At 42.4% G+C, this 71,882-nt stretch overlaps 1 protein-coding gene across 3 annotated transcripts; it reads left to right on the forward strand.

The window, feature by feature from the left end:
• Positions 1-1,303: 1,303 nt before the first annotated feature.
• On the forward strand, positions 1,304-54,332 carry Gsdmc (gasdermin C). 3 transcript variants are annotated; one of them, XM_047562349.1, is made up of 14 exons: positions 1,322-1,454; positions 29,046-29,229; positions 35,574-35,788; positions 36,391-36,574; positions 45,582-45,750; positions 47,630-47,741; positions 49,757-49,804; positions 50,212-50,262; positions 50,640-50,669; positions 50,955-50,981; positions 51,758-51,897; positions 52,209-52,338; positions 52,950-53,023; positions 53,595-54,332. In XM_047562349.1, exons 3-14 carry the CDS (start codon positions 35,578-35,580, stop codon positions 53,832-53,834), a joined length of 1,416 nt encoding a protein of 471 aa, XP_047418305.1. In that variant the 5' UTR covers positions 1,322-1,454; positions 29,046-29,229; positions 35,574-35,577; the 3' UTR covers positions 53,835-54,332. The 3 variants fall into 3 exon arrangements, with proteins under 3 accessions (XP_047418295.1, XP_047418305.1, XP_047418312.1); XM_047562356.1 differs by lacking the exon at positions 29,046-29,229 and adding an exon at positions 20,693-20,920 and having other exon boundaries at positions 1,345-1,454; XM_047562339.1 differs by lacking the exon at positions 29,046-29,229 and having other exon boundaries at positions 1,304-1,454.
• The last annotated feature ends 17,550 nt before the right edge of the window (positions 54,333-71,882 follow it).

Raw genomic sequence — 71,882 nt, forward strand, 5'->3', positions numbered from 1 at the left:
TAGAGTTAAATTCATTTGTGTGAGTCCAGTGTTTTCTGTATGGGGACACTTCACACGCCAGGTCCTTTACCAACAGTGAGGTCCCTCTCGCCCCCTGGTGGTCAGGATGTGATTTGCAGGCACTGCTGGGAGGTGAGCCTCCCCTTGGGCTTCACTCAGCTCATGTTTTCCAAATCTTATAATAAAAGATGATAGTTTTGAAAAGAGGGCGCCTTTTCTTCCCTTCTCCAAGTTGAAAGCACTGTCCTCTCCTGGTGATCTTTAATAGCACTGTCCTTTCCTGGTGCCCCCAGTGGTTGTGTTAGCTCTCCATCGCTGTGACAAAAGACCTAAGAAAAACAACTGACAGGAGGAAATATTTCTTTTTGCTGGTGGTTTCAGTCCATGGCCTGCTGCCTCCATCGTTTCTGGGACTGTGGTGAGGCAGAAGGTCAAGGGGAAGCGTGGTAGAGGAAAGCTGCTCCCTTCATGTGGAGAAGCAGAGAGCTAGGAAGGGACTGAGGACAAAGTACGCCCTTCAGGACATGGCCCCATGACCCTGGCTACATGTCCACCAACGAGGTCCCGTCTCCTGTGGTTTTCTTTTTTTCTGGTTTAAAGAAAGGTTTTTGTTCACAACTTCCTACACATTCCCTAAAATGTTGTTCTTTCATAATCTTAATTTTTTTTATCGTAAACAAATGGGGTACAGCTTGTTCCTCTGGTTGTACATGAAGTAGAGGCGTACCATTTGTGTAATCACACACTAACCTGGGGTGATGGTGTTCGGTTCATTCTGTTATTTTTTCTCCACTGGTTTTCACCCATAGTCCTTACAGCTATGAACCCATTCGTGGGTGAATCCACTGAGGAGGTCAGAGTCCTCAGGATCCAAACCCTTCCCCCAGTCTCCACCTCTGAGCTGCTGCGCTGGGAGCCAGTCCTTCCACGCACCGCCTTTGGGAGACGTCCCAGATCCGAACCATAGCACTTCTCTCTCGCTCTTCGCTCTGCAGTGCTGGGGATGGTCCCCAGGGCCCAGCGAGTGCTGGGCAGGTGCTTTTCCACAGCCCAGCTCTCTCCTTTCGATGACCAGGCTTTTGCTTCCTCACTCTTCCCTCTCTACTTGCGCTCACGTCTCTTTCCACCCTCCTGAAATATTCATCTCCCCACATCTGGGCAGGTCTAGAATCTTCACGGCTGGTGGGGACGCTGCTCCTTACTCCAGATCCTGCCGTTATCAGCTGCCAAATGTGATGACCTGTGTTCTGTTTGCCTATTACTCCTTCTCTGGGGACTGGTTTATTTTCCCCGGGGAAATCAATCTTTCAAAGGTTCAATTTCGCCATCAGAGTAAGAACTTTGATTATTTCCTTTTCCCAGTATCCTGCCTCATTCCCGCCCTCCATCATAAAGATTCTCCCCAAATCCAGAACCACTTGGCTTAAGCTCTCCAGGGAGCCTTTTGGGTGGAGGTAAGTGCCCCACCAGATGGCTGCCGAGGTGGGGAAGGGGTCTGGGGCTTATGGGACGCTTACACAGATTCCCAGTCCTACCTATGTGCGTCCCAATTTGAGGTGTCCCCAGTCCCTGAGCCCCTTGGGGTCCTGTGTTCTGGTCATCAGGGTCTGTTGCCACTTGTTCACTCTTTGTCTTGTGAATTTCCACATCTTGTCCTCTGTTCTTTCCATTTCTTGTCTTCTTCTGTCTTTATGGATTTGTCCCTTGTTCAAAGCAACATGCCCACCAGTTCCTTAGAGGTAGGAAATAAAGTTCCCTATGAAAGTAAGGTGGATTTCAGTTATGTTTTTAGAAAAAGTTTTTCTGAGTTTCATAGACTTTTTAAAATTTTGTTCTTTTTAGTAGAATGTATTTTGTATACATACATTAAGTATAACTTATTCTAATTAGGACCTATGGTTGAACATGGTGTGGAGTTAAACTGGTTATGTACTCACATATGAACACAGGAAGGTCATGTCTGGTTCATTCTACTGTCTTTCCTATTCCTATCCCCCTCCCTTCCTTTCCATTCCTGTTCGTTTAATCTGATGAACTTCTATTCTTCCCTCCCCCCTTATTATATGTTAGCATCCACATATCAGAGAGAAAATTCAGCCTTTGGTTTTTGGGATTGGCTTATTTCACTTAGCATGATTGTCTCCACTTCCATTCATTTACAGGCAAATGCCATAATTTCGTTCTTTAAGGCTGAGTAATATTCCACTGTGTATATATACCACATTTTCTTTATCCATTCATCTGTTGAAGGACACCTAGGTTGGTTCCATAGTTGGCTATTGTGAATTGAGCTACTATAAACATTGACGTGGCTATGTCATTGTAGTATGCGGATCTTAAGTTCTTTGGGTATAAACTGAGGAGTGGGATAACTGGGTCAAATGGTGGTTTTGTTCCAAGTTTTCTGAGGAATCTCCCTACTACTTTTCCATAATGTTTGCACCAGTTTGCATTCCCACCAGCAACGTTTGAGTGTGCCTTTTCTGTTACATCCTCACCGACATTCATTGTTGCTTCTATTCTTGACGATTGCCATTCTGACTGGAGTGAGATGGAATCTCAGTGTAGTTTTAATTTGCATTTTCCTAATTGCTAGAGATGTTGACCATTTTTTCATATATTTGTTGGTCAATCATATTTCTTCTTTTGCGAATTGTCTGTTTAGTTCCTTTGCCCATGTATCGATTGGGTTATCTGTGTTTTTGGTGTTATGTTTTTTGATTTCTTTATATATCCTGGAGATTAGTACTCTATCTGAGGTGCAGGTGGCAAAGATTTTTTTCCCATTCTGTAGGCTCTCTCTGCACAGTCTCGATTGTTTCCTTTGCTGTGAAGAAGCTTTTCAGTTTGAGACCATCCCATTTATTGATTCTTGATTTTACTTCTTGTGCTTTAGGAGTGTTGTTGAGGAAGTCTGTTCCTAAGTCTACATGATGGAGAGTTGGGCCTACATTTTCTTTTAGTAGGTGCAGGGTCTCTGGCCTAATGGCTAGGTCCTCAATCCACTTTGAGTTGAGTTTTATGCAGGGTGAGAGACAGAGGTTCAATTTCATTTTGTCTAGACTCCTTTTAAATTCACAATATTGTATCTGATGCTATGTACCTGTCTCCTTTCTCTCTCGTATTTAAGGTATTTTGAAAAATGGATAAAGACATATTATTTGTTCCAGCTTAATTTCCATGTTGTTCATAATTTAGGTCTCCTCAGTTCATAACAACTAATGCCATAATGCATATCAGTACCTAAGGATATTCTATTAAGGATTTTTGTGTCTATGTTCATCAGAGATGTTGGTCTCTGTGTTTTTCCTGTACATGTTTTTGTCTTGTTTAGTATCAGTGTTATGCTGGCTTCATAGAATAAATCTGGAAGCGTCCCTTCCGTTTCTATTTCATGAAATAATTTGAGGAATATTGGCATTAGTTCTTTTTTAAAGGTCTGGTAGAACTCATTTGAGAATCTGTCTGGTCCTGTGCTTTTCTTTGTTGGCAGGGTTTTAATTGCTGCTTCAATCTCATTGCTTGCTATTGGTTTGTTTACAATTTCTGTAAATGGCAGGTCATATGTGCTCAGAATTTGTCAATTTCTAATTTATTGTGATGTAGATTTTCAAAATAGTGTCTGTAGAGACATCTCCTTTTCATCTCTAATTTTGTTGATTTAGGTCAACAAATCAACTCTTTTGGTTATTTTTTTACTAAGGGTTTAATCAATCTTGTTTCTTTTTCAAAGAATCAACTCTTTGTTGTATTGATTTTTTTTTATATTTTAAAAAATTCTCTACTTCATTAATTTCAGCTCTAATCTTAATTATTTCCCATATTCTACTGATCTTGAAATCAGTTTGTCCTTCCTATTATACGGCCTTGAGGTGTAACATTAGGTTATTTGAGATATTCTGTTTTATTAATGTAGATACTCAATGTTGTAAACTTTCCTTTTAGAATCTACTTCACCTTCTCCTAGCGATTTTGGTATGTTGTATCTCTGTTGTCATTTGTTTCTAAGAATAAAAAAAAATTTCTTCTCTCATTTCCTCTGATACATTCCTCATTTTAAATAATATTGTTCAATCTCCATGTGATTATGTGGTTAATATAATTTTTTCTTGCCCTTGATTTCTAATTTCATTCCATTATGATCTGATAATACACATGGGATTATATCAGGCTTTTTGTATTTGATAAGACATTGTGATCTATAATATGGTCTGTTTCTGAAAAAGGTCTATCTACGGACTATTTCACCCCAACACAACTGAAAAAAGTGAATTCAGCTGCTTTTGTGTGAGATATTCTGTTGATATCTGTTAGGTTTTGATTTATAGTATTATTTAGGTCAGAAGTATCTTTATTGATGATCTTTATTTATATAGACAACCTGTATATTGGTGAAAGGGCTGTGTTAAAATAACCCAATATTTTTGAATTGGGGTCTATCTGGGATTTAGTACCAAGTATTTATTTTAAGTACTTAAAAGTACTTAAGAGAACTGATATTTGGGGACAAAAATATTTACTATTGATATATCTTCTTGTTGGAGTCTTCACTTTATCTGTATGAAGTGACCTTTTTTCTCTTTTGATTAATTTTTGCTTGAAATCTTTTTTGTCAGATAGAAGAATAGCAACTCTGGCTTGTTTTTAAACTCCATTTACGTGATATATTTTCCCATCCTTTTACTTTCAGCTAGGGATGTCTTTGCCTATCAGATGAATTTCTTGCAAACACCACATAGTTGGACATTGCTTTGGAATCCATTCTGCCAATTTATGCTTTTTAATTGGGGAGTTGAGACCATTTACATTCTGTGTTGCTGTAAATAGATGCTTGCTATTTCCTGCCATTTTGATTTGTTTTTGAGCTTATCTGTGAGAGGTATATCTTTGTGTATTTTTTGTAGTGCTGACTTAGCAGTCATGAATTATTTTAGTTTATGCTTGTCATGGAAAGTGTTTAGTTAACCTTTGATTTTGAAAGAGAGTTTTGCTGGATATAACAATTTTTTTGGTGTGGGGGTATTGGATATTGAACCCAGGGGTGCGTAACTACTGAGTCACATCCCCAGCCTTTTCTATTTTTTTATTTTGAGGGATCATCTCACTAAGTTGCTTAGGGCCTTGCTAAATTGCTAAAACTAATTTCAAACTTGTGATCCTCCTGCCTCAGCCTCCCAAGCTTCTGGGATTATAGGCATGCACCACTGTGTGTGGCTGGTTATAGAATCTTCCTTGGCAACTTTTTTCTTTCAGAGCTTTGACTATCTCATTCCCAATCCTCCTTGATTTTAGGGTCTGAGAAGAAGTCAGAAGTCAGCTTATTGGTTTGATTTAGGAACTAACTTCCTCAATAAGACTTCTAAAAGCACAAGAGGTAAAATTGAGAATCAATAAATGGGATGACATCAAACTAAAAAACTTCTTCACAGCAAAGGAAACAATCAAGAATATGAAGAGAGACCCTATAGAATTGGAAAAAAAATCTTTGCCACTTGTACCTCAGCTAGCACATTAATCTCCAGGATATATAAAGAACTCAAAAAACTTAACACCAAAAGAATAAATAACCCAATCAATAAATGGGCTGAGGGACTAAACAGATACTTCACAGAAGAAATATGATTGGTCAACAAATACATGAAAAAATGGTCAACATCTCTAGCACTTAGAGGAATGTAAATTAAAACTACACTGAGATTCCATCTCACTCCAATCAGAATGGCAATTATCAAGAATACAAGCAACAATAAATGTTGTTGAGGTACTCAAACATTGCTGGTGGGACTGCAAATTTGTGCAACCACTATGGAAAGCAGTGTGGAGATTCCTCAGAAAACTTGGAATGAAACCACCATTTGACCATCATTCCACTCCTAGGTTTACCTCTAAATGTAACCTGATGTTTTCTTCTTGCAACTTTTAATAGTCTTTCTTTATTTTCTATGTGAGATATTTTGATTATTTGCTTGGAAAAGTTCTTTTCTGATCTTTCCATTTGGGGTTCTATATGTGTCCATCTCATTTTTAAGGTTAGGAAAATTTTCTGGGATTATTTTACTGAACAGATTTTTTATTTTATTTGATTAACATTTTTTCATACATGTATATAGTGTAATAATGTCTATCTCAATCCACCACCCTTCCCATCCCTGACTGCCCCAACCTTCCCCTCACTCCCGTCTATACAATCCAATGTTTGTTCATTCTTTCTTACCCACTTTCCACTATGGTCAGCATCTGCTTATCAGAGAAAACATTTGGCTTTTGAATTTGGGGATTGCCCTATTTCACTTAGCATGATATTTTCCAGTTTCATCCATTTACCTGCACAAGCCATAATTTCATTCTTCAAGGCTGAGTAATATTCCCTTATGTAGATATACCATGTTTTTTAATCCATTTATCTGTTGAAGGGCATCTAAGTTGGTTCCATAGTTTTGCTATCATGAATTTAGCTTTTATAAACATTGATGTGGCCATATCACTATAGTATGCTGATTTTAAGTCCTTTGGGTATAAACCGAGGAGTGGGATAGCTGGGTCAAATGGTGATTCCATTCCAAGTTTTCTGAGAAATCTCCATATTGCTTTCTGAAGTCGTTGCACCAAACTTCAGTTCCACCAAAAATGTATGAGTATAACTTTTTTCCCCACATCCTGGCCAACATTTATTATTGTTTGTATTTTTGTTTGAATGCAGGGTAGTATTTCTGTATTTTTGTATTTTCTGAGAGTTGCTTTGTGGCATAACAAATGGTCTATTTTAGAGAAGGATCCAAGTGCTGCTGAGAAGAAAGTGTATTCACTCAATGATGGATGAAATACTCTATATATGTCTACTAAGTCTAAATCATTGATTTTACCAATTAATTCTATAGATTCTTTGTTTAATTTTTGTTTGGAAGATCTATCCAATGGCGAGAGAGATGTGTTAAAGTCACCCAGTATTATTATGTTGTGGTCTATTTGATTCTTGAAATTGAGAAGTGTTTTTTGATGTACGTAGACGCTCCATTGTTTGGGGCATATATGTTTATGATTGTTATGTTTTGTTGGCATATGATTCCCTTAAGCCATATGAAATGTCCTTTTTTATCCCTTCTGACTAACTTTTGGTTTGAAGTCTACTTTGTCTGCTTTGTTTACACAGTTCATGTGAGTAATATGTTTTTTTCTCACCCTTTCACCTTCAATCTGTTGATGTCTTTTCCTATGGGGTGAGTCTCTTGGAGACAGTGTATTGTTGGGTCTTATTTTTTAATCCAATCTACCAGTCTATGTCTTTTTAAAAATTTTTATTTTTAAAATTGTATTTTGACTCATTGTATGCAAATGGGGTACAACTTTTCATTTCTATGGTTGTACATGATGTAGATTAACACCATTCATGAAATCATATATGTACATAGGATAATGCTATCTGTCTCATTTCACAATTTTCATATCGCCATCCTGCCTCCCTCTCATTTCCCTCTACATAATCTAAAGTTCATCCATTCTTCTCTTACCTCCCCCCCCCCACACCCATTATATATGATCATCCACTTATCAGGGAAAACATCTGGCCTTTGGTTTTTTGGGATTGGCTTATTTCACTTAGCATGACATTCTCCAGTTCCATCCATTTATCTGCAAATGCCATAATATTATCATTCTTTATGGCTCAATAATATTCCATTGTGTAGATATACCACAGTTTCTTTATCCATTCATTTGTTGAAGTGCATCTCGGTTGGTTCCACAATCTACCTATTGTGAATTGAGTTGCTATAAACATTGATGTGACTGCGTTAATGTAGTATGCTAATTTTAAGTCCTTTGGGTATAAACCGAGGAGTGGGATAACTGGGTCAAAAGGTGGGTCCATTCCAAGTTTTCTGAGGAATCTCCATACTGCTTTCCAGAGTGGCTGCCCCAATAGGCAACTCCACCAGCAATGTAAAAGTGTACCTTTTTTCCCACATCCATGCCAACATCTATTATTGCTTGTGTTCTTGATAATAGCCATTCTAATTGGAGTTAGATGAAATCTTAGGGTGGTTTTAATTTGTATTTCTCTAATTACTAGGGATGATGAGCATTTTTCATATATTTGTTGATCACCTGTTATCTTCTGTGAAGTGTCTGCCCAGTTCCTTAGCTCATTTATTGATTGGGTTCTTTGTATTTTTGGTGTAAAGTTTTTTAAGTTCTTTATAAATTTTGGAGATAAGTGCTCTGTCTGAAGTGTGTGTGGAAAAGATTTTCTCCCACTCTGTAGGCTCTCTTTTCACATTACTGTTTGTTTCCTTTGCTGAGAAAAAGCTTTGTAGTTCAAATGTATCCCATTTGTTGACTCTAGCTTTTATTTCTTGCACTATGGGGGTCTTGTTAAGGAAGTCTAGTCCTAAGCCAACATGATGGAGATTTGGGCCTATTTGGTGCAGGGTCTCTGGTCTAATTCCTAGATCTTTGATCCATTTTGAGTTGAGTTTTGTACAGGGTGAGAGATAGGGATTTAATTTCATTTTACTGCATATGGATTTCCAGTTTTGCCAGCACAATTTGTTGAAGAGAATATCTTTCCTCCATTTTATGTTTTTGGCCCCTTTCTCTAGTATGAGATATCTGTACTTATGTGGGTTTGTCTCTGTGTCTTCTGTCCTGTACCATTGGTCTTCCTGTCTATTTGGTGCCATACCATGCCATTTTTGTTACTATTGCTCTGTAGGAGATTTTAAGATCTGGTATTGTGATACCTCCTGCATCACTATTCCTGCCCAGGATTGCTTTGGTTATTCTGGGTCTTTTGTTCTTCCAGATGAATTTTACAATTGCTTCAGCTATTTTGTTGAATTCATTTATTAGCTCTAGAAGTTTTCTGGTGGAGTTTTTTGGATCCTCTAAATATAGAATCATGTCATCGGCAAATAGCGACAGCTTGAGGTCTTCTTTTCCTACTTGCATTCCTTTAGTTTCTTTGGTCTGTCTAATTGCTAGTATTTCAAGGATGATGTTGAATAGAAGTGGTGAAAGAGGGCATCCCTGTCTTGTTCCAGTTTTTAAAGGAAATGTTTTCAGTTTTTCTCCATTAAGAATGATGTTGGCCATGGGTTTAACATAAATAGCCTTTTCAATGTTGAGGTATGTTCCTACTATCTCTATTTTTTATAGTGTTTTGAGCATGAAGGGATGTTGTATTTTGTCAAATGCTTTCTCTGCAGCTATTGAAATAATCATGTGATTCTTAACCGTAAGTCTATTGATGTGATGTATTACATTTATTGATTTCCGGATGTTGAACCAACCTTGCATCCCCGGGATGAACCCCACTTGATCGTTGTGTACTATCTTCTTAATATGTTTTTGTATGCAATTTGCCAGAATTTTTAAAAAAGGATTTTTGCATTTATATTCATCAGAGATATTGGTCTAAAGTTTTATTTCCTCAATGTGTCTTTGTCTGGTTTTCATATCAGAGTGATACTAGCTTCATAGAATGAATTTGGAAAGTTTCTCTCCTTTTCCATTTCATGAAATACTTTGAGGAGTATTAGTATAAGTTCTTCTTTGAAAGTCTTGTAGAACTCAGCTGAGAATCCGACTGGTCCTGGGCTTTTCTTGGTTGGTATGCTTTTGATGGCTTCTTCTATTTCATTGCTTGAAATTGATTTGTTTAAATTGTGTATGTCCTCCTGTTTCAGTTTGGGAGGATCATATGTCTCCAGAAACTTGTCAATGTCTTTGAGATTTTCTATTTTGTTGGAGTATAGATTTTCAATGTAGCTTCTAAGTGTGTTCTGTATTTCAATGGTGTCTGTTGTGATACTTCCTTTTTCATCATGAATTCTAGTAATTTGAGTTTTCTCTCTATTCTCTGTGTTAGTGTGGCTAAGGGTTTATCTATTTTGATTACTTTTTCAAAGAACCAACTTTTTTTTGTTAATTTTTTGAATTGTTTCTTTTGTTTCAATTTCATTGATTTTATCTCTGATTTTAATTATTTCCTGTCTTCTACTACTTTTGGTATTGTTCTGTTATTCTTTTTCTAGGACTTTGAGATGTAATATTAGGTCATTTAGTTGTTGACTCTTTATTCTTTTCTTGAATGCACTCCATGCAATGAATTTTCCTCTTAGTACTGCTTTCATAGTGTCCCAGAAATTTTGATATGTTGTATCATTGTTCTCATTTACCTCTAAGAATTTTTTTATCTCCTCCCTGATGTTTTCTGTTATCCATGCTTCATTCAATAGCATATTATTTTGTCTCCAAGTTTTGGAATAGTTTTTGCTTTTTATTTTGTCATTTATTTCTAATTTCATTCCATTATGATCTGATAGAATGCAAGGTAGTATCTCTATTTTTTTTGCTTTTACTAAGAACTGCTTTGTAGCATTTCATGTGATCTATTTTAGAGAATGATCCATGTGCTGCTGAGAAGAAAGTGTATTTGCTCATTGATGGATGGAATATTCTATATATGTCTGTTAAATCTAAGTTATTGATTGTATTATTAAGGTCTATGATTTCTTTGATTACTTTTTGTTTGGAACATCTATCCAGTGGTGACAGCAGTGTATTAAAATCAACCAGAATTATTGTGTTGTGGTCTATTTGATTCCTGGAATTGAGAAGGATTTGTTTGATGTACATGGATGTGCTGTTGTTTGGGGCATAAATATTTATGATCATTATGACTTCCTGATTTATGGTTCCCTTAAGCAGTATGAAATGTCCTTCTTTATCCCTTCTAACTTTAGCTTGAGGTCTGCTTTATCTGATATGAGGATGGAACCCCCTGCTTTTTTATTGAGTCCTTGTGCATGGTAGGTTTTTTCCCATCCTTTCACTTTAGTATGTGGATGTCCTTTTCTATGAGATGAGTCTCTTGAAGGCAGCATATTGTTGGGTCTTTATTTTTAATCCAATCTTCCAGTCTATGTCTTTTGATTGATGAGTTTAGGCCATTAACATTTAGGGTTATTATTGAGAGATGATTTGTATTCCCAGTCATTTGACTCATTTTTAGGTTTTTAACTTGACTTGGTTTCTCGTTTGATTAGCTTTTCCTTTAAGGTAGTTCCTCCCTTTGCTGAACTACATTGTTGTTTTTCATTTCCACCCCATGGAATATTTTGCTTTTAGGGTCTGGGCTGAGAAATCTTCTGATGTCTGTATTGGTTTCCCCTATATGTAATCTGATGCTTTTTCTCTTGCAGTCCTTAAAATCCCATCTTTGTTTTGTATGTTAGGCATTTTCATTATAATGTGCCTTGGTGTGAATCTATCATAATTTTGTAAATTTGGTGTTTTGTAAGCCTCTTGTAGTTGAATTTACATTTCATTCTTTAGGTTTGGGAAATTTTCTGATATTATTTCATTGAATAGGTTGTTCATTCTGTTAGTTTGTATCTCTGTGCCTTCCTCATTACCAATAATTCTTAACTTTGGTCTTTTCACTATACCCCATAGTTCTTGGAGGTTCCATTCATGATTTCTTACCATCTTCTCTGTTTGGGCAATTTTATTTTCAAGATTAAATATTTTGTCTTAATTGTCTGAGGTTCTATCTTCCAAGTGATCTAGTCTGTTGGTTCATGCTTGCCATTGTGTTTTTTATTTGGCTTATTGTTTACTTCATTTCAAGGATTTCTGTTTTTTTTTTTTTTTTTTTTTTTTGAGAATCTCTATCTCTGTTGACATGATCTTTTGCTTCCTGCAGTTGCTCTTTCAACTGCTTATTGGAGTTATCATTCATTGCTTGCCTTTGCTCTCTTATCTCATCCTTTGTTTTATGAATCATTTTAATTACATGTATTCTGAACTCCTTTTCTGACATTTCTTCTACCATGCTGTCATTGGATTCTATTAATATAGAATCTTGGTTTGTTTGGAACACTTTCTTCCCTTGTTTTTTCATGTTGTTCATGTATCTTCCCCTCTAGCAGTGCGGATCTGGGGTATCACAGTTTTCCCTCTATAGGCTTATAGTGACCCTGAAGGTTTCCCAAACTTCTTCTTTAAGGGAGAGATCAATATTAGCATCACCAAGTACAGACAATATGCAGCCCTAAGCCAAATAGTCCCTATGAAGATGTTAACATTGTCATAATAAACAGAATGAGTTTAATTATTATCTACAGTTTAGTTAAATCTACAAATAGATTTGCAATGAGGTCTGCAGTTTCCAATGGAGGACAAAGAGGATGGGGAGGGGTATAGGATGTAATTGTTAATGGGATAAGAAAAGAGTACAGAGAAGTTCTAGATTGCAGGAAGAGTTAAAGTGTAATCAAGAGAAGTTGGTTGTTAGCATGAGAAAAGGAAGAAAGAGACTCTGAGGAAAAGGCAAACAAAAGGAAAATAGAGAACAAGAAAAATAAAGAAAAACTTAAAAATTTTCAAAAAGGAGAAAAAAAACTACACTGTAACAGTCATATACTATTCAAACCTCCCAGTCTTTTGTAGCCTGATGCATGAGAGGCACCTGACAATGAACTTCCAGTTTCCAGCAGGCATCTCAGAATGGGATTTGCCCCACCTAAAGGTGGTAACTTCTGCTTCCAGAATAATCCAAGATGGCCACACTGTCTTTCAAATGTGTTGGCAAATGGGGAGCTGCAGCAAGGAGCTTGGACACTGAGTCTGTGGGGTGCTGGAGAGACTGAGGAGTCCTGGAGTCAGAGGGGGGTCAGTTGGACTGGGGGTCCTACAGGTTCTTGCTGTTTTCCCAAAATGGCAGCAGCCATGTATAACCAAACCTGTGGGTACTGTGACAGTGGACTTCCAGGCAACAGCAGGCAGCTTGTTATCCAATGGCAGTCTGCAGGCTATTGGCGGGCGATCAACAGGTTGATCTCGACCAGTGTGTGATGGGTAGGTGAATGGGCAGGCATTGGGAGGCAAGAATCAGGCAAACAGGCAAATGGCAGATGATAGGTGATGGTCAGTGAGCAATCGGCACTCAAAAAGTAGTATATATGCTGGCAGACTGCAGGTGATCAAGGTAGACAAATGGGGTAAACAGCAGGGGATTGATGAGCAGCAAAGACTGTCTCATAGAGAAATGGATTTTCCTCTGATTGAAACTTGAGTTATGGAGCCACAAGGAAGGCAGTCTCCTTCTAGTTCACCATCTTTACTAATAGTCTATGTCTTTTGATTGATGAGTTTAGGCCATTAACATTCAGGATTATTATTGAGATATGATTTGTATTCCCAGTCATTTTGGTTTATTTTTGCTTTTAAACTTGCTTAGTTTCTCCTTCGATTGACCTTTCCTTTAGTGTAGTTCCTCCCTTTGCTGGTTTTCATCATTTTTTAAAAAAATTCCTCCTCGTGGAATATTTTACTGAGAATGTTCTGTAGTGCAGGCTTTCTAATTGTGAATTCTTTTAACTTGTTTATCATGGAAGGTTTTTATTTCATCTTCAAATCAGAAGCTTAATTTTGGTGATTATAAAATTCTCAGTTGGCATCCATTTTCTTTCAGAACTTGATATATGTTATTCCAGGACATCCTGGCATTGAGGGTCTGGTTTGAGGTATCAGTTGAGATCTGAATTGGTTTCCCCCATATGTAATTTGATTTTTTTCTCTTGTAGACTTTAAAATTCTGTCCTTATTCTGTATGTTAATCATTCTCATTATAATGTGCCTTGGTGTGGCTCTGCTGTAATTTTGTACATTTGGGGTCCCATAAGCCTCTTGTAGTTGATATTTCATTTCATTCTTTAGATTTGGCAAGTTTTCTGATATTATGTCACTGAAAAGATTGTGCATTCCTTTGGTTTGTATCTCCACACCTTTATCTATTCCAATAAATTTTAAATTTGGCCTTTTCATGTTATGCCATATTTCTTGGAAGTTCTCTTCATGGTTTCTTAATTTCTTTTCTGTGCGGTCAACTTTATTTTCAAGAGTATATATTTTGTCTCCATCATTTGAGGTTCTGTCTTCCAAGTGGTCTAGTCTGTTGGTGATAACTTTCCATTGAGTTTTTAATATGGTTTATTGTTTCCTTCATTTCACAGATTTCTGCTCGATTCCTTTTTATAATCTCTGTCTCTTTAGTGAAGTGATCTTTCACTTACTGTGTTTTCTCTCCAATAGCATCCTTTATTTCAAAGATCAATCTAACTATGTATTTTCTAAACTCCATCTCTGACGTTTCTTCTACTGTGTTGTCTATGGGTACTATTGTTGGAAAATCTTGGTTTGTTTGAGGTACTTTGTTCCCTTGTTTTTTCATGTTCTTTGTGTGTCTTCTCATCTAGCATTATGGAGTTGAGGCAGTACAGATTCTACCCTGTAGTCTTTTAGTGTTCCTGAAGACTTCCAGTACCTCACCTTTAAGGGGAGACCAGTATTAACAGCACCCAATGCAAACAATATACCACTTTAAACCAAATGGTTCCTATTAAGGTGTTTACAGTTTTGTCACAATAGACAGAAATGAAGTGTTCAATTATTGTCTATAATATAAATAGTAAGTTTTATAAAAGGATTTACCATTTCAAATAATGTACAATGAGGGAACAGAAGTAATCTAAAATGTGATGTTTATGAGGGAGAGGGAGAGAAGATAGAGGTGAAAATTTATAGTAAGAGTGAGGGAAGAATTAATAGAGGTTGGCTGTTAGTATGAGTGAAGTGAGAAAGAGATTCCAGGGAGACAGGAAGGTGAGAGAAAAAAATTTGTACAGATTTTTTTAAAAAAAGTAAATATACAGAAATACACAACAAAACTGTCATGTACTATCCAGACATCCCATTCCTCAATAAATTGATGCATGAAAAAATATTTGGATTCAAAGATGGTGGAGGTGTGAGACAGAGGGCAACAAAAGAAAACAAAAAAAAGAGGAATGTCTCAATGGATATTGAATGATTGCTTCTGTTGGCTTTCAAAAATTTTTTCAGTTTTCTTTTTCCACTGATAGATGGGGTTGTGTGAAGTTTGCTGTTAGCTCCAGTCCAGTGGGTGCTGTACCAGTTGGGTGGGTGAGCCAATAGCAAGATGCTCTCACACACTCTTATAGTCTTCCCACCCATTGTAGCTGGCCCCTTCCATCCTTGAACACTCCAGAACTCACCGAGCTGGAGAGAGCCCAGTTTTCTCTAGTTTCTTCAACCTCTGCTCCCCCCAGGGAATTGCCCTTAGTCTCTAGCTTTCCACAGGCTTGCCAGACCCAGGATGGCCCACACGAACCCAGTTGTAATCTGATGGACCTGGGCTTCAGCTTCCCCAGACCTGTCTCACTGCAGTCCCAAGACATCAATACCCTTCAATTTGGAGAGGGACCACCAGGCAAAGGAGAGATCCTGCAAAGAGGCAGCCAGATGGCAGCCACTACCACTACCACACTGAGCAGAAAGAACTCAGGTGCAACCAGATATGCAGGTACTCCAATATATCTCCAGGCACTGGCCTAAGTCCCCAGACCAAGGTGGCCATGCCCCCAAATGGCGGTGACCACTGCGGCAAACCTTCAGGTTTGGGCTGTTGTCCCAAAATGGCGGCAGCCATGTGTAACCAATCTGCAGGTACTGTGACAATGGAGTTCCAGGCAATAGTGGGCCCCAGGTGATCTGGTGGTCTGCAGGCTGATGGTGGACAATTGATGGGTGGATGTTGGGCAGTAGGTGATGGGTAAGTGGAAGGCCGGCGATACTCAGGCAAGAGGCAGGCAAACAGGCAAATGGCAGATGATAGGTGGCAGTCAGTGAGGAATCCACACTCTAAAAGCAGGTGATATTTTGGCAGATGACGGGTGATCATGTTGAATGAAGCGGGTAAGCAGCAGGGGCTTGATGGGCAGCAATGACTGCCTCACAGAAAGACAGTATGTCCTCTGCTTGAATCCTGAGTTATGGAGTGACAAGGAATGCAGCCTCCCTCTAGTCTGCCATCTGGGATCTGCTGAACAGATTCTTAATGCTGTTAGCCTGCATCTCCATGTTCTTGTCTGTCCTAAAGACTCTCAAATTTTGTGCCTTGGTTTTGTCCCAGTTCTTGTATATTCTGATCATGGAGCTCAAGTGTAGTTACTTTGTGTGTAGAATGAAGTTTGCTGGCACTTGGCTGAGTCATAAGAATAGCTAAGCAGTAGAATTTCTACCCTGTGAACTTATGATTTCCCAATTACTTCCCAGTTCCTCTCAGATAAATGGGAAGTAAGGAATAGCAATAATGGTAGCAATAATTATATAGCCTTAAAATAAATATCCAGTACCTACTATGACACTTATTGTCACACAAATAGGAATGGTGGGGTCAGCATTTAATATCAGTGACAACAGCAAACAGCTGTGAAGTAGATATATCCATGATCATGGGATGTCTTTCCATCTTCTGTCTTCTTTGATGTCTTTCTTCAGTGTACTGTAGTTTTAATTATAGAGGTCTTTCACCTCCTTGGTTAAATTTATTCCTAGGTTGTTTATTTATTTATATTGGAGGCTACTGTGAATGGAATTGTTTTCCTTATTTCTTTTTCAGCAGGTTCATCATTGGTGTATAGGAAAGATATTGATTTTTGTAGGTTGATTTTGTAACTGGCTACTTTGCTCAGTTTGCTTATCTCTAGCAGTCTTTTTGTGAGCTTTTTAGCTCTTCTAATTTTAGATACATACCATCTGCATATAATGATAATTTGACTTCTTCCTTTTCTATTTTTATCTCTTTCATTTCTTTCTCTTGCCTAGTTGCTCTAACTAGAATTTCTAGTACTATATTGAATAGAAGTGTGGAACAGTCATTCTTGTTCTGTATTTTAAAGAAAATGCTTTCAATTTTTCTCATTCACTATAATGTTAGCTTTGAGCTTATCATATATAGCCTTTATGATGTTGAGATAAATTCCTTCTATTCCTAGTTTCTTCAGTGATTTTATCATGAAAGTGTGCTGAATTTTGTTGAAGTATTTCTCTGCATCTATCGAGATCATTGTGATTTTTGTCCTTAATTCTATATATGTGGTGAATTACAGTTATTGATTTGCATATGTTAAAACATCCTTGTCACCCTGGAATAAAACCAATTCTGTTATGATGTATAATATTACTAATATGATTATGAAAACAAGCTATTAATATTTTCCTAAGAAGTTTTACATCTAAGTTCAACAGGGGTATTTGTTTGTAGTTTTTGTTCTTTGATGTGGATGTGTCCTGATCTGATTTTGATATGAGAGTTATAATTGTTTTCATAGAATGAATTTGGAAGTGTTCCATCCTTTTATATTTCATGTAACAATTTGAAGAGCACTGACATTAATTCTTATTTAAAGGTCTTGTACAAGTTGGCTAAAAAATCAATCTTGCCCTGGAGTTTTCTTTGTTGGAAGGCTTTTTATTACTGCTTCTATCTCATTGCTATTTATTGTTTGGCTTATGTTTTCTATGTCCTCTTGTTTCAATTTTGGCAGGTTGACAAGTCTGAAATGTATCCATTTCTTCTAGATTTTCCTGTTTATTGGAGTTTAAGTTTTCAAAATAGTCCCTAATAATATTTTGGATTTCCATGAGATCTATGATTTCTCCTTTTCACCTCCAATTTTATTAACTTGATTTTCCTCTCTTTTTCTTTTGGTTAGTTTGGCTAAGGGTTTATCAATCTTTTTTATCTTTTTGAAGAACCAACTCTTCATATCATTGATCCTTTGTGTTATTTTTTATTCTTCATTTTATTGATTTTTGGCTCTGATCTTAATTATATCCTTCCTTCTAGTGATTTTTGAATTGGTTTGTTTTTATTTCAATTTTAATGTTTTTCATACCAGGGATTGAACCCAAGGGTGCTTAACCACTGAGCAATACCCCAGCCCTTTAAATTCTTTTTATTTAGAGACAGGGTCTCACTAAGTTGCTTACAGTCTCACTAATATGCGGAGGCTGTCTTCAAACCTGCAATCCTCCTACCTCAGCTTCGTGAGTCACTGGGATTATAGGCATATGCCACCATCCCTAGCAGTGTATTCTTATTTTTTAAAGGGCCTTGAGATGCATAATTAGGATTTTTATTTGGGATTTTTCTTATTTTCTTACATAGACACTCTTAGCTATAAAATTTCCTCATAAACAATTTTCATAGGGTCCCATATGTTCTGGTACGTTGTATCACTAGTTTGTTTGAGTCTAAGAATTTAAAAATTTCCCCCTTATTTCTTCAACCACCTGTTCATCATTAAAACATAAATTGTTCAATCTCATGTGTTTATATAGTTACTGTAGTTTTTTGCATTGATTTCTAATTTCATACATAAATATCAGACAATATGCAAAGAAATATATTGATTTTTTGTTATTTGCTAAAAGTTGCTTTGTGTCCTAAAATATGTTTTGTTTTGTACAATGGTTCTTGAGCAGCTGAGAAGAAAGTAAATTTGGCTGTTTGGGATGAAATATACTGTAGACATCTTTTAAGTCCATTTAATTTACAATATATTTTAGATCTGAAATGTTTTTACTGAGTTTATGTCTAGATGAAAGATCTGTTGCTGAGAGAGGTATATTGAAGTCACCCAGTATTATTGTACTGGAGTCTAATTGAGTCTTTAAGTTCAGTAGTGTTTGTTTTATGTAGTTAGGTGCATCATCATTTGGGGCATAGATGTTTACTATCATTATAACTTTTTTTTATTGTTTCCTATATGAGCATGAAGTGACCTTTCTCTTTTCTGACTAATTTTGGCTCAAAGTCTCTGTTTGGATACGAGAATAACTACTCCTGCTTGTTTGGGGGTCCCGCTGCTTTTTTTGGGGCCCCATTGATTGTTTGGGGGCCCCAACACATCTTATATCAATTTCCTTCCTTTTACTTTCAGCATGTGGTTGTCCTTGCTTGTATGGTGAGTCTCTTGCAAACAATATATAGTTGGGCTTTGCTTTTAAATCTGGTCTTCCAGTTTATGTCTTTTAATTGGATAGTTGAGATCCTTTACATTCAATGCTATTATAGAGTGATGTTTATTGATTCCTTACATTTTGTTTTATTTCTAATGTTTAATTTGGTCCTGTTTCTCATTCCCTTTGCTATTCTTCCAAAGAGATTTGTTCATTTGTGAACCCTGTGGTTTGTTTTTGAATTCTTCTGTGTGTAGTATTTCTTTAAGTATTTTCTGTAGTGCCAATGTAGTAGTCATGGATTCTTTTCACTTCTGCTTATCTTGGATTTTTAAAATTTCTTCTTAGCTGAAAGATAGCTTTGCTAGATATAGCACTCTTGATTGACAGTTATTTTCTTTCAGAGATTCTAATCCTTCATTTCAAGCTGTCCTGGAAGTTTGAGTTTGTGCTGAGAAATCAGAAGTATTCTGATTGAGTTGCCTCCAAATGTGACCTGACATTTTTCTTTTGATACTTAAAAAATTCTATTCTTGTTTTGTATGTTAGATATCTTACTCATAATATGTCATGGAGAGGTTCTTTTTAAAAAAATCTTGTTTATATGGAATTCTGAATATTTCTTGTATCTGAATGTCCATCTCATTTTCAATATTTGGAAAATTTCCTGTTATTATTTCCTCAAGGAGTTTATTCATGCCATTAGTCTGCACTTCATGGACCCCCTTCAATTCCAATGATTCTTAAATTTGGCTTCTTTATGTTGCCCCAGTTGTCTTGTATATTCTGTTCATGGTTCCTTCTTTTTTTTTTTTTTTTTAAATACTCTCTGAGTGTTCAAGGCTGACCACTTTGTCACTTTTGTAGTTCCAAGATTCATTCTTAAGCATGGTGTACTCTACTATAGAGATTTTTCAATTGAATATTTGATTTATTATATCTTTCATTTCTAAATTTTCTTTCTGGTTCTTTTTCATTATCTCTGTCTCTTTATTGAAAATCTCATTCATATCCTGTACTGACTTCCTTAATTAATACAATTAGTTTTCTGTGTTATCTTGGAATTTATTGATCACTTTTATAATCATTGTTTTGAATTCTTTATCTGGCATTTCATAGGCTTCAATATCTTTGGAGCCAGTCATTGGACTTCTGGAGGTAAAACATTACCTAGTTTTTTTCTTATACTTGTATTTCTATATTGGGTTTTATGCATTTGTTGAAATGCATTTCTCCTTTACTCTTGCATGTGGGTCTTTTTAGGGCACAACATTCTCTTGCATTAGGATATTAGGTTCTTGTGGATTTTTCTAAGTACTTCCAATGAGTTTTGTGGTATATTTTCCCTGATGGTTCTTTGATGATTTTGTAGTGTGTTTTGATACAGTGTTTATTGTATCAGAGCTTGAAGATTCCAATTTCCATGTAGGTCTCAAAAGCGTGGGATTTTTCATGTATATCTGGTGATTGTGTTATGTACAGTATGTTCTATGGGATACAACCTCTATAATTGCTCTTCTTCATTTAAAGGGTTTTGGGAGTGACCTAGATTAAGAATCCCTCATAGGTGTGATGTCCATAGGCTTTGTGTTAATTCTTTCTGTTTTTACTGAAGGAATGGATGTCACGACTGCTAATCTGAATTTCCAACTTGGTTGGATTGAGATGCCTAATATTAAGAGACTTCTGGGTGTGTTAGTGAGGTTGTTTCTAGGAATGATTGGCATATGTGATAGAGAGTGGAAGTGGAGACTAACTTAAGTGGGGGCAGTACTGTCCAATAGGTCAGAGGGTGGAATAATGGAATAAAAGTTGGAAGAACAAGGAAGCAGCAGCAGATGCAACCTTGATTTTTCTTTAACAGGTTCTTGACTGATGCTGTGAGAACATCAGAGTTCAACTTCTTCACTATTCCAACATGGACTTTGCCCAGTGATTCTCCAGGGAGTTTCTAGGTCTTTGGTCCCAGACTGGGTTTCCATCATTGATCCCTCTAGTTCTGAGATTTCAGCATCTTGGACTGTACAACTACTGGTTCCTCCAGCTCTCCAACCTTCAGACAGCCATTGGGGACTATCCAGTTTGTGATTTTGTAAGGCAATCTAATAAATCCCTTTTTATGATCATGTGTGTGTGTGTGTGTGTGTGTGTGTGTGTATCTTGTTGGTTCTGTTCCTCTAGAGGACCCTGACTAATAGAGAAATTGGTATCAAGAAGTGAGGTCATTCTGTGACTAACCTGACCATGTGGTTCAGAAGCTTTTGGAGTTTTTTTGAATTTGTAGGAGGAATTTAGGAAAGTTTTAGTTTGTTGTAAGTGGAGCTTAATGGGAGTTTCAGGTGGGAGCTTAGAAGACCAGAATGCCAATGGGACTGTGAATGGTAATGACAGGGCTCATGAGGTTTCAGAGGAGGAGGAGGACTCTATTGGTAGTTAGACTAGAGGCCATTCCTGTTATCTTCTGACTGAGAAATTGTCTACATTTTGCTGGTGTCCTGAGACGTTCTGTGAGGCTGAATCAAAAGGCGATTGATTTCTTAATCTGGTGGAAGAAATTTCTAGACAGCATAATATTTAGGCAGTGGCATTGATATTATTGATGGTTTTTAGCCAAGTTTATTGTCATATTCAGGAGCAGAAAGCAGAGCAGAAATATTTGAAAAGCTTGGACTTGAAAGGTGGGAGTAAAACTGGGGCTAAGAAAGTTGCAGTTGTTAAAGACAGTACCACCACTAAAAGAAATGCTAAAGACTTTGCCCAGAGACAGTAAGAAAGATGGCTGGAAGATATCTCAGTAATTGGCAAGACCACACCCATCTCAGACACAAGGAAGTAAAAGTAAAAATTCTCTTGAGTAGAGACCAGTGGGGAATGCTTCTTACACAAGGGGGCCCAGGAAGATTTTTCAACATCCTCAGCCACCCAGGCACTCAGAGGCTGCTGCAGCCAGGGTCCCTGGAGACTTGGCTACTGCTTAAGATAGCATCAGACCTTGGCATCAACCACATGCTTCTGGTTCTGCAAGAATGTAGGATGCTGGAGTTAGGGGTTCATGAAGGCTTCCATCAAGATTTCAAAGGAAGACCTGGGAGGCCAGGCAAAGTGCAGTAGGGTCAGAGTCCCCATGGGCACCCCACAAGAGGGCAATGTGTGGAGATGTGAGGAGGAACCTGAAGCTGCAGTGGAGACCCCTGAGATTAAGAAATGCCAGTTACATGAGACTTGGTGTCCCCCATGTCCACATGTCTGTTTTAATTTTTCCACTGGATCCCAGACTTAGGGGCATGAGTACAAAATTGTCTGATTGGGTCCCACTTGTGTCAACGAGCACTTTTGTCAACTGGGAAGCTGACCTCATTGGAAAAGCCTCTCCACGCTCCTTTGGTCTGGCCCTGCCCCCTACTTCCTCACTTGCCATCTTGTCCTGGCTGCCTACGCCCTCCTACATCTCCCTCAAGACAGGGAACCAAGAGTCATGGCAAGCAAAGGGGAGCTGGTCAGGACAACTCTGGAGGATAAGTTAGACATGCATGTGCCGCTCTGGGTGCCTTTATTGTATTGGTGAGGACAAGCTGGGTTTTCTTAAGGGGCTCCTTCAGCTCTTCCACAGGTAAATAAATGGGTCTTAATATGTCATGCAGGAAAGTTTTGCTTGGTGATTTGAAATCCTCACAGAGAGATTTAGGTGTCTGTCAGATATGCACAATGAAGTATCAGGCAGGGATAAATGCCTGACGGTGACTGGGAAGGGTCCTAAATTTTGGTTAAACAACTATCTTGCAGAATGGTTATTGGAGAACAGAGGTGAGATACCTGAACTGTGAGTTCTTGCTAGGATCAAGGGGGACTGCTGAACACCTGGCTACTTTATGAGAAGCACAGAAAGCGGATTTCCCTTCCAAGAGTCTAACTTATGGCCTTTCTTAAGCCACTGTAGTGAAGTCCAAGCCAGGCAATTGTTGGACTTCACTCATCAGCTGGAGAGGACTGCTGTATATGTGTGTGAACTGCAGTGCGGCCAAACTGGAGCCTGTCCAGATCTTATACAAACCTGTATATTCCTCATGAAGATGGGAGCCTGTGCCCTTGTTCCAAGTGGACAGTGGTTCTCTAGAAACATCACCATGGGGCAGAAAGAAATGTGGGAATGAGCTCCAGGAGTCTGGAGATGTTCAGGGGCCAGAGCTCTGGGAAGTGCCTCTGGACCTCTTCCCGCTAGGGCTTGGTGGAACAGAAACATTTTAAACACTAACTCTGTGTCAAGGACTGCGCACATGCTATATAATCCAGTTCTGCGGTACTCTGTATTTTAAAGAAAAGGACATTTGTAAAGAGAACAAAAACAACCGCCTCAAGTCCATGCCCTTTCCAAATACTCCCTGTGACTTCAAGGACTCTGTGAGTGCTTGTGGAACCAACAGCTGGTTTTCTGTAATAGTCTCTGGTGTGCAAAGCAAGACTCTTCCCATTGATAGTGCCTCACTTTTTTACTTTTTTCTCCTTCCTCACTTGTTCCTGATCCTGACAGGGCCCAGCTTGTCCGGCTTCTGCTCCTCTGCCTGTCTTCTTCTCGTTCTCTGAGGATCAGCCATGAGGACCTCCTTTCTACCCCCCAGCAGGTCAGGCTCATTCCCATCTGAGGTCGCGCACACAGCTTCTTCTTCCTTGGATGCTCTTGCCTGTCCGTCCTGCTCAGATGTCTGCTGTGCCAGGACCACCCAACCAAAGGAGCCTCCCCTCTACCTATCATGCCATTCCCCCATCTTTCTTTCTTTTTTTGTTTTTAAACTCTTTTCTGTCTTTGAAAGTAACTTATTTGTTCACTGTTTGTGATGGGTTGACACGTTTGACTCCATAGAAAGTTATAGGCCAGGCTACAGGGGCAATGACTAAGTGGACTCCATGTCACGTAGGAAATGCTTCTCCCATGGGAACGCCCGCCTCTGAACCCAACAACAGTTGCTTAGCGTAGCCTGTTTGGCAACATGAAATGGCAATTTTTATATAATGTAAAATGGTTCTCTTTTTGATTCCTATTTTTCTTGGACAAAGTGCCATGTCCGCAATGACTATCTAGATGTCAGTAACCATTCTTTAACTTGTACCCAACTAAGGTCATTTTGACCCACTTTCCCTTCTGCTTATAATTTTACATCTCATGATGTTATTTTGTAGTTTTGAATCATAGAAATGAACACTTCTGATTGATAGACTGACTTACGGTATAAAAACCTCTGCAACCCTATGGTCAGGGCTGCCCTCCCAGTAGCCATTTTGGGCGTTGTGTGAGACGGTCAGCCAGTCGGCTAATGCACACTCTCAAATTTGGACTTCTCAGTGGTGATCCGTCTGCTCTCAAGTTGCGCCTCTCCACATGTTGACTGGTTCCCACGCTCCAAGGCAACTTCTTTGGGTGTGGGATTCTGGCTCATTAACCTCTCTATGGAGACTAGACCCTTTCCTCCATCAAACTCCAGACAGGTTCCTCTGGACCTGCTTCTTAATTAGGCCTCTACCTCCTGGCGTCTGTGTTTGCCATTGTGTTACCAAGTTTGAGCAAAAATCCTGTCAAGTGGCTTTAGCCAGAATCCCTACCCTGAACATTAGGTCACCTTCGATATCCAGTCAAATCCCTCCTTCTGCCTCCACCCCCGAGGGCACATGATGACCTCAGGTTGCCTTCAGCCAAGGGTACTGTCAGGTCATTTTAGGAAAAACTACCCTGCCCTCTTAGTAACTTTCCATTCATTGATTCCCCACCCCCAGCTATGAATTTTTACTTTTCCTTCTCCCATTTGGAATGGAATTCCAAATGGCTCAGGTCATTTCTCTCTTTTTGCAGTGGTTCCTCAATAGAACCTGTCTTTGTTGCCTCTTTTCTGTCCAGCTCTGGTTTTCTTTGACACTTCCCAGTACTAGAACCCAGATGATGTGTACAAATGTAAACCTGAACCTAGAAACCGGAGCCAGCAGTTGATTTGTATTTGCTGACTAACTCAGCTGGGGGCAAATTTCAAGAAGGGTGAAATACACTGCATAAGTGTCACTGGAGGAGGACCAGGGGGTTTCTAAGGGAACCTCAATCCAGGATGAGTGAGGCTCTTGCAAACCCTGTAGAAATGAATCTAAGTGAAGATCCTTTCAGGGGAGAAAGTGGCCTCTCTCAAGGGTAGAAACAACCCCTGGATCTGGGGTGTCGATGTTTATAGAGGGACAGTAGCCAGAGGCTGGACCAGAGGTGCCATGAGTGTGGAGTTGTGCCATTTGCACCAGTTCTCCAAGTGCTTGTGCAAGGCCTTCACCTCATGCCACTTTCCGTGTGCAAGGTCAGGGGCGCAGGAGGTGGGCTGGGCTGCACTTGGGCGGCTTACTTTGCATTCCAACAGTTCATAGGTGTTTCTCTTTTGAAATTTAGATTTTAAAATTTCTGTATCCCAGATGCCTCCTCAAGGAAGGGGAGAAGGTGAGCAAGAACCAACAGCAGGAAGCAAAGGGGCAGAAACGTAAATGACCGGGTGGGGAGAGGAGGGTGAGGAAAGGGGGTGTCGAAGAAGTAAGTGGGAGGAAGGGACCTAAGAGAACAGAGGCTGGCATGAAAATCTGCAAGAGGCTCACCTGAAAGTGCCATTGATGGAAAATTTTCAAGAAAAGTGGCAAATGCAATATAAAGACCAGAGCCACCCCTTCTCAAGTAAATCTTTGTCACTCTTGGTCCCTAACGCGTGGGGTGAAGAGCTTACATATAAATGTAAAATGTGCAGACTCCTGATGTGAGGTCATCCGGGAAGGAAGCAGAGACTGGGCAGAGACGAGCAGGCTTACAAGCCACCAAGCTTCCTTCTCGAAGCAATTTGGAGTTTTTTTTTTCTCTCTCTCTTGCTTTTCAGGATCGCAGCTTCCCCAACAAGATACTGTTCTCAATATAGAAGGTTCAGGGATTTTTAGCTGCTACTGGAATAAAATGTCCAGCCTAACTGCCTACCCAATATTGGGGCACATCAATACTGGGGAGACACTGGCTGGGGATAGAGCTCAGTTGGTAGAGTGCTTCCCTGGGTGCAACCCCCAGTAATGCAATAAAAAAAAATTAAAAAAAATATTGGGGAGACACAGGTTGGTAGGAAGGAATCAAGTTTATTCAAAGCTCCCAAGGAAATAGAAGGGCTAGCTCCCCCACGTTCTATCCTGCTGGGCTTGGGGGTGTGAAAGGAGGCAGTGGGGCTGCAGCCTGGCGGTCCTTCCTCAGCTTGGCCTGTGTCTTCTCTAGGACATGGCGACAGGCTCCAGCCTCTGCATTTTCTCTTTAGATAGAAGCAGTACTCCTCTGTGAGTCAATTCACACTCTTGTGTTGGTTGATGATACAACAAGTGCTCTTTGTCACGGAATCATCTAGGTGGGGTACTCTTTTTTTTTTTTTATTGTAAACAAATGGGATACATGTTGTTTCTCTGTCTGTACATGGCGTAAAGGCATACCATTCCTGTAATCATAAATTTACATAGGGTAATGTTGTTTGATTCATTCTGTTTTTTTTCCCTCTCCCCACCCCTCCCACCCCTCTTTTCCCTCTACACAGTTCTTCCTTCCTCCATTCTTGCCCCCCTCCCTAACCCTAACCCTAACCCTAACACTAACCCCTCCCACCCCCCATTATGTGTCATTTGCTTATCAGCGAGATCATTCGTCCTTTAGTTTTTTGAGATTGGCTTATCTCACTTAGCATGATATTCTCCAATTTCATCCATTTGCCTGCAAATGCCATAATTTTATCATTCTTTATGGCTGAGTAATATTCCCCCTAAGATTCCATCTCACCCTAATTAGAATGGTGATTATCAAGAACACAAGCAACCATAGGTGTTGGAGAGGATGTGGGGAAAAAGGTACACTCATACATTGCTGGTGGGGTTGCAAATTAGTGCAGTCACTCTGGAAAGCAGTATGGAGATTCCTCAGAAAGCTTGGAATGGAACCACCATTTGACCCAGCTATCCCACTCCTTGGCCTATACCCAAAGGACTTAAAATCAGCATACTACAGAGATACAGCCACATCAATGTTCATTGCTGCTCAATTCACCATAGCCAGATTGTGGAACCAACCTAGATGTCCTTCAATTGATGAATGGATAAAGAAACGGTGGGGATACTCTTTAACCAAAGAATTAGGAAGGGGTGGAATGGCAAGCAGGGACCGACCAAGGACAATTTCGAGGGAGCTTCTCTTACTCTAGGTGTCTGACTTTCTCTATTTCCCTCTTTATGCCCATTATGGGAAACATGAAGGTAAACTCTCGGCTTTCTCTACTGTATTCTGATGAACTAGATCCTCCTCTGTTCTGAGAATAATAAATAAGAAGTCAGTGTTCACTGTTGCTGAAAGCTTGGTCCTTCTCCCAGATGCCAATCCAATAACGAGGACATGGTTTAGAGAAAAAGCAAAAAGAAGGTTCACTGCTTTGCTAGCAAAGGAGAAATGCAGGGGACTCTTTGAGGCTATGGTTCTGCCCGTCAGCAGGAACGGGGGCTTTTAAAGAGGTGACTCAAGGCTACATTCCATGGGTTCTCTGTCGGAGATGTAATTCACTTGTTAATTTGAGAGCTAGTCATTTCTGAGATCTTCTGGTGCCATCCCCAAGTCTAGATTAATTCATTCCCATGGTACGTGTGTGCTCAGGACAGTTGACTCTGCCAAAACTGGGGAAGAAAGGTCACCCTGTTTCCCCTGAGATTAGGGAGGGGGAGAGATTAGGGAGGAGCAGGGAGAGAGGAAGAGAAAAAACGTGTCCATTCTAAAAATAAGTTTCAGTGGCAGAGCAGCAAGGGCTGTAGTCAAAGCATAAAGTGGACCACTGTCACACACTGGCTTCAGATAACTTCTCTGACAGCTGAGTGACTATTCCCTACTTCTATTTTTATTTATTTATTTATTTATTTTGCAGGGCTGGGGATCAAACCCAGGGCTTTGTGTTTGTAAGGCAAGCACTCTACCGACTGAGCTATCTCCCTAGCCCTATTCCCTACTTCTAGAATACCCTACTGGTAGCAGGACAGGGCCCTCAGAATGTTGGTGAATGGAATAGTTGTACATATAACTGCACATTTATATGTCAAGTCTATGCATTTTACAATGTTAACTAGAGAAAGTAAGAGTCACTTTTGACAAACCTCGCTTGGTGGTGATATGCAGAGGACATGGCTTCCATGGAGTGGAAGCAGCTAGACTTTTGTGAATATTGAAAGAAAACAAAGGTAGAATAAATGCATTGTGAAAAAGCAGTTACGCCACCCTGTCTTGTACTGCCTGATGACCCAGCTGAATTTCTATCCCACCCTAATCTCACCTATTTTTTGAGGATCAGAAAGAACTGTGAAAGGAAAAGAAGGAGGAGGTACCCAAGTTCCTGGGAAATCTGCCCATTCTCAGAAAGGACATGACTCTTCCTCCCTTTTACTATGCAATCCCTTCCCCTTGCCTCTTGTATCCATCACCTATTACCTCCTGACCCCCAACAAGTTGAAAAGACTCGTGGGCCTATCAGCCCCTTGAAGACAGGGCTAAGGGTGCAGGTCCCTCCCCTTCCCCTGTAGCCGCACTGGTTAAAGCTCCCTTCCTGCTTTTCTCCACTGCTTTTTTCTGTTTGGATTTTGGGTCACATGACTGGATCTGATCTGTTGAACCCCCACAGTGAGGCCGCTGGCCTAGGACTTTGGAACCAATTTCTCTTTAAAATAAAGACTACTGCAAGGTTGGAGTATAGAATTATATGCTGGACCCGGCACAGGAAGGTGTTAGGAACATTAATTCCTGGTGTCCCCACTCCACATATGGGCAGTTCCAAAGCTCTCTTCAGGGCCCTGGCAGGGGGCCCCACCCTTCCCAAGGAGCTACCTTCCTTGCTGTCCCACCATTTCATAATACAGTCAGTGATTTGTGAGTGGGATATGAGCCAAATTAGTTGATCCAGACTCAGTTCTAGGAAATCTGTGAGTCAAAGACTTGTTCAGCTGGTTTTTGTGCAAAGGAAGGGGCACAGCTCTGTCTATCCTGAGCTCGGTGAGCCCCGCAGTTTTATAATCAAATGCTACCTGATTCTGTTCCAAAGAGTTTTGGCTGGGGAGGACTTGAGATCTGAGACGCTGTGATTCTAGAACTCAGTTCCAGTTCTGGTGTCCTGGAACAGAGGAGGGTCTTCCCTTTGCTGACTTTTTGCCAGAATATTTCACTGGAAATTGAAATATTCAGAGACACATCGGTTGGAAGCAAACACTGAGGAGGGTCACATTGACCTGGTCTCTGGAGTAGCTGACAGATTCCGCTTGACATCAGAAGGTCTGAAGGCTGATCAGAGCCCCGCTCACCTGAGTCATCCTCTGCAGGACAATACAGTATACGATCTGGTGAGTGGTCCTGGGGTCAGGGAGTGAGTAAGAAGAGGAGAAGAGAGAAAAGTCAAGATGGGCTTATGAAACGAGAATGTTTTCCTACCTAATTTGACCTACAAGGAAGGTAGCACTTCTTCCTTAAGCTCTCCTTAAGAGGATTAATGGAGAATTCCTGAGAGTGTAGGAGGCTGTGGGATGTATCTGTGATACATCTTTGCCCAAGTCCAGTTCTAGAGACTCTGCTTTTGTTCTTGGTATTTATTCTCTGTTGTCCATTGACCTCTCTCATGGCCCATACCAAATAACTGAACCGATCACATCAAGGATGTTGCACAAATCTTTGAAAGTTCTGCCTCTTTGGTATTGAATGTCTTTGGCATGTTCAAAATCCCAGTTCTTTGTAGCTGAAAATTTAAGCAGATTCCTTTCATTCAGTATGTTCTGCACAATGCTGTTACACTTTGCCCTACCTGACTATTAAATATTCATGTTTGTGACTTCATCTGTTCTCAAGGTCTCCAATCCCACCTGGATGTCAGGAGGGCAACCATTTCTGTCTCCAGTGCAGTTCTCTATTGTGAGTGCCAATCTGTATAGCTGTCTGTTTTACTCTCCTCTTGGATCTCAAAATCAATGTATCCAAATAGGAATTCATGTTCCTCCTCTACAAATATGTCTCCTTACAGAATTCTATTACTTAAGAAAATGGGACACCACCCTTCCTATTATCTGTGCCACAAATCCAGAAACTCCCTTTGTGCTCTTCCCTTTTCCTCACCACCCACATGAAAACCATTATCAACTCTTTCTGATTTTATGAAGCTTCCCTGTCATCATTCCACTCTAAGGAGACAATATGTTTCACTTGAACACTGCTAGGAGTAATCTCAGAGTTAGTTTATACTTATCCACTGTTGACCCTTCCGTAACAAGGGAGTCTTCTGTATCACAAACCTAAATGAGGTTCCTCTCTTCTTTAGTTATGTACTCTTTTTGCACTTTGGTGGTATGGTCAGCCCTCCATATCCATAGATGAGGTCTCCATGGATTTAATCAACCACAGGCTGAAAATATTTAGAAAAAAATTGCATCTATATTGAATGTGTACTGATTTTAAAAACTGTCATTTTTCCCTAAACTCTGCAGTAAAACGACTATTCACATAGCACTCAGATTTAAAGTATATGAGAGAATATGTGTAGGTTATATACAAATACTGTACCATTTTGTACAAGGGACTTGAGTGTCTTCAGATCTTGGTGTCTGTGGGGGGCCCTGGAACCAGCTCCTCAGGGATACTGAGGGATAACTGTATTCAGGAATGCAATTTTTAAATTTTATTTTTGCATTTCACAGTACAAATGAAAACTTCACTTTTTCTGTCCATCTTCTCCCCTCTGAAATAATTCTTTGCTAGGAAGTAGGGAACTAGTCTTCATTATTACGCTTTTAGAAAATACCCAGAGTCACAGCACCACAATCTCCTGGTGAAGTAGAACAAATAATGTAACTCGGATATAAAGAGTCCTCCCCTCCACCTTCATCTGTCCGATTGAGTCATTCCTGGCTAAATGGGACAAGAGGAGAGGTCTCATTATTGGAGGCCTTGCCTTGTTTTGATGTGTGGCCTCCCACAGGTGGCTCCATGCCAGGGTTTGGTCCCATTAGCATCGTTGCAGGAGAAGAAGGTCCATCCCTGGCCTCCTGGGAGAGCCTCCCCTATGCCATGCTGGCATCAAACCACATGAGGAGGAATCGGTGGACCAGGAGGAAGCTGGATCGTTGCCCCTGCTGACGGCGATGCAGAGGCTAGAGTAGGAGGTGTCTTTCCCTGTTGAATGCAGCCATTGTTTTGTCACCCAGGTTCCAACCAGCTCTTCCAGCAATTTCTGATAGTCGACTTTCACATTCTCTTTCTTTTCCTGCCAGAGTGTGTCTTTCTCATAGACGGAGAATCATGGGTGAGGTCTGCCTTGCGCCAGTTACAGTACAACTTGGGCATCTTGCTCTGTGGACAGTTGGTCACTTGGTTCCATGCTGTCCAGACATGACTCACATTTAATTTTTTAAAAAATTATCATATCAAGTAATTCAGTAGCACAGCCTGTGCTTCGCATATGTGAGACCCTGGGTTGAAACTCGAGCACTGCACACAAAAAATTGTATCATTGTAAGAACATGTGACATGAGATCTAGCCTCAAAAAAATTTTTATATGTACAATAAAGTATTTTTAACTAGAATTTATTCATATTGCGTAACTGAGACTGTAAGCCCATTATTGATCAGCAACTCCCCATTTCCTCCTCTTTCCAGCTTCCAGAAGCTATCATGCCACTCTCTGATTGTGTGACTTTGACAATTTTAGATGCCTCTTGTAAGTGGGATCATGGTGTTTGTCCTCTGTGACTGACGTATTTAGCTGAATGTCCTCATTCAATGCTTTAGGGTTAGGGTTAGACTTTTTTAGCTGAATGTCCTCAGGTTCACCCTTCTCATTGCCTTACTCCTTATCTGGTGCACGGTTTGCAGAGATTTTTCTCCCATTATATAGGTTGCTTTTTCATTTTGCTGATTGTTTCCTTTGCTGTGCAGAAGTTTTTGGCTTTGATAGAGTCAGTCCGACTTGCTTTTGTTGTCATATCCATGAAATGGTCATTAAGATCAATGTGAGGGAGATTTCCCCTTATTCATTTATTTATTTCCCAGGGCCTTGTGCATGTGAGGCAAGCACTCTACCAACTGAGCTATGTCCCCAGCCCTATTCTTATATGTTTTCTTTGAGGAGTTTTGTAGTTTTATGTCTGAAGTTTCAATAGTCCATCCATTTTTACATTGATTTGTGTGTGTGGTCTAAGATAAAAGTCTAGTTTCAGTGTTTTGCATGTGAATAACTAGTTTGTCCGAACACCATTTACCGACCTGATTATCTTCCCCACATTGTGTATTGTTGATACCCTTTTCTTTTTCTCTTTCTTTCATACATTCTTTTCACTTATTTTCTTTCCCTCTTTTTAAAATTTCTTCCTTCCTTCCTTTTCTCCTTCTTCTTCACTTTCTTCCTCCTCCTCCTCCACCTCTTCCTTTTCTCCTTTTTTTCCTCCTCCTTCTTCGGTACTAAGAACTGAACCCAGAGATGTACTTTCTAGTTCCTTTTCCTAACTACTTGGTTTGATTGCTGAATTCATTCATTTTCAGCCATTCTTTTTTTTCCTGATAAGAATATTTAAACTTCTGGCCTATCTCCAGGTACCACTATAGCTATATTCCACAATTTTTTATTCATTAACACTCCCCTTGTCAATTCTTTTTTGACTTGTGAGTTATTTGGATATGTGATTTTTTTTAAGTTCTCATATATTTTGGGAAATAAATTATATTTTTATTATTAATTTAGAATTTAATGGAGCTTTTTGCAGTGGTGCCTGCAGATAATCCCAGCTGCTCAGGAGGTTGAGGCAAGAGGATCCCAAGTTTGAAGTCAGCCTCAGCAACTGAGACCCTGTCTCAAAAAATAAGAAGGGCTTGGATGTAGCTCAGTGGTAGTACACTCCTGGGTTTGATCCCTAGTCTTCCCCTCTCCAAATTTAATGGAATTATGATAAAAATATAATATGTGTTATATTGATTCTTGATATTTGTGGAGGTTTGCTGGATGACATTTTTCTGTTTTGTGAATATTTTTTCCATGTGTGAATAGAATGAGCAGTCTCTTCATCAGGCGAATGCCATTCTTTATAAGTCCATTAGATTTTTTGAAAACTGTTATTCATATTTTCTGTATCTTTGTATACTTCATCAACTACTTATTAGACTCTAATAATATTTGTTCTTATGTTTTTTGAGATTACATTGTGAGATTTGCCCATGTTTTGAGCTGTTAGATTTTTTTTAAATTTAATTTTAAAAATTTGTTCTAATTTGTTGTACACGACAGTAGAATGCACTTCTCGGTTTATGTCCAAAGGACTTAAAATCAACATACTACAGTGATGCAGCCATGTCAACGTTTATAGCAGCTCAATTTGCCATACTAAAATATGGAACCAACCTAGATGCCCTTCAACAGATGAATGGATAAAGAAAATGTGTTACATGTTCTTGTTAATGTAAAGTTATTGGGTCCGTTTCATTCATAGCATCGATCATGATTCGTAACTACTTATGCATTTATCAGTAAGTTCAGTTGGTAAATATTTGTCTTTATCATTTTGCTATGCCCCAGGAGACCACAGACCATAGGAACATGCTCCCAGGGCAGGGCCTAGCTTCTAATAGATGCCTGTTAAAACTTCACTGGCTAAATGAGCAACTAAGTGAGTGAAACAATCAATGAACAAATCAGTTTTTCCAGGGAATTCAGGATGAAGCACTACTTATTTGTTTAATGGCTGTTGCAGATCCTGGGTTTGTTGAAATTGCAAGAATTTGAAAGCAGCACGAGAGTTTGACACTGTTTTTTGGCAGAGTGAGGTGGGGTATTTTGGATTGAGTAACTCAGCTTTACCACTGAGTTATATCCCTAGTCCTTTTTATGTTTTATTTTGCAACAGGGTCTGGCTAAATTGCTGAGGCTGGCCTTGAACTTTTGATCCTCCTGCCTCAGCCTCCTGAGTCACTGGGATTACAGGTGTGCACCACTGTGCTTGGCAGAGCAGGCCCTGTTTGATGGTTCTGTGTGCAAGGGCTCCTGACACTTCGTAGAAGTGATTGACTTTATGGTGTTTATAGAGAACCCTTGTCCACTTGGAACAACAGTACAGGGTCCCAGGTTGTACTATGTAACTACCCCCCTTCATCTTCACATGCCCATACCATGTGCTGTTTCTCTTCCTGCAGGTTTGTATAAAATCTGGATACACTCCAGTTTGGCGGCACTGAACACAGGCAGTTTACACACATATACAGCAGTCTTCCTAGCCTGTTGGAAGGGAACTCTTCTTTGTGTCCCTCTCACAGAGTAGCCAGGTGCTCAGCAGTCCCCCTTGACCCTGGTAGGAACTCAGTCCAGGTATCTCATCTCTGCTAGATAGTTGCTTAAGCAAACCTTAGGACCCTCCCAGTCACTATCAGGCATTTATGCCTATCTGAAACTTCATTGTGCACATCTGACAGACACCTAAATCTCTCTGTGAAGATTCTGGATCACCATGTAAAACTTCTCTGAGTGACATATTAAGACCCATTTTTTACCTGTAGAAGAGCCCAAGAGCCCCTTAAGAAAACCCAGCTTCGTAATAAATGCACCCAGAGCGGCACATGCATGTCTAATTTATCCTCCAGAGTCTTCCAGACCAGCTCCCCTTTGCTTGCCATGACTCATGACTCTCAGTCCCCTCTGCTTCTTCAACACCCCTCCTTGCTCCCCTTGCCTCAGCCTCACTTACTAACAGACAACCCGTGACAGAAATGATCTCCTGATGTCCACCCAGAACCTTCCTAAGTCATGCTGGGTGTGAGAGTTACGAGTCTCATGAGGCCACTTGCAGCCCGCCCCTTTGGTAGCCGTCTCTTTGGCATAGGCTGGGATCTGATCCCTTGTCATTGTGTTCAGTGCTTCGACCTGGTCCTGTCCACTGCCAACTCTCATCAGGGTCATCGCAAACCCATACGGCTAGACCCCTGCTTCTGCCCCTCCTTCTCACTGCAGTCTACCATGAGCCCAGCCACCACAGGCACATTGTCAAAAATGCCCCAGATGTGTGAGCTCAGCCCCTCTAATGGCTCCTAATCTTTCTGCGATGGAAGACAGATGACATGGACCGACTGGGCCTGAGCCAGCCTGTGGTTTCTGCTGGCCTTGTCTTTGTTTCTGCACCTCGCTTACTCAGGCATGCATTGCTTCAGGGTCTTTGCACTTGCTGATTTCTCTACCTGGAATAATTTATTCACCTATGCTCATTGTTTATACCCACCTCCTCTAAGTTTCTGTCCAAATGTCACTTCTCAGCGAGGCCTTCTCTGTAAAATTTGTAAATGACTAAGGCCCTCTCACCTCTTCCATGATCTCTATGTACTTAACATAAGCCCAACCTTCCCTCGGGGCCTTCATTTGAAGATAAAATCGAGCCCTTCATCTTCCTGTCCTTTAAGAAGCCCTGGGTTACAGATGAGGGTATACCAGGATTTCCTTCCACAACTATAAGGGGAAGCAAATTTCATAGCAGTGCTTCTGAGAAGCCTGGCCTGTCTGTAGAGCAGCAAAGAGAGAGAGCTCTGACCTAGTCACCGCAGCAGGTGAAGACCTGATCGTCTCCTGTGGAGGTTCTGTCCTTTATGAGAAGCAGTCAGGGATCAGGGAGAGGCAACTGCTTTTTTCTTCTTTACTGAACTTTGTGCTCCCTTCTCTCTTCCCCCTAGCACCATGCCCTCCATATTTGAGCATGTGACCAAGAAGATGGTCAAAAAGCTTGGAGGCAAAGACTTGAGGCCCGTCAAATCCCTGTTGGATGCCACCCATTTCCGTCAGTTCAGTATATTACGGAAGAAATCTCGGTTCTGGATTTGGGAACAACCTGACCTTCCAGTTGAATACTCCCTCATGGACATCCCGGCTTCAGTTCCTGCTGTCCCAGGTACGTTGGCCAGGGGCCAAGGCTTCAGGTGAGAAAAACTAGTGTTCTTAAACAGAAGTAGTGCAACATCCAAGAACCTGGAGACACCTAGCTAGGTCAATCTCAGCTCCCTCACCCGAAGGAAAAGGGCAAGGAACTAACATTATTTGAGAATCAGCAAATTATGGGGAACCAGGCCTCGAGGTGGAGGTATCATCCCCATTTCGTGTAAGAGTAAATGAAGTTTATAAAACAATTCATTTAAAGTTACATAGCTGGGCACTAGTAGAAGTAGGATCCGGACAGTTTCTTTTGTCCCCTAATCCTAAACATTTTCTATATTTGCTTAGGGCTGGGGCTAGGCCAGGAAAGAGGGTTCCCAGGGTCTTCTGGACACTGTACAAGTGATGCCACCATTTCTTAGGATTAAGACTGTCCCTGGTGTGCAACATTGGAGTCAAACATTATGCTTCAAACATTAATTGATGGGTTAGTGTCTTAATGGAGAGATTTCAATGAGTGGAAGTGTTGGAGCAGAATTGGCCTCAATTTTCCATTTCCCACACCTATTTCTTCCACAGAAAATTCTTGGCTAAACCTCTGGTCACTTTTTCTCTTTGCAGAAGCTGTAGTGACAGGACCATTCTTCTTCAGTGATACTGTGATCCAGAAACAGAAGGGAGATGTGGGTGTCAATGCTGGTGTAGATGTGAGCATGTCAGGGGAGGTTACTCAGATGCACAAATCCACCCTCGAGATGCAGAAGGTTACCATCCCATCCCCAAACCTGGAAGGCCTTCAAAACAGGTGAGGAACCTGGAGAGGAAGTGATGGGACCTTACCATCCCAGTGGTACTCTTCTTGCAAGCAAGAGACATTTACCAGGACTTATTGTCTCCCCAGCAAAATGAAGATGGTGACATCCCAGACTAGTCTATTCCTCTTTGGTACCAGCTCCTTCCTTCCTTCAATCAGGAGCTATCATTCACCAATAGAAGCTTAGTGGAGCAGTATTTACCGATTACGGCACTATCGTATGGTGGGACAGAATAACATGACAGACCCAAATCCCTGCCCTAGAGTAGCTTATGTTTAGTGGAGTCAGGGATGGGAAGGTAATGAGGAAATAAGGAAAACAAATAAGTTAATGAAGTATTAATTAAAATGAGACAGACTCTGGAGCTCTCTAAATAATGAATATCTTGATGTCTTGGATTTTATTTTATTTTTTCTAGTTCTATTGTGGCATAATTGAGAAATGGAATTGTATACAATTTAAAAAAAATTATTTGTTCTTTTTAGCTATACATGACAGTAGAATGTATTTTGACATATTATACATACGTGGAGTGTAACTTCCCATTCTTGTGGTTGTACATGATGTGGCATTACACTGGTTGTGTATTCATATATGAACATAGGAAAGTGATGTCTGATTCATTCTATTGTCTTTCCTATTCCTATTTTCCTTCCCTTCCCTTCATTCTCCATCATCTAATCCAATGAACTTCTATTCTTCCCTCCCCACTTATTGTGTGTTAACATCTGCATATCAAAGAGAACATTCAGGCTTGGATTTTTTGGGCTTGGCTTATTTCACTGAGCACAATAGTCTCCAGTTCCATCCATTTACCAGCAAATGCCATAATTGCATTCTTCTTTAAGGCTGAGTAATATTCTATTGTGTATATATACGCTACATTTTCTTTATCCATTCATTTGTTGAAGGGCACCTAGGTTGGTTCCACAGCTAAGCTATTGTGAATTAAGCTGTTATAAACATTGATGTGGCTACATCACTATAGTATGCTGATTTTAAGTCCTTTGTGTCCATGCCAAGGAGGAGTGGATAACTGGGTCAAATGGTGGTTCCATTCCAAGTTTTCTGAGGAATTTCCATACTGCTTTCCAAAGTGGTTGTACCAATTGCAGTTCCACCAGCAATGTATGAGTGAACCTTTTCCCCCAGATCCTAGCCAACCTTTATTGTTACTTGTATTCTATTTATTTATTTATTTATTTTTTAAATTTATTTTTATTGTAAACAAATGGGATACATGTTGTTTCTGTTTGTACATGGAGTAACAGCATACCATTTGCATATTCATATATTTACATAGAGTAATGATGTTTGATTCATTCCATTATTTTTTTCCTTCTCCCCCACCCCTCCCACCTCTCTTTTCCCTCTATACAGTCCCTCCTTCCTCCATTCTTGCCCCCCTCCCACCCCCCATTACGTGTCATCATCCGCTTATCAGTGAGATCATTCGTCTTTTGGATTTTTGAGATTGGCTTATCTCACTTAACATGATATTCTCCAATTTCATCCATTTGCCTGCAAATGCCATAATTTTATTATTCTTAATAGCTGAGTAAAGGCTGTAACTTGAGGCTGGCTTTGAACTTGAAATCCTCCTGCCTCAGCCTCCTGAGCTGCTGGGATTACAGGCGTATGCCACCATGCCCAGTTCTCAGTGTAGTTTTGATTTGCATTTCTCTTATTGCTAGAGATGTTGAACATTTTTTTCATGTATTTGTTAAACAATTGTATTTTTTCTTCTGTGAAGTGCCTATTCAGTTCCTCAGTTCCTTTGCCCATTTATTAATTGTTTTTTTTTTTTTTTTTTTTGGTGTTAAGTTTTTTGTGTTCTTTATATACCCTGGAGATAAATGCTCTATCTGAGATGCAGGTGGCAAAGATTTTCTCCTGTTTTGTAGTCTCTCTCTTCATGTGTCTGATTGTTTCCTTTGCTGTAAAAGAGCTTTTTTAGTTTGATACCATCCCATTTATTGATTCTTTTTTAATTTTAGTTTTTTAATTAAAAAAATTTTATTTACTTACTTTAATTTTTAAATTTATTTAATTTTTAATTTTTTAATTTTAAAAAATTTCTAATTTTTTACCCATTTATTGATTTTTGATTTTACTTCTGTGCTTTAGGAGTCTTGTTGAGGAATTTTGTTTCTAAGCCAACAAAATGGAGATTTGGGCTTACTTTATTTCTAGTAGGTGCAGGGTCTCTGGTATAATGCCTAGATCCTTGATTCATTTTAAGTTGAGTTTTGTGCAGGGTGAGAAACAGGGTTTTTAATTTCATTTGCTACATATGGATTTCCAGTTTTTCCAGCACCATTTATCGAAGGGACTGTATTTTCTCCAATATATGTTTATGGCACCTTTGTCTAGTATGAGATAACCAAAATTATGTGGGTCCATCTTTGTGTTTTCCATTCTGTACATTGGTCTTCATGTCTGTTTTGGTGCCAATACCATGCCAGTTTTGCTACTATAACTCTGTAGTATAATTTAAGGTCTGGTATTGTGATGCCTCCTACGTCAGTTTTCTCACTGAGGATTGCTGAAGCTATTCTGGATCTCTTATGTTTCCAGATGAATTTCATGACTGCTTTTTCTATTTCTATGAAGAACATCATTGGAATTTTAATAGGAACTGCAATAAACCTGTATAATGCTTTTGGTAGTATGATCATTTTGACAATATTAATTCTGCCTATCCAAGAACATGGGAGATCTTTCCATTTTCTAAGATGGTCTTCAATTTCTTTCTTTAGTGTTCTATAATTTTCACTGCAGAGGTCTTTATCCTCTTTCATTACTTTATTTTTCTTGAGGCTATTGTGAATGGAACAGTTTTCCTAATTTCTCTTTCAGTTGATTCATCACTGATGTATAGGAATGCAATTGATTTATGGGTGTTAATTTTATGTCCTTTTACTTTGCTGAATTAATTGATGAGTTCTAGAAATTTTCTGGGTCTTCTAAATAGAGAATTATGTCATCAGCAAATAGGGATAGTTTGAGTTCTTCTTTTCCTATTCTTATCCTTTTAATTTCTTCTGTCTAATTGCTTCGGCTAGAGTTTCAAGGACTATGTTGAATAGCACTGGTGAAAGAGGGCATCCTTGTCTTGTTCCTGTTTTTAGAGTTCAAATTTTCTCCATTTAGAATGATCTTGGCCTTGGGTTTAACATACATGGTTTTTACCATGTTGAGGTATGTTCCCACTATCCCCAGGCTTTCGAATGTTTTGAACATGAATGGATGCTGTATTTTGTCAAATGCTTTTTTTTTTTTGCATCTATTGAGATAATCATGTGATTCTTGTCTTTAAGTCTATTGACATGATAAATTACATTAATTGCTTTCTGTATGTTGAACCAACCTTGCATCACTGGAATGAACCCCACTTGATCATGAGGCATTATCTTTTTAACATTATTTTGTATGTAATTTGCCAGTATTTTATTAAGAATTTTTGTATCTATGTTCATCAGGGATATTTGCCTGACATTTTCTTTTTTTGATGGTGTCTTTGTCTGATTTTGGTATCAGGGTATACTAGCATCATTAAATGAGTTTGTAAGGATTCCTTCCTTTTCTAATTCATGGAATGATTAGAGGAGGATTGGTGTTAGTTCTTTGAAATTCTGGTAGAACTTAGCTAAGATCCATCTGGTCCTGGGCTTTTCTTTGTTGGTAAGCTTTTGATAGTGTCTTCAATTTCATTGCTGGAAATTGATCTGCTTAAATTTTCTTTGTCCTCCTGATTCAGTTTGGGTAGGTCATATCTCTAGAAATTTGTTAATGTCTTCCTGATTTTCTATTTTATTAAAGTATAATTTTTCAAAAAAGTTTCTGATTATAATCTGTATTTCAGTTGTGTCTGTCATGATATTTCATTTTTCACCACTAATTTTAGTAATTTGAGTTTTCTTTTTCTCTTATTAACTTGGCTAAGCTTTATGAATTTTATTTATTTTTTCAAAGAACCAACTTTGTGGTTCATCAGTTTTTTGAATATTTTTGTTTCAATTTCATTGATTTCAGCTTTGATTTTAATTATTTCCTGTCTTCTGTTGCTTTTGGTGTTGATTTATTCTTTTTCTAGGGATTCGAGATGTAATGGTAGATTATCTATCCTTTTAATGAATGAGCTCAATGCCATGAACTTTCCTCTTTGAACTGCCTTCATAGTGTCACAGAAATTTCAATCTGTTGTATCACTATTCTCATTACCTCTAAGTAGTTTTTAAAATTTCATCCCTGATTTCTTCTGCTATCCATGAATGATTCGACAGCATATTATTTAGTCTCCAGGTGAGGGAGGAGGAGAGAAGATAGAAATAAAAATTTGAAGAGTGTAAGAGAGAACACTAGAGATTGGCTGTTAGAAGAAGAAAAGAGAGAAAGAGAATCAAGGGATACATAATTGAGAGAAAAAATACATATAAAGTAAAAATTTAAAAGATCAAAAATAAAGTATACAAAACTGAAATATACTAATCAAATATCCTCATCCTCAAAACACTGATCCATGAAAAATACGTGACTTCAGAAATACTAGAAATAAGAAAAAAACAAAATATGAATATATATAAATATCCATGGACCACTGTGTTCACAGAGAAAAGACAAAAGGAAAAACAAAAAAGATCTCAATGAAAAGCTAAAGAATTGTTTCCATTGGAGTTCAAAAGATTCTCAGCTTCCCTTCTCAGCAGTGTTAGGTGGGGTCATCTGGAGGGTGAGGCTTGCTCCACCCTCAGGGTGGGGTTGCTGGGGTGAGAGAGGCGACCCCTCGGCAGATCTCCTGGAGGCAGGGTTTAGCTTAGGGAGTCTCCAGGTTCTTTGCCGAATGCCAGTTGGCCTGGAGATTTTAAGTGGGTGCACCTCCAGGGCCCAGCAATTGCTGGTGTGTTGGAAGACTGCACCCCAGGAATCTCCGCTGGGTTCTGCTTGTGCAGTGGAGGAGCCAATTCTTTGTCCACTATGTCATCTGTGGACCCCACCTTTTCTGGTCTCAGGTTGTCTCCAAACTCAATCTCTCCCGACTCCTTGCATCACAGGTCAGTCCTGCAAGCAGCTGGATGGGAGGGAGAGGGGAGAGCCGGTGGGTTTGCACGACCAGTTGTCCCCTGTGTGAACCTCTCTCCATGTCTGATTTCCTCCTGGTCACTTAGGTACACTCTATGTCATGCAGTGTGGGTTTGCTGGGCCTGTATTTTGTTCACAACTCGGGTTCCAGGAATTGGCTCCCTCAGCTGCTGGCCCCTGCACCACAGCTCCAAAATCATTCTTTTCCCTGTCCTCCATGTGCCGCCTCAAGAGATTCGATTTCTTCCCCTACAAGGATATTGTGCGGTGCACCTTTCAGTTTGGTTGGCAGTGTCTTTGATCTCTCAACTCTCTGTACCCAGCATGCCTCAGGCCTCCTAAAAACGTGGGTTCCTTTAATTCCCTTATCCCTTTACTTTGCTCATAGAGAGACTGGCTCTGGCTGGGGCCTCTGGCTGCGTCAGCAGCTGTGGTGCTGGGATTTCTTCCTTATTTTATTACCTCCAACCTCCCAAGTCCCCGGTGACCTTCTCTATTCCAACATCTTGAAAATCCTTGAGAAATGGAATTGTGTAAGTTTAAGGTGATGAACATGACGCTGTTACGCTTGATGCCACGGTCAAGTCAGTTAACGTGGCTACCACCTTATCTGGTAACTATGATTTTGCAGTGAGAACATTTAGCACCAAGGGCCTTTGCACATTCCAAGCATATGCCACCATGTCATTAACCACACACACCTTGTGGTACCTCAGATCCCTGGAACTTACTCATGTAGTAACTGAAATTTGTCCCTTTTGATCAACATCTCTCCATTTATCCACTGTAAACCACATTGTATCTCTGTTTCTATGAGTTTTATTATTTTAGATTCCACATGTGAGTGAGATCATATATTATTTGGCTTTCTATGTCCGACTTATTTAACTTAGCACAATACCATCAGGGTTTATCTGTGATGGTGCAAATGACAGGATTTGCTTATTTTTTTTAAATGACTGAATAGTATTCCATTATGTTTACACCTCAATTTCTTTTTCCATTTGTTTATGGAGGGGCACTTATGTTGTTTCTGTAATGTATAAAGCTGCACCCCCGCCCATCAGGTACAGCCCGCCTCCCAACCACTTGTCAATCTGTGAACATCCTGGCTAGCTATTGGTTCATCAGTCAGCTTGCAAGTATCCTTCTCTGATATTGGTCCCCTGTTAGCCAGGCAGAATTCAACTGTTTTACTGTAGCTTCCCCGCCATCTTTTCCATTTTTCTTCTGTCTGTCCTACACACTTTTCTCTATCCTCCTCGCTTTTCCACTCTCTCTAGCGCGTTCCCTTTCTCTTTCCTTTCTCTTTTCCTCTCATTTTCTCTCTTACCCTGCAGGGAGACACTGTTTGCTTAATAAATTCCCTTATGTGATTTCCCGTGTCCTGTGTGGTTCCATGGAAATTCCCTTACAGTTTCCATGTATTGAATTACTGTGAATAATTCCGCAACGAATAGGGTAGGGCATATATCTTTTCACACTATTGATTTTATTTCTATTAAATGTGCACCTGGAAGGAAAATCCTGGGATCTTATTTTTTAATGTTTTTGAGGAAGCATATTGTCGTTCTAATGACTGTACTAATGTACATGCCCAACAACAGTACACAAGGATGTCCTTTAATCCACATCCTTGCCACACTTGTTATTTATTTATTTAAATAAGTTCCTCTTGAGATGGAGATATTATCCCAGTTCACATAAGAGTAACTGAAGTTTATAAAATAAGTCATTCAAAGTTACATGTTTGGGAACTGGTAGAAGTAGGATCCAAACCCAGGTAAGGCTGTCACCTAACAAGTGTGAGGTAATGTCTCATTGTGGTTTTTGCTTGTATTTCCCTGATAAGGGATGTTGAGCACATTTTAATTCATGTACCTGTTGGGCCTTTCTAGGTACAGAAATGATTATTCAGGGACTTTTGAGACCAGTCTTGAAAATCAGGATGAGGTCCCCATTCCCATGGTGTTGAAGATTGAACACCCAAGAAATGCCAAGGCAAGAGCAAAATTGTTTATTTACAGGATGGGAGAGAGAGAGAGAGAGAGAGAGAGAGAGAGAGAGAGAGAGAGGGAATGAATGAGAATATGTGCATGCAGGAGCGAGCTAGTGACACCTCTGGAGAGGAGGGTGTCCCCTCCTCCCACCCTGCCTAGTAGTGATAAAAAGGGCAGGAAGGGAGCCATCCAGGGGGTACCAATCCCTATTTTCCATATCTTCCCAGAAAGTCAGAAAGTCAGGGAGGGAGCTGCTCAGGGTGTACTCATTAACAACCCCTTGTTGGAAGGAACAATTCTCTGGAGGCAGGCGACCTTGGTCACAGGTGAGAGGAGGAGGAGGAGGAGGGGGGGGAGGAGGGGGAGGAGGAGGAGGGGTGAGGAGGAGGAGGAGGGAGGAGGAGAGGGGGGAAGGAGGAGGAGGAGGAGGAGGAGGAGTAGTTCTGGAGGTATTAGCTTTCCATTTCCTTTGAATCAGTCTACGTCTTCCTGACCCAGTCATCCTCTGCACTGATTGTCCTTCTGCCCAGGTTTCACTTTGACTAGTTTTAAATTGGATTATGATTTTTGTTGCTGCTGCTGTTATTATTGCCATTGAGTTGTATAAACTCGTTATGTATTTTAGATGTTAACATTTTGTCAGTGCATGGTTTTCAGACATTTCCTGCTCTTGCATAGGTGCCTTTTCATCTTGTTGATTCTTTTCTTTGCTGTGCAAAAGCTTCCTGTTTGATGGCCCTGCTTACTTACTTTTGCTTTTGTTATTTGTGCTTTTTGTGTCATATCCAAAAATTTGTTGTTAAAACCAAGGTCAAGAACCATTTTTCCTATGTTTTCTCCCAGAATCTTTAAGGTGTCAGGTCTTGCATTTAAATCTTTAATGCATTTCCAATTGATTTGCATATATCATGTAAGAAATTAGGCCAGTTTGTCTTTTGCACGTGAATATCCAATTTTCCCAAACCTATTTTTTGAAGAGAATATCCTTTCACCCAATTGTGTATTTTTGGCACCCTTAGTTGACCATACTACATGGGTTTATTTCTGGGCTCTCTATTCTGTTCCATTGGGCTATGTATGTCTTTTATATCCCAATACCATAATGTTTTGATTACTGTAGCTTTGGAGGTGTGGTAAGGGGCTTCAGTTCCATCCCAGTGTCAATGGAAAACCTAGTACTGGGTGCTTAGTGACCTCCTCCCCTAAAAAGTACCCAGGATCTCTCAGTACTGCTCAGGATTTTACCTAGGACACCAACTCCACTGGGGCCTAAGAGCAGAACCTAAGCCAAGCCTCAGAACTGAAGAAATCTGTTCTCAGAATTCAGACTTCTCAAACCTCCCCAGAGCTTCCATGTTCGAGTCAATACTACAAATTCAGCTATTACGGAGTCAATCCAGAAATGCGCACCTTGCTCATCATCAGCAGCAGCAGCAACAAGCAGCACCATCCAGAGGCCTCGCTGTTTTTCAGACTTTATGTACCTGCTCCATATCCCACCCTGATTTTGTCTCTGGACATTTCAGAGTGAATAGTGAACTTTGAAAATAGGATTTTCTAAGGACTGCTCTCAACTATCTGAACCTATCCATGTCTAACTTTTTGTCTGAGAGAATCTAGGGCTGGAAATTGATAAAGGGCCCCTTATTAGGATCAATTTATTTTAGTACAATGCTCTTCACTGTGTGTACCACCATTAGAAAATGGAGTGACCTTCATCCTGTACATCTGAAAAGGTGATTTGTGCCCTGGACACCTTAACCTCATGGTCCAGCATCTTCCTTCCACTGAGAACTCACCTGTCAAAGTCCAAAGGCATGTACCCCTCTGGGTTTTGAGGAGAAAGGTAACCCAGAGTACCCTGAGAAGCATCACTTTCCCACTCTGACCATTTACCCCTCACTTATATCCTCAGCAAACTGTTGGATCCAGAACCATCCTTTCTGAAGTATTGCCGGGAGACAGGGGACAACCTATATGTGGTGACAGAGGTTGTTGAGCTGACCAACACTATCGAGCTCCTTGACAACAGTAGTGTGAATGCTTCAGGAAAATTCTCTGGCTCTTGGAATACTTTAATTAAGGTATGGGATGGGGACGCCAAGAGTGTGCCACTGTAGCCAGTGCATCCTCATGGCTCAGGGGTTTTGGTGGGTCGGAAGGAAGGTTGGGGTCATTATGTCCTTCATTGTATGTGCCGAGGTATCCTGAGACTATAACATCTTCATTTATAATGCTTTAATTTATGGGATTTTTCAATATTGATAAGATTAGAAAGAGATTTAATTATTTGTATTATATATCATCTTAGGTAAATGGTGAATTTTTCAGACTCTAAATGTGAGCATTCTGTGCTATATACATATCCAGATTTATGACTGAAAGAAACAGGAACAAGAACAGCCAACCTCAGCTGTTAAAGTGATCTCAGTTCTATGATAACCTGTTTTTTAGTCATCTTTTTGTCACTGTCACCAAAATACCCGAGAAGAACTACTTAGAGGAGGAAAGATTTATTTTGGCTCAAGATTTCAGAGGTCTCTCAGTTCATGGTTTGTTGACTGCATTGCAGAAACATCAGGACAGGATGGCATGGTGGTAGAAAGATGGTCAGCTTGTGGCAGCTGGGAAGCAGAGGAGGGGTGGAAGAGAGAGAGAGAAAGAAGAAGGAGAAGGAGGAGAAGAGAGAAAAGAGAGAGAAGATAAACTATTCCAGAGCACACCTCCAATGACTTACTCCCTCCAGTTAGGTCGTACCTCCCAGCAGTCCATCTAGCTGCTGGTGGATTTTGGATTAATCCACTGATGAGATCAGAGCCCTTGTGATCCAATCTTTGCCTATCAGACCTCTGAACTTTGCTGCATTGGGGACCAAGCTTCTAACATGTGCTGTTCTTCTAATCAGCTTTATTGCTGCTTTGACTGAAAGAGCAATCAGTACTGTAAAGGAGAAGAAGTTTATTTGAGGGCTCATGGTTTCAGAGGTCTCAATTCATAGACAGCAGGCTTCATTCCTTAGGGCTCAGGTGAGGCAGAACATGGTGGAAGAATGTGGTGGAGGGAAGCAGCTTACATGCTGATAAGAGACGCCAGAAACAAATATACACCCCAAAGGCACCCTTCTGTTGCCTACCTCCTCCAGCCACACCCTACCGCTTCTGTTACTCTGTTAATCTCCATCAGGGCTTAATTCACTGACTGGGTTAAGGCTGTCGCGGCCCAAACATTTCTCCTCTGAACCTTCTTGTGTAGACAGCAGGCTCCCAAGGCCAGTGAGCTATTCCTGGAGGAGTCTCAGGCTCCACCCAGGCCATTTACCCTGATCCAAGTCCATTGGATCAGCATCTAAACACATCGCAGAATAGAAGTGTGGATTATCAGGGTATTTACCTCAAAAAAGAAAATCATGCATGTTTCTAAAAAGGAAAAAAAGAGTCATATTTCAAGGAATTCCTGCCTAGCATTCTAGTTAGTCTAGCAGTCAAAATAGCAATCAAATATGAGAGTTAAAAAGAAGATGTCTTTAGGTGTGCAAAGTCTGAAAGCATGTATCCCTATCTTCCCTGGAGAGATGGAGTAATGAGTCAGAGAAGCTGCAGGGGCATCACATTAACTGGTAAGAGTGAGTTCTGAGATGAGAAGCAGAGTCCCCAGCAACCTACAGTCTGAGGACTTACACAGACGTTGGGTTTCATACACTTGACTTGGAAGAGCTACGACATGGCGACGTGGCTCCTGGGAAGCTGTAGGTAAAGCTGCACAGAACAAGGAGAAGCCAACAGTAGCAGGAAACAGGACCCGGAGGAAGGGGACTGGGGACTGCTGGTGTCTTTCTCAGGAGCTTTCTCATCCATTTGACTTCGAACTCCACGCACACTCTGCTTTGATAGAAAGTAAACAGGATTTCTAACCCAGTTATGAGGCACAGAGCTGGAAGCTTCTAAGCACGTTCTCTCTCCCCAGGGTGAAGCTGGGGCACAAAGTCTCAAGGCGAGAGAGACGACACTGACCATCCCCCAGGGCACAGTGATGGCCTATAAGAGGAAGCAGCTGGTGATCAAGGACAATGGCGTCAGTGAGCAGAAACCAGGGCGGCCCCTGGGTGGGGTGGGCCCTGCTCCACACCGTGCCACCTCGCTGCTTTCCCTGTCCAGGGCGAGGATGAGCACACACGCGCCCCACCACCCACAGCCACCCCAAGCATGGCCAAAATGGTGCCAGGGGTAGATGCAGAGATGTCTCCTTCATGTGAAGGGACCCGCCTGGGGGGCCACTTGAAGGTGCCCTGGGCAAGGTCGGGCTGTGATCCCAGGCGTCTTCATTCACGCCCTGCCACCCTCAGCAGCTCAGCAGGGGAGCCCCGAGCCCTCAGGTCACCATGAACCCCCATCAAAACCCCAGAAGATAGAGATGGCACGATGACAAACCAGGGCAGACCCAAGGCCCTAAGGACACCACGCAGGGTGTCATGTACATCTCTCCCTTTTCCACCACCCTCCAACACACACCTTGAGGCTGGACGCCACGTGGGCACATGGTCAGGGTCAGTCCATACCCCTGGGCATGATGTGGCTGCTGGGGACAGGACCAGCCTGTCCTTCTGTGAGTCCCAGGTAGTGGGCAGCCAACTCAGCTGGGGCTGAGCTCCAGGGGACGAGGGGACACCCTGACCATGTGCACACTCACACATTCTCCTGCAGTGTCCTTGCCGCTGACCTGGCCAAGGGAGGGTCCTGGGATTAGGACCTCCTGTGGGTGGAGCCCAGGGAGGCTGGACTTTCCACTCCAGTGCTGTAGGTGGACCCTGGCTCCCGGAGGAAGACCATCCATGCCCATCCAGCTCTCTCCTGAGGCGTGGGGGTGGGATGGGAGAAATTTCAGTGATGCCCACTAAGGGCACCAGGAGACGGCAGTCTATTATTAAAGATCACAGTGAATAACAAAGTGCTTTAATTTAGGAAGGGAATGAAAAAGAGCCCTATTTTCAAATATATTGACAATAAAACAAAACAAAGATACATGATCTGAGTATAGGAGACCCCATAGGGCCTGGGATGTGGTAACCGGAGAGAACCAAGTCCATGCTCACTGGTGGCTGAAGTCTGGTGAGTTCACTGGTGGATAGACTGCCTGGCCCAGGAGTGAGTGGGAGGTGAGGAAGGAGGTGAGGAAGTGCAGACAGGGTAGACCACCCCTTAGGGAAGCTTTCTGCAGGGGAAAGTGGGTGACAGCAAGCCACAAAGAGGGGCACGGTAATGCCGATCCTGAGAGGGCTCTGGCTTGCTGTCAGGCCAGGGAAGGGGCCTGGTGAGCTGAGGAGGCCCAAGGTGAGTTGGTGTCAATCACCTTGCTGGATGTTGATTTTTCACATCAGCCTGGGAGAGAAGGACCCGTTTCCATTTTACAGACGAGGCGAGAAGGCTGGCACTTACGAGAATTCTAATTTTCTCTGAAGCTACTGGCCCGTGGTGCGGCCGATGACCACACTGCTCTGCACATCACATTCCCGTTTGTTGTGAGGATTACATCAAGCCCAGCCTGCAAGAGGGTTCCCTTCAAGGGGGCCTGCATTGTCAGCGGAGTCCGCCTGATGCCCTCTAGTGGTCAGGGTGTGACCGGCAGGCACCGCTGAGCTCAGCCTTGTCTGATTCCACGGGATTACTCTCTAACACTGGGGAAACTGGTCTTCAGAGCTGTTCTCCTAGTTTGGTGTTAGGCAAGTTTCAGACCTCAGTCCATTTCTATTTATGACACATGAAATCAGCCAAGGTTGTAAGGATGGAATTGATAAGTAAGGTCAGGACTGTGAGGAAAGGCTAACAAGGAGGCAGTCCCTTGGATAGGCAGGAGGAAGCCGGGCCCCTTGACCTGGAGAAGATAATTCTTTGTAGGAAGGCATACGGATCACGCAAGGTGCTTTGTAAAATGCAGGTTTCAGGGTACCCTAAGGATCTGATTCATAAGACGCAGAGGCTTGGTCGACAAGCATCCCAGGTGGTGTATACAGGGGTCCCCAAGCTCCAGGTGCAAGGTGTGGGAAAGGTATCCTCAGGAATAGCAGCTCTCCTGACTGACTTCTCTTCCATTCAGCCATTCTTCTCATCTCTACTGATGCTAAGCAGAAAACCTTTCAAGATGGTGAGTCCAGAGCCTGGTCAGGTTCTCTGCCTAGAACTTGGGCCCTGTTGAGTCCTGACCCCCTTTGGATATCACATTAGTCCCCTCCATCCCACATTGGGGTGATGGAGGATTCCCTGCCAGGAGAATCCACATTCCTTGACTTGGACCCAGCCAAGACCCTGGGGCCAGGGACACCAGTTTTTCTGCCCTGGACACTGGGATAGGTGTGATTTTGATGTGGGTGTGGTCTGCCTGGGGCTCCATTTCTCTGGAGGAATTTCTCTATTGAATTAGTGGTATGAGGTGAGAAAAAGGGAAAGGAGGGAGGAGTTGGAGAAGGGAGAGGTGGAGGGAAGGAGGTAGAAGAGGGAAGAGGGGAGGGGACACTGGTTCTTAGTGGGTGAACACTTCCTCTCTCCTTCCAGCTCTACTTCAGCCACAGGGGTTCTCAAGTGAGAGAACGATTTTTAAATCACGTAAGTAGAACCTGATTCCTTTCCAGCTGCTCTGCACAACAGAAACCCAGCTGCCTGCTTGCCTTTGCCAATAACCCTGGTCTTGGCATCTGGCCCTGTGGCAGAGGGCAGGAACCGTGAAGAAGAGGGAGTCAGGGGAAATGGAGGCAGAATTTGGAGAAACCACATCTTTGAGACTAACTTTTATCTTTTAAAGGTCTTGATGTTCTTTTTAAATTTTTTGTTGTTGTTAATGAACATTTATTTATTTATTTATATGTGGTGCTCAGAATCGAACCCAGTGCCTCACGTGCTTGGCAAGCTTGGGGTTATGGCTCTACCACTGAACTATAAGCTCAGCCCTTGAGACTCACTCTTGGGTTATATTCTCCTTCTAGGTCTGCGTGTAATTCCCATCCTTCCTGAAGGTGAGTGAGTGTGTGCTGGGGGTGAAGGCGGGACTCCCAGCCTGCTTGTAGCAGTTCTGCAGAGTAAAATGCCCCCGTCTTGCTTGCCACTGTCCTCTGCCCTGCCCTGGGTCCTGTGGGAAGAGAAGCGTCCAGGAAGGCCAGCATGGTGAAGGGAAGGACCAGGATGGGGACACGAAGAGGTTGACCAGGAGTGGGGAGAGAGTGTGGGGGCAGACCCTCCACTGAGTCTCAGAAGCGAATTTGAGGATGAAGAAAGGTGATCGCTTGTGATTCTCTTCCTAGGAAGAACAGAGGAACGCTTTTGGCGAGGTGAGTGTTTATTAAGAGGGAATCTAGGGTTTCTGGGTGGGAGATTAAAGGCCAAAGTAAAGAAGCCAGTCCCACATTAGAAGTTTCTGTGCAACTCAGAAAACAAATCTACTTCCAGGTATCCACTTTGGTCAGTACATTCATTCATTCATGCATGCAATCAACATTTGTTGAGGACTTATTGGCCAGAAGCCTTTATAGAAATGCCCAACTCTTTGAGATCTCTCACTCTCAGCAGGTCACCTTGAAGCCACCTGAAGCCTCTTGGGGGAATCAGCCTCCAATATCTACCACTTGATTCATTCTTCATACATGTCGAAGGTGCTGGCACAGCTGCATACTAAGGGTAGATCCTGTGCCAAGTGCTTTAGAAACACAAACTCAATCCTTGCCGTATCCCCACTTAACAGATATGGAAACTGATAGAATATCCAAGACTTTAATCTCTAGGACCCAACACTGGATTTCACAGTATTCCTGAAAGATCCCCGAAATGCCCACTTGGTCATTTCCTCCTACTTGCAATGACTGTTTTGAGAAAGCTAGGTCTGCTCTCAATATGCTGTGCTTTCAGAGTCTGGGATTGTTCATCTTTCTAGCCTCATGACAGTCCCATCCCTGGATCCCAAGCAGGCCATTAGCAGAGACGATTTTGGCTAGCAGCTGAAAAGGATAGAGGTGTTTGGCTCATTTTGGTGGGAAGGGCTATCATTCCAGGAACGTTCTAACTAAAGAATTGTTCCCACCTTTTTGTTGGTGTTGATGGCTGAGGGCAGATTTCAAGAATCTACAACAGGAGGTTTTCTGGAAAACTAAGGAATTGGCCCGGCTCCCTAAGGACGTGCGGGGTGTCGTGTTCTGCAACATCCTGCCCATGCTCAGGGACAGAGGAGCTCTGCAGGACCTGATGGACATGGTGAGGGTGTCCTACAACTTCCTGGGGCTGGCCAGGGCTGTCAGGGGGGAGGTATAGGACCTACCTGAGGGAGGAGGTGTGAGCAAGATACCAGGGTGGTGGGATGATGTTGGAGTGGGGACCCTGGCCCAGGCACAGTGACCAGGGCCACACGTGCAGCCTCCATATCTGGAGGTTCTTGGAATCCACTGGGGAGTTAGAGAGCCATCGACCCATGCCTTGGTCACCACCGATGGACACAGGAGACACTGGCAGATCACATGACAATGATGTTATTACTGTTGTTATTAACAAGCACCTGTCTTCTGTAGCTGGAATTGGAGAGCTTGGGCCATTTGGATGGCCCTGGCAGTGTAATCCTAAATAAGCTGCTACAGGACCCGAGACTTCAGTGGGACAAGCCACAGGGTGGCATTCTTTGCCTCCTTCAAGCCATGATGGGTAAGAGCGATCTGTGGGTGGGTGGGAGAGGCAGGTTGAACAGTTTAGATGCCATAACTCCAAAGCTCTTCAGTTATCATGATCTTTTTCATGTCACCCTTCTCTTCAAATTTGGGAGGGCCTAGTGTGACATTGACCAAGCCTAAGGCCTAGAAAGTGACTGACTGCTGATCATATAACAGATACCAACCTCCACCCTCAAAACCCACCCCCTGGATCATGCTGTTTGGTATCCTGGAGACCCGTTCAAGAGTAGAACTGGGCACGGTGGCGCATGCCTGGAATCCCAGCAACTCGGGAGGCTGAGGCAGGAGGATGGCAAGTTCAAAGCCAGCCTCAGCAACTTAGTGAGGCCCTAAGCAATTTAGTGAAATCCTGTTTCAAAATAAATAAATAGATAGATAGATAGATAGATAGATAGATAGATAGATAAATGGGCTGGGAATGTGGCTCGGTGGTAAATCACCCTGGGTTAAATCCCCAGTACCAAAACAAAAAGGAGTAGAAAGAAGACATTGTACCTCAGCATTCCCTTCCCATGGGTCTCCTAGTTCACGGTGAGAGAACACCCGAACTCTATCACTCTTCCTTCACGTGTCTCCTTCCCCCAGTGCTGAGTGATACCCAGCTCCATCTACTGGCCCAGTCCATGGAGAAGGGGATTCTGCTCCAGCAACGAGAGTTGGTGAGAAATTCCCAGAGGCCAGCAGCCCAGGGAGGAGGGTGAGGGAATGTGGGATAAGAATGGTTCTGAGGATTCTGAAAAAAGAGAGAGGGTTCACGTTTCCACTGGGAGGGGAGAGGGATCCCAGTGTGGGCACTGGCAAATCCCTGGCTGCATTCCCAGCTCTGGGGAGCTGGCCTCTTGGGTCCGAGTTTATCTTAAGAGCAGCTCTGTTTTCATGCTAAACCCAGCAGTGGGCCTCAACAGCCCAAAATAGCCACATAGGGCTACATACATGCACATATGCACACACACACGCACACACATCTACAAATACATATGAGTGTACAGACCTGCATGGACACATGCCATACGCATATGGACACCCAGACACCCCTATTCCGTAGGGAAGCGTTAGCATTACCATTTCATAGTAGAGGAACCAATGCGCAATGATTTTCCACAACTGGTCACACCCAGGCTTGCTCCTAATCTCCTGCTTCCGTAGTTGTGCATGGTCCCTGGTGGTGGGATAGACGGTTTCTCCCCTGACATCCACGGTTTGACTGCACCATCTGGTGACTTCTTCTAGGTAAGGAGCATCCTGGAGCCGAACTTCAGGTACCCTTGGAGCATCCCCTTCACCCTCCCGCCAGAGCACCTTGCCCCACTGCAGGCGGAGGGCGTGGCTATCACCTACGGTCTGCTGGAGGAGTGTGGCCTGAAGATGGAGCCCGATAGCCCCAGGTCAACCTGGGATCTGGAGGCCAAGATGCCCCTGTCCGCCCTCTATGGGACTCTGTCACTGCTGCAGCAGCTGGCAGAGCCCTAAGCCCTCCCTGTGGCTGTCCTCAGTGGGCTTGGGAGACGTGCTGTGCCTCTTTGCTTTTCCAGGCAGGGTAGAGACAGGGATCTGCAGAGACTCAAGGGAATGTCCTAGGGTGAAGGGAATTTGCTGTTCCTTGGCGTGGGCTTATGTGACTGTCACAACCCTCAGTAAAGCAAAGCTCTGAGGTGAGATGTTTGGGAACTGATTGGATGAGGCAGGCTCTGGCCTCCTCAGTTGATTCACTGAGTGGACCACGGGGAGATGGCTGAAATGTAGGCAGGTGGGACATGGTTGGAGGAAGTAGGTCACTGCGAGTCTGCCCTTGGGGACCGTGTCTTGTCCTCTCTCCCTGCTCCCTGAGTGCCATAAGCCGAGCACCTTTCCTCTACCATACCCTGTGCCATGATATTGTGCTTCACCTCAGGCCTAGAGCAATGGAATCAGCTGACTGTGCATAGATACCACTGAACCTGTGCGTCAAAATAAATCTTTTCTCCTCAGCGTTGTTCTCCTCATGTATTTGGGTCACAGAGACAAAAAGCCGACTAATACCCTCTCTCTTCCTCTCCCCGGCCTCCGGTAACTGCAGGTCTCCTCTCAACTTCTATGAGATCCGTCTCTGCCCCGTCTTCACAGGAACTTCTTTTCATGGGTCTTTGTCTCTGTCTCTGTTTTTATGAGGATACCAGTCACACTGGTCACTGTGATCCAGGGTGACCTCTTTTCAACTCAACGTCCCTGTGGAGATTCTTTTTCCACATTAGGTCCCGTCCTGAGGTTCTGGCTGGAGCTACCTTTCCAGGGGAAATGCAGGGGCCTGAGCATCCTAGGGGGTCCCCTGAGTCCTCTGGTGTGGTCGGGGAGGTTGCCAGCAGCCTGCGGACACAGGGTGTGCCCCACAGAGAGCCCTTTAGAGCCCTGTTCCAGACACACGCACAGAGTTGGAACTGCTGCTTCTTGGGCTTGCCAGCCACCAGTGAGGAGTCTCTCAGGGACCAGAGCAACATGTTTGGATTTGTTCCAAGTGAAATTTGAAGCCACTGGAGACCCTGGCTGCTGGGTGAGGAATGGATTGGAAGGGAGCAAGCACAGGAGAGGTAGAACACTGAGGAGGTTTCTCTAATTGTTCAGGTTCTACGTGGTCTATTTAGAAGGATGGAGCGTGAAAGATGAAAGTTAGGAAATCCAGTTTAGATGGGTTCGGGTCTCTATTTCATCACCTCTGTGGAGGTAATGTGTAGAGCACTTGGGGCTTAAGATCACAGCTATGTGGTTTGTAGGAACGACTGGCACTTTTTTGTAACGGGTTTCCAATTTTGCCAGCAGATGGCAGCATTGTCCAACAGCAAGACTCACTGACTTATTTGCTGGGACCCACTGAATCAAGGTATCCTCCTCTCTCCCACCCTCTGCTCTCCAGCCTCCTCTCCTCCCCCTCCCTTCCTCCTCTCTCAGCTTCCTTCCTGCTGGGTTAATGAGGAGTGGGCTGGGAGAGATGGGGCAACAACAGAGGGGTTCACATGGGTCTTGATATCCTCAGAATAGACTCTCCCTCTTAAACCCTACATTGATTGTATTAAGTGGCTTCTTTAAAAAATCTCTGGAGGAAAACTCTGAATTATGGGGAATTTGGAGCTATTTTTAACATTTCAGAAAAGCTACGACTTGGTAAAATGTCAACTGCTTATGCTGGGATTATTATGGATTCTGTGATAAACTGGGTTGTCTCATGCTGAGCAAAGACCTGGGCTGGGAGTTTGAAATGTTTCAGTGAGCATGGAATTATTATTTCTCAATAAGTTCAGCAGACAGTTAAACTCTTTCAAAATATTGGAGCCTTGGTTGACACATAAGAGAGGGTGGTGGAAATCTGGGGCTTCAGGATCCGGGTGGGAACCTTGAGATTACCTTTGAATCCTAAATAGCCATTTCTGATGGAAGCAGTGGGGACAGCTGGAGGAGCCTGTCTTTGGAGTTGGTTGACAGCTGGCTTTGTGACTGCTCCTAAATAATTCAAATTCTCTGAGCTTCCAATTCTCATTCTGTTGGGTAGCTATTGGGTTAAATTAAGTGGTGCATATGAAGAACCTAGCAGAGCACCTTGCACATTCAGACTTGGGAAACTTTTCCTGAATGAACTGCACTAGCAGCAATTGTAGCTAACTTGTAGATAACTAGCAACGTTGAGTTTCACGTGCACCTTTCTGGCTGCATACCTGATATTGTGGCCACAGGGCCAAGGGAACTCACAAGCAATGAGTGGAAAGAAGAGAAGAATGTGCTCTCTGGACTGGGACATTTAAATTACTGCTTTTAACTGTTGGATAATCTTGGGCAATTGAACACTTTTAAAAACGTGTGCCTTCCTTGGGAGGGGTGGGAAGAGAGCAGATGTCAGGATGGTTCTGGTTTTCCTGCAGACCTCATAGCATGGAGCAGGGTACAGAATATCAACTCTGGAAACCGAGTTGTAAAAGGAAAGGCAGGCTTAAGAGGAGTCTGCAGGTGAACACAGACGTTGCCTGGAGGGCAGGCCTTGCCTTCCAGCTGTCACCGTAGTTGTCAGAGAGGAAGTGAGACAGTGAGTTGCTGCCATTTGCTCGTATTGGAGGGAGTGTATTCAGCCCATCCTGGAATAGGGAGTCTAGTTAGACACTCAGTAGAGAGAGGGAGCGTGTGGATGTGAATATGAAAAATGCTGGCACCATGTCCATCTTTAGCTTTTTTGGGCTGGCAGAAGGCAGGAGTGTGCACCTCTCACCTGTCTCCAGGTGTGTGGCCAAGAGGCAGGATGGACGTTCCAACCACTGAAAGGCTATCTATCTGATCCAACCAGCCTTTGCACACCATGCTCCCGCTGAGACATCGCCGAAGGAGAATGTCCCCTGATACTCCAGTGGGACTGCAGGTGCCCCTCTGCCACCGGGAAATGCTTTTTCCTTCTCTGAGAAGTGTGGACTGCCCCAGGTGTGCCTTTGTTACTTGCTCTTGCCTGGATACCTCAGTGCCTTGCTGCTTCTGGCTGATGCTTCCTCCCACCCAGCCAGGAGAGGAGGAGTCTGCGAATTCCAATAGACTTTCCCCCTAATTTCTAATAGCTCGTTAAAAAATTATGCTGCCTTTTGTTTCTTTGTTAAAAAAAATGTCTTTTTAATCAAAGAATCATACTTTTGTTTCTGTGTGTGAAAAACATGTATGTATAGGTTTCCGTAAAATGAGGAACAAGCTCGTCATTTAGGGAGTTCCTCCTATTGCTAATTGAGTGCACACGGGATACCAGGAGCTGGCAGGCAGGAGCCAGCAAGACCCAAACCTTGCCTTTGAGGAGTTTCTGTTTGGATGAGCTGTTCTCTCAAAAAGGCGAAAGAAGATCGTGTTGTCCGTTGCTGTGTCGTGGAGCACCCCCAAACAGTGGTTTAAAATAACAAACATGTAACTTGTACCTCCTCATTTCTGTGGTCAGGAACTTGGCAGGGGCCCTGCTGGCTGGGTCTGGCTTGCGCCTTCACTGTGGTTGTAGTCAGATGTTGGCAGCACTGTAGTCATCTGAGGCTCCCTGAGCCTGGAGAATCGGTTTTGAAGATGGCACCCTCACCTGGTTCTTGCAGGAGGCCTCTGTTCCTCGCCAGCTGGGCCTCTCTGGAGATAGTTGAGCATCCTCACAACATGGCGGCTGGCTTCCCCCAGGATGAATGATGGTGGGGTGGTGGAGAGGAAAGTTGTGATGCCTTTGTGACCTAGCCTCACCCTGTCAATTCTGCAGCCTCTTTTTGTTAGAAGCAAGTCACTAAGCCCCATGCCCATGTATGCTTCGTTGCTTAAATGGAGGTAACAAAGAATTTGTGGACTTATTTTAAAGCCATCAGACAGAGGCACAACTATACTTTTATACATCTCCAGAAGCTGTGAACATGTACACTTTTGTGCCCACCTATTTATTGAGCACCCCTTATTTTCTAGGAGTCTCAGCATTGAAACATACCTCTTTCTTTGTTCATAGGATCTCTGAAAGAGAAAAACAAAACAAAACAAACAAATAAAAACAAAACACCAAAAATAGCCCCACCAGTTTGGTGAAAACTTGAAAGACCTAGATATTAATATTTTCTAGAGTAAGAAACAGACCATCTAACCAAGGTAAGGGTGCCATCAACCAGTTGCAGATTAATAGTGCAATTGTACTTGATTCCAGTGTATTCTGGGTCTCTTTGGGTCTCTTTTGATTTTGGAAATCCTTCTGCTTTTGTAATGGTTGCCTAGCAACTAGAGCTTTGCTCAGTTCACACCAGGAGTGTTTGAGCAGAGTGGCTCAATAGCATTAAAATTCCCTGGGTTTCCCAAGCAGCAGAAAAACTGCTCGATGCTGAGTCCTGATGCCCACCTAGCAGTGCTGTGGATGGACATCAAGGTGGGGATCAATGTATATGCCCACGTGTGTTCCCCGCTGTGGCATCTAAGAAGGCATGATTCTTATCTGAGAAAGGATAACGTTTGTTTTGAAATCTCCTTGATGCTTGCTTCAGCAGGGCTTACCCTGAAATGGGAGAATGTGACTAGCAAATCCCTCCCGTCTGTGAACAGTCCACAGTTCTGTGATTAGAAACTATACATTTTAGGATGTGACACAGAGGTAGATCACTCTGTTTCCTAAAATGTGTGCTGGCTCAAAACAAGAAAATAAGATTAGACTTCTTTTAAAATTTGTATTTGAAATAAGTTAAATCCGATAAGCATCTATTGAACATGTGCTTTTATGGAAGACTCTGGATTAAATGCTATTGAAGTGAAAAGATAATGTTTGGCATCTACCATTCAATGTATCAGTAAATATTAAGAGTATAATTTTTCAGGCACTCTGTTAGGTATTGGGAATATAGAAATAAATAGAAAGACTTCCCATCTTCAGAGTATAACATTCTAGAGGGGCCCATGGTTTACCAGGGAAGGGAGGGAAACTTGTGTAGCTGTCCTGGGGAAGAAGGGAGAAAGATATCAGTGGGTGAAGTGAGGATTTTGACAGTTACACAAGCCACCGGAATCATCTTTCTGGATGCTTTGCTGTGGGTCCCTTCCGTCACCCATCCACGATGGGTGGATTCCTATGGAGCAGACATATTTGTAACTACCAGGTGTTCATTTGGGTTACCAGAAATAAAACTGTAGCTTCTTCCCCACCCATACAGATTGTTATTAAAATGTCACCTCTTTCGAAGTCCCTCCCTCTCAGAGAAGGAGGGCTCTGAAGAGGGCCACAAAGGGCCACTCCCTGAGCACTGTGGGGACTGGCTCCAGGAGAAGTCACGGAAGGCTCATGAACTGTGGAAAGATCTTCAATAAGCATCTTTAAGACGGGTTCACCGACGGGACCCAGGCGAACTGAAGTGGCAAGCCACTGGAGTCAAGAAACACACTAGAGAGACATGCTGGGCAGAGATTTCACCTCCTGTTGCTTCATCATTTTACTGATTAGTGCCCTTCCCCACTTGGGGTGGCAGCTCCTCAGGTTTTTTGGGGGCCATCCTCCGCACACCCAATCATTGTGACTTGGTGGGGAGGGTCTAGCCCTCACCTGGGAGTAGCGTCCATGGACTTGGTCTGACCAGCAGGAGAATCCAACGGCAGGTCTTTGTCAGGCCACAGTAACCCTGGGATGGGGATGCTCCACACAGGTGAGCGGCAGCAAGCCTGTGGCCGGCATGGTGAGGCAGTCGGAATTAGGAAGGGCTTTGAGCAGAACTAGGAAAGAATGCTGTAGATGAAGGACTCCGGGATGAGGCGGCGGGACTCAGCAGCCTGAGCCCAGTGATTGGGAGGACGCTGGTGTCCTCAGCAGAAAATGACCTGCCATGGGGCGAAGGGGACAGGAGCACTGCCGGGCTGGGCATCCGGCCTGAAGATGGAGATCTGGGGCCGAAGCAGGGGAGAGAGGCCATTTCTAAAACAGGAGGCAGTAGCTAAAAAACGGTGTGGTGAGTGAGCTCATGAAAGGAGACCACGACGGAGGGACAAAGAGCGGCCATCGACAACTCCGGGGGACGGCCAGCAGGGGAGAGAGAGCGGCATTGGGGGTGGTGTCTTGCCTGCCTGCCAGGCACGCCTGGCTCTGCCCCCGGGGGCCCACAGCGCTGTCACTCACTTCTGCCCCCCTGTCTGGGCCTCCAGAACCTATGTCATTTTCCCACTGTGCTTATTGCATTTGATTTTCATTATGTCTGTGAGTCGGCTGCTTCCGCCAAGGACTTAGCTAGGACATGAAACCAAATCTTCCCGATTCCGAATAGACACCTCTTCCACTCTGCTCTGCTTCGCTAGCCTGGCTCCCGTGTGGGGAAACTGAGATCCTTGCATGAGCTGAGGTGTCGACATTGCTTTGAAGATTACAGATTAACATACGAATGTAAGCGCTATGACTATTATCTGCAAGTGACTGCAAGTGTTAGCATGTGTTTAAAGTGACTTTACAGCAAGCGTACATCGTATTTGTGCATATGTGCATTAATATGTAATAAAGCCTATCTCTATATATAACAGCATTAACATTTTATGTGTGTGGAATTATTCTCCTAAGTGCATTTATGCATGATATATTTGTATGGATGTGAACGTGTATTTATTTCAGTACTCAGAAGACAAGTTATTGGCTTTTAAAATATATTCTAAACAGGAATTTAGGCTTATGTGGCATGTCCTGGTAGCAGAACCTTGTAAATGCTTCCATTCATAATCTTGGATGTTGATAGTAATCATGATTATTCTCTGCTTGTGAGTTTGTGATTATTAGCTTACAAAGCATGATCACAAGCTCTATTCTCCCTGTGGAGGAACTGATTGGTGTATTGGGAGAAGTCCAGGCTTTGATGTTGGGTAGACTTGGGCTGCTATTCTGGTCCCTGCTTATTTATTGGTGTATCTATCTGGAGTACATTACAATAGGTACATTATCGAGTGCCTTTTATGTTCATATTCATTGACGTATTGTTACTAAGCATAGGAGCTCTCTACAGGATAGATACTCTTCCCCTTCTTCATGGGTTTTGGAAAAAATGCGTACTATGGTGATAGCTGGGGGCGTGTTCCAAAATGTCAATTAGGTCAAGTTGGTTGATAGTGTTCAAGTCTTCTATAGCCATGCTGAGTTTCTGTCATTTCGTTCTGTCAATTATTGAGTTATGTGTATTAAAATCTCAGGTCTATGATTGCTAGTTTTTCTATTTCTCTTTTTGACTTAGTCATTCTTTATTTCACCTATTTTGAAACTCTTTTTAGGTCTGCAAACATTGTTATATTCTCTTGATGAATCGATCTCTTATTACAATGAAATAGCCTTTGTTTATTGCTGGTAATATTCCTTTTTAAAATTTTTTTTGGTGGAGCTGGGGATCGAACCCCAGGTCTTTGCACATGCAAGGCAAACGTTGACTACCGAGGTATTTCTCCAGCTCTGCCAGTAATATTCTTTGCTCTGACATCTATTTTGTATGAATTTAATACACTACTCCAGCTTTGTTTTTGATTAGCATCAGCATATTAATTTTACACCTTTTATTTTTAATCTATTTGTGTCTTTTATTTAAAATGCATTTCTTGTAGGTAACATATGGTTGGATCTTACTTTTTTGTACAGTCTGAAATTCTCTGCCTTTTAATAGGGATGTTTACAGCATTTATATTTAATGGGATTATTGACATGGTATGCTTAAGTCTATCATTTTACTACTTATTCTTAATTGGCACATGTGTTATTTGTTCCCTCTTTTTGACTTCTTTTGCAATAAATATTTTTATAATTCCTTTTTATTTCCTTTGTTGACCTATTTTACATTTCTTGTAATATGGCTTTGCTTTCATACATATGTAAAAGTTTTTATTTTGAAAATTGTATTTAGCTGGGAATAGGATTCTCAGTTGGTAGATTTTCTTTTAGTAATTGTACTTGGGGTATTGGGATTCATAACTGTGGGCTTACAGTGCTTGTCAAATTAGGGCATTGTAAACTAATAGTTTTTCAAGTACTTTTATATCTCCTATCATTTTCCTTAAGGGACTCTGATTTTCTTTTTTGATTCTGGATATGTTTTTGTTTCTGTATTGAGGAGCTATGTTCTGGGATGCAACTAAATAACTTGGAGACAGATTCTTTGAGTGTTGCCTTTAAGACTATTTAGGCTGGACCAGAACAGTGGTCAGTCTAGAGATAATTATTCCTAATAACAGAGGTAAGAAAACCTTGTAAGTGTTCTATCTACTGCCTAGAAAGTCACAAGTCTTTTCTAGCTTGGGGACTCTGTCCTATTTCTGACCCTGTGTGAAGATTGGGTACTGTTTCCTTGTAAAGCTTTTATTGGTGATCTCCCCACTGCCCTGGCTCCTACAGTCCTGGGTAGTTTCCTTACACACCAGGGCTAGTCAGTTGAATTTTGAGGAAGATCTTCTGAAGGTTTCTAATGTTTTCTCTTGGTTCAGTTTTCTTGTCTCTGGTAGTTTGTTCTACAAAATTTGATCACATTTGTCTCCCTGGGTTCTCAGCTGATGGTTTCAATTTGTTCATTGGTTTATTGTTTATATCCATTTGGACTTTTTGGTGGTTTCTCTTACTCTTCTTCTTCCCCTTCCCTTCCTTTCCTCCTCCACCTGCTTCCTCTCTTCCTCCTCCTTCTCTCTCCTTCTTCTTCTTCCTCCTCCTCTTTATTCTACTACTACTACTACTACTGCTACTACTACTACTACTACTACTACTACTACTACTATTACAGTACTGGGAATTAAACCCAGGGATACTACATCTCCGGCCCCTTTAATTTTTTTTTTTTTTTTTTTTTTTTTTTAGTTTGAGGCAGAGTCTCACTAAGTTGCTGAGACTGGCTTCAAACTTGCAATCCTCCTGCCTCAACCTTCTGAGTTGCTAGAATTATAGGCCTGTTCCGCCATACCTGGCCTTTTTGCCTTTTTGATGGATTCTTTAGGCATATATATATATATATATATATATATATATATATATATATATATTTATTTATATATACATTTTCAGTTATAATAGACTTAATATTTTACCCCTTCAAGTAAAGCATAGAAACTTATGGTCACCTAGATAACTTTACCCTCTCCCCTTCTGTGAAAATTGACATATATATTATGTGAAGTAGGTTGGAAGCCTCCCAGATAGTTCTACAATTTTTGCTTTCAACAGTCCTATATTTGAAGAATTTAGGAGGAGAAAAAATAGTTTATTATATCCACCAACTATTTATATTTATATATGCAGCTCTTCTTTCAATTCTGAAATTTTATTACCTCTGCTCTTGTTTCCCTTCAGTCTTAAGAACTTCTAGCAAATCTTTTACATCTACCAATAACAAAGCCCCTTAGCATTCCTTCACCTGAGAATATCTTCATTTCACAAGAAAATTTTTGCCAGCTGTAACATTCTGTGTGACAGTTCTTTCAGCCCAATAAAAATATGATTCCACTGCTTAGTTCACTTTATATTGCTATAATAAAATATCTGAGACTTGATAATTTATAAAGAAAATAGAATTATTTAGTTCACAGTTTGAAGGCTGAAAGTCCAAAAAGCATGGTACCATCTAGTTAAGAGCCCCCTGGCTTCATCACAATATGGCAGAGAAATGGAAGTGAAATGGCCCTGAACAGAAGGGGTTACACATGTGAGTGAGGAAGCAAGATAGCAGGGAGGGGCCAGGCTGGCTTTTTATAACAATCTGCTCTCCTGGGAATGAATCCATTCCTGTAAGACCTAACCTGCTCTGTGAGACCAGTATTAATCCCTTCCAAAGGTGGTGCTCCTATGACCTAATCAACTTTCACCAGACCCGCCCTTTACAGATCCACCACCTCTACATACATGGGGCATCTTGCTTCCATGGTTTCCGTAGTGGTGTAATAATTCAAGCTATTTTTCCCTATATCGAATGTGTCATTTTTCTCTGGCTGTTTTTGAGATTAAAACAATAACTTTTTTTTTTTCCCCCAGTTTATCCTGTCTGGATTTTGCTAAACTTCTTGAATCTGAAAATTCACGCCTTTCACCAAGTTTGGAAAGTTTTTAGTCATTATTTCATTATGTATGTGTGTCTGTATACTTTTGAACTTTTTTTTTTTTTTTTATCTTTCTGAACTCCATTAATGCACCATTAGACTTTTGTTTTTAGGTGGTACTGGGGATTGAACCAGAGGTCTCTCTACCACTGATCTGCATCCTCAGTCCTTTTTTTTTTTTTTTTCAGATAAGGACTTGCTAAGATGCTGAGGCTGACTTCAAACTTGCAATCTTCCTGCCTTAGCCTCTCAAATTGTTGGGATTACAGGCATTGCCACCTCTCTCAGCCTGACCAGAGTTAGACTTTTTGATATTATCCTACATGTCCCTGATATATGTTTTTTTAAAATCTATTTCTTCTTAATATTGTATAATTTCAATTGATCTGTCTTTAAGTTTATTGATTCTTATCTATTGTCATTTCCGTTTTGTTATTGAGCCCTTTCAATAGCATTTTAATTTTATTTGGTTTTTATCAGCTCTAAAAATTTCTATTATTGTTTTTAAAAATAGATTTTGTTTCTTTGCTGAAAACTGTTATGTGCTCATTCACTTCAAGAGTGTTTACTCTTACCTCATGGAACATGGTTTACATTGTTGTTTTAAAATCTTTCTCTAGTAGTTCTGATCTCTGTATTACTAGGTGTTAGTACCTATTGATTTTCTGTTGGACAGAGCCTTTGTGAGTAGTTTTGGTTTCTATACTGGACCTTTATTAATTCTGTTTTGTTAAACTTTGGGTCTAGTGACAATCGTATAATTAGAGATTTTTTTCTTCAGGCAATTCACTCAGTTGGTTTCAGAGTACAAATTTTTTTCCTATCTGCTGTGGGCAGATTCTAATGTCAATTCAGATTTTAAAGGTTTTGCTATGCTTCTCTGAGTTTGTATGTGTATGGACAGTTTGATGGTGGACCTGGAACTCATGTTAGTTCATATACAGAATGTGGGATTCCCTTCCACAGCTCTCTCCCTTCTGAGATTTCTCCTGTGCATTCTGACTATATAGGCTCCTTTTCTAGTTTCTCTGGGTAGAAAAATGAAGTTGTAGCACAGCCATTCAGTTCCCTGCAAGTGAAGTTGCCACTGGGTCAAAGTAACGAGAAAATACATAGAGAGATGGCAGAACAGGGATTTCCCCTACATTCTTTGCACAACAAGGGCTTGCGTCCCAGGTCTCCCTGGAGAGAGGGTTCGTCTCTTGGGATTTTTGGCACTCCTGCTACCATCTTGGCAGTGCAGTTCTGGGACTGACTGGACCTGGTAGGACCTGGAAGCATAAGAGAGGAAGAAAAGAAAGAATAGGATTTCCCACCTCATTTTCCAACATGCAGGAATACTCTTTCCAGGAACTCCTTTTCCAGGTTCTTTGGTTGGAAAGAGATGGTGTGTCCTGGAGTTTTGCTGTGCACACCTGACATGCAATCTTTCAAGGTTTGAATTCATGTTGGGTCAAACCTGAGTGGCAAAAGAGAAGAAGTCCCTCATGAAATTCCACGTCACTATCAGCTATTGCTCATGTTAATCTGCCTGCCACTGTTTCCTCTTCAGAGTCCTCAGTAGTTGGATTTTTGTTCCATCCAGAACAGTTTTCATTGCAATCAGTGGGAGAGGCTGTGTTCAGCTGTTTCCTCCTGGCTGGCACCTGAGGTTCTAGTGTGCTTTATCCTTTGCTAGATAGGAAGTTCCACGAGGCAGGGCTGTATGTTATGCATCTCAGTGTCCTTTCCATGAGGCAAATGATGCAGCTATTTAAGGATATGGAGGGTAAGGAGCCTGACCTGTTCTGATGAGCTTGTTTTCTAACCAGAGAGAACTGAACATATGATTGCCACGTGAGGATACAGGAGCGGTTTGTGTGGTTGACATGACACATATGTTTACTGATAAGAATGAGTAGACTTAAAGACAGATTGCGCATATTATCATCCACTTTTTAGGGAGAAATTTTGAATTTTCACTACAGAATTCATTGAAACAGATAATATCAGGCATTTATTTAGGACTAAAATGATTTGGTACTATACAGATTATAAAATTAGAAAAATGACTTTATAGGAAGAGATTTTTTTCCCTCCCAAATTCCCACTCTTGTGGGCGAGCCTGAGGATCTGCATTGCAGACCAGGGTGTCCCCGGTGAAGTTAGCCTGTTAGAACAGCTCTTCCTACTGTGTGCTGGTTGCAGGTAGCCAGAACCAGCCAGTTCTCAACACGCACTTGAAGTCAGTTGACAGTGCACATCTATGCAAAAGAAATAAGAGGCACATGTGTCGTGACTCTTAGTCTGCCGGACGTGTGATGGCAAAGCGCCATGAACAAAGTGACTTAAAGAACAGACATGCATCTTTCATGGTTCTGAGGACTGGAAGTCCAGAATCAAGGTGCTGGCAGGGTTGGTTTCTCCTGAGACCTCTCCTTGGGCTTGCTGATGGGCGTCTTCTCTGTGTCCTCGCGTGATCTTTCCTCTGTATGTGCACATCTCTGGTGTCGCTGTGCCCAAATTTCCAGTGGAATGGATAGGGCCCTTTCTACAGCTTCACTTTCAACCTTACCTCTGTGTGTGTGTGTCTGTGTGTGTGGTACTGGGGATGGAACCGGGGATGGAACCGGGGGCCTCACCCAAGCACTCTACCACTGACCTACATCCCCATCCTTAACTTTACCTCTTTAAAGTTTCCATCTCCAAATACAGTCACTCTGAAGTACTGGAGATTAAGGTTTCAATTATGAATTTTTGGGGGAGGACACAATTCAACCTGTATAATGACTAATTAAACATTTATTAATGTTAGAATATACCCACGACAAACAATATAAGTGAACAGAAGGAGAGAAAAATCCTATTAAGCATATGCAAAGGAATTTCAGAAAAATATAGTTTACCTATGGAGACTTTGCCTTGGGCCTCATTACTAACACTAGAACTATAATCAGCAAATCTTTGTTCAATGTAATGTTTCCAATGCTTAGTCTTGTCTTAACCAACTTAAAGATGATTGCCATATTCTTATAAAATCTGTGGTTATCATTTACTACTTTTTGTTTAAATCTACTTCCTTGTTTGTATAGGAAGAAATTCATACATTTCTGTCAGTACAAATAGAAAATATGTATCACTTGCTGTATGTAGATGACAACGGTAAGATATATACCCAGCGGAAATGAGGCATTCTAGATTTCTCTCTTGCTGGTCAGGCACCGAGCAGGAAGTATGCTTTCTCTTTGTGACATGCTCCCTTTGGGAAAACGGGCTGGGTGGATAGCTGGATGGAGCCGTTGAACGTGATCAGGGAACCTCCACGCACAGAGGTCATGGGACGTCAGATTGTACCCCTGGGGCACTCTTACCTCGCAACGCCATGGGAAGGGGTGGATCCAACGCTCCCCTGACAGGTTTTGATGGGGCTAAAGTGGGGCATGGGGTGTGTGTGTGGGGTGAGAGGTCATCTTGATGTAACGTGGAAGGTCCCTGAGCGACCGGGTGGGCTGCCTGCTGCCTCGGGCTGTTTCTCCCTGTGCACAGCAGCCCCAGCAGCCCAGCTCTGCCTCCGTGGGCTGTGAGGCAGCGTGTGCTGCTCCCTGTGGTGTTTGGAATCGTCTCTTGGTGGTGCAACCGTGCCAGACATCGTTGCTCAGTGTTTAGTGAGAGCCCAGCTCCCCGCCCCAGGCTGCACGAGGCACCGGCAGGCGAGTGTGCGCTTGGTCAGAATAAACCCCCGAGTCAGGGGCAATAGATCACGGCCCCTTCATTTATGGCCTATAAATTAAAGGGTGGCTGGGAAACCTGGCCTCGATGCCTGGCTGCTGGCTGCTTAGATACACAGGGTCCCTCTTCTATGGGGGGTGGAGGGGAAGGTTGTTTGGTCTCCTTCGGAACCCCCTGAAAGACAGTATTTACAGGCTAGGGAAATACCTTTGCCGCATGTTTATTTCTTTGAGACAGTCTGCCCCAAGCTCATTGGCTCCTTGTTCTTGCCTCTGTCCTGAGCTGTCTGGGCATTTAATGGCCTTGGGTGGTACGCTCTCCGCATTTCCAAGGCTCCTCAGTGGCAGCAAAATATGCTTTTAAAAAGGCCACCACACCCAGAGTGTTTGGGGTTTCATAATGGCAAAGAGTGGCTGTCTTTGGCGCTCCGGAGATTGCATTCCTGAGACAGGGTGTTCCTCTCTTTCCACTGAGGCCACAAGGCTCCATTGATGGCTGGGACCGTCCCATCCCTGCTCCTCGACAGGCTTGGCACCACTCTTGGGGCTCCTGCCTCACGCGGGCTGTCGCATCACCTTGGAAAACAGACGCAGGACTGTGGAATCCTAGTTTTGGGGACTTCTCTGCTGGGTCCAGATTCTGAAGGATTGTGTTGTCTCCATATTTGGAACTTGAGTGTTATCATGTAAGCAGCCCTCGGATGCCTAAGATGACCCCCTCCAGGGTCAAGCCTCTTGCAATCGTGGGATTATAGAGGCAGAGGTAAATTAAAGGTGCTCTGATCCAACCCTTTAGCAGATGCAGGGAGCCTCACCAGGATGTCCCTGACAAGGGTTGGTCAGCTCCAGTCCGCATCCATTCCTGGATCCCAGCCCTGGCAAGCTCTTCTCTGCCAACTGGAACCTCAGCCTCGCCCACGCCAGCCTCCATGCCAAGCTCCCAGAAGCTGTGCTCTTCCTAGGCAGAGAGTTTTAAGAAATTCTAGATAAGTCAAACAAAACTCAACTTCAGGTCCCACGGGATGGTTGTCTAATGGCCACTTTTGTCCAGTTGTCTGGAAACTGGGATGAACTTGATCCTGATAACAGCCACCTGCCCCTCATTCTCTGTGGCCAAACCCTCATTTTCGTAATGCGTCTTCCCAGCCTGCCTTGGCCTCGCAAGATCTTCTTCTCCAGAGCTGGTGCTCTTCACCTTGAGCTAGAGAGAGTCCAGTGAGTCAAGCTAAGTTTAAGTTTAGCCTCTTAGCGTTTCAGTTTTCTCATCCATGAAATGGGGCCACTAGGGGCTACTTCAATGGTTGTTAAGAGGACTAAGTCAGTGGCTGCATTTGAAGCGTTTAGAATACTGCTTAACTAGGCCTGGGGATGGTAAGTATCAAGCCAGCAGCACCCTGGCGATGGCGAACCTGGGCTTGCAGCGAGGCCCCCTGGGGTCTAAGGCCCACCCTGCCTCCACATTTCAGGGTGCTCTTTCCACCTTGAAGCCTGTGAAGTAGCCTGGTTAGCTCTTAGAAGACAAGTCTTGGCAACTGGTAAAATGCCTTCCTTTCCCTAATTTTGAACTCATCAACCTTCATCTGTAAAAACCATGTAATTAATCTGTGTGCCAAGAAAAAGTGCCCGGTGTCATGGTCAAAAGAGTGAAACTGGCTTTCAGGATCCAGCATCCAGGATCAGGCTCTGCCACCTCCCAGCTGGTGGTCTTGGGTAAGTCCGAAAATCTCTTGCACCCCCCACTGAAGGAAGAATAAAACCTTTCTTCCTCGATGGCAGTGGAAGCGTTTAGACGGCGGGGGAGCAGGAAGAGTGCAAAAGGCTCTTGTTAACTTCCGGCTTCTCATTTGTAAAGTGGGGCGATTATATTAAACCTGCATGTGAGGGTTAAGTGAGAGAATCCACATGAAGAGCCTGGCACAGAGAAACACTGGATCAATGCTAGCCACCATCACCATGGCCATGGTCATTAAGACGTCCTATGCAGATGGATTCAGCCGTTTAGCTCTGATGAGGGGTTTGGTGATTCTGTCTTTGCCCCTTGTGACAAATGCATGAATTCGCAAGATGGTTGCCCGGCGTTAGGAGGGCTGGGGAGCAGATTTTCCTTCTGCCTGCAGATAACTAGCCTCCAGGGGGCCTCAAACCTGTGACCCTGTCTTCATTAGCCATGTGAACTTGCTGGCCTGGTCTGCCCTTGGTAATAATTCCTGCCAGGTCACAAAGAATATCTTACCCCGTGAGCCTTGGGTTAATACCAACCTTTGACCCTATTCACTTAAAAGGTAATAAGCAACAGAAGCATCCATTCATTTATCCAGCAAACATTTATCAAGGGACATTCTTGAGTTTCTTAGTTCATCATGACTCAGTGCGCCGGCTGCCGACTCTTCCAGGCTGCCGCATCCTCCCCGAGATAAGAACAAAGTCAGGTATCTGAGTCCCTTGAACCGGGGCCATTCATCACCTTTTCTTTTCTCTCCACACCCAATCGAGTCAGGAACTCCCATGAAAGGGCTTTGAGCGGATGACTCTGAGTAATCCCAGGGCCCTGACCCCCCTTCCTTTATGATCCCATTAGCAGGCTGATGGGTGGGAACCGTGTGGGGGACTGAACGCAGGAAAGCGTCGCTGACAAACGCAGAACACATGTTCGCCGTGGTGAGGACTCGGCGCTTCCCTCGCCCCGCAGGTCCGCTTAACTCCGTGCAGCCCAGCGAGGTGTGGACGCGCCCGTTTGCTCACTGATTCAATGGTTCATCCACCAGACATTTTTCGAGTGTTGTATACAAGCACTGTACCTGACTGCATGCTAGACTGGAAGCAAGAGAAATCTATAAAGCTAACCCGTCCGCCTGCTGAGGGGAGATGCTGCTTGTGTTGGCAGAATATCCAGGAAAGAACTCCATGCGTGGGGAGAAGAAAACATTCCTTACTTCATGCATCACTCACGCATGAATTCATTCAGTCTGTTAATTACCAACTGACTGCCGCGCAGGTACCAGCTGCTGGTATCAATGGATGAGCAGCAAAGACGGTTCCTCCTGTCATGGGAACCGGGGAGGCCACCTTGGACTGGTGATCAAAGAACTCCACAATTAAACTGAGCTCTCCATGCTGACAAAGAACGGGTGTGGTCAAAAGTGGGGAAAGGGAATCCCAGGAGAGGGAAGAGCACACGCAAAGCCCTTTTGTGGGAAACAGGCTGAGATTTTCAAGGGCATATTTTGAAAACAGGCGATGGGGCTGGAGAGGAACGTAGGAGGGGCCGAGGTTGGAGAAGTAGAAGGGGCCAGGTGATCTGAGAGCCTCTGCAGGTCACAGCTGGAGTGTGCGGTATAGATGGAGAGCGAATGGGAACTGTTGAGGGGGCTGAAGCTGGCTGGACACTGTCAGAATGTGATTTACCACGTGCCTCTGATGCATTAGGGTTTGGGCTGGGGACTCGCATAATAAAACAAACCCTACAGAATTTAGAAATGTGACCAAGGCTATTTACCCCCTTTCCACAGAAGCATTTGGCAAGCTGAATATCACCAATTGCTTCCATGTGTAGGGTAGACAGTTTCTTTGAACATCAGGAGGAGAGAGGACTCAATTCAGTGGGTGAGACTTGTGTGGGACCTTCTTGGATTCAGAGTTTGGTGAATGAACAAATGACATGATGCACGGGAAAGTGCCATGTAACAGCCAGATACCATGGCAACAGGTTATCACCAGTGCCGGGGAGACGTGCTAGAGAACTTGGCTCTCCACAGCTCACAGAGCAGAGCAACAAGACAGATCTGTCCTTGTGAGCTTTTTCTTTGTGGTACTGAAGATTGCTCTGCCACTAAGCTGAGCTGCATCCCCAACCCTTTTTATTTAGTTTTCAGACAGAGTCTTGCTAAGTTGCCGAGGCTGGTCTTGAACTTGTGATCCTCCTATCTCTGTCACTGGGATTACATTTGTGCACCACAGCATCCAGCTTCCCCATGAATTTCCACCCTTTTCCCTCTGGGCAGTGTTGAAAGTTGTGTGGTACCTGTGTTCTTTGTCTGTGCAGATGGAGCTTCCGCCTTAAGGGTCAGGGAAGCCACCTGACATCAGATGATTGCAGGTGGTCAGAGTCCCTCACACAGACACGTGTTGAGGACTGACCTGGTGCCTGGCGCCAGTTTTGGACTGTGTACTACAAATATCCAGGCAGAGAAGAAGGGCCCTGAAATCACAGAGACTGTGCTGTTCCCTGTGTTGTTCATTGATATTTTTGCTGGCTTTCTGGAGAGTGAGGAAAGTAGACAGGCTT

The sequence above is a fragment of the Sciurus carolinensis genome, chromosome 1, assembly GCF_902686445.1.
Source record: "Sciurus carolinensis chromosome 1, mSciCar1.2, whole genome shotgun sequence".
Taxonomy (NCBI): domain Eukaryota; kingdom Metazoa; phylum Chordata; class Mammalia; order Rodentia; family Sciuridae; genus Sciurus; species Sciurus carolinensis.

Bases quoted from the DNA above. Each gene is read 5' to 3' on its own strand.
- Gsdmc (XM_047562339.1), top strand. From the start codon at position 35,578: ATGCCCTCCATATTTGAGCATGTGACCAAGAAGATGGTCAAAAAGCTT. The intron at 36,575-45,581 runs GTGAGGAACCTG...TTATATCCTCAG, and splicing joins CTGGAAGGCCTTCAAAACAG to CAAACTGTTGGATCCAGAAC. The intron at 49,805-50,211 runs GTGAGTCCAGAG...CTCTCCTTCCAG, and splicing joins GCAGAAAACCTTTCAAGATG to CTCTACTTCAGCCACAGGGG.